Source organism: Benincasa hispida, chromosome 1, assembly GCF_009727055.1.
Source record: "Benincasa hispida cultivar B227 chromosome 1, ASM972705v1, whole genome shotgun sequence".
Taxonomy (NCBI): domain Eukaryota; kingdom Viridiplantae; phylum Streptophyta; class Magnoliopsida; order Cucurbitales; family Cucurbitaceae; genus Benincasa; species Benincasa hispida.
The window spans coordinates 35,083,983-35,156,071 of record NC_052349.1 but is presented as its reverse complement, the minus strand read 5'-3'; the positions used below and the strand labels follow the sequence as shown (position 1 = coordinate 35,156,071).

The 72,089-nt window shown below is 34.5% G+C and overlaps 2 protein-coding genes across 2 annotated transcripts; one reads left to right on the top strand and one right to left on the bottom strand.

Moving 5' to 3' along the window:
• Nucleotides 1-36,524: 36,524 nt before the first annotated feature.
• Nucleotides 36,525-38,996, top strand: LOC120072275. Its single transcript, XM_039024720.1, has 2 exons — nucleotides 36,525-38,216; nucleotides 38,256-38,996. The coding sequence occupies exons 1-2, from the start codon at nucleotides 36,728-36,730 to the stop codon at nucleotides 38,732-38,734; spliced, it is 1,968 nt and encodes a 655-aa protein (XP_038880648.1). The 5' UTR covers nucleotides 36,525-36,727; the 3' UTR covers nucleotides 38,735-38,996.
• Nucleotides 38,997-39,864: 868 nt separating this feature from the next.
• Nucleotides 39,865-44,616, bottom strand: LOC120089315 (PI-PLC X domain-containing protein At5g67130-like). Its single transcript, XM_039046753.1, has 8 exons — nucleotides 44,305-44,616; nucleotides 44,105-44,227; nucleotides 43,868-44,005; nucleotides 41,369-41,467; nucleotides 40,949-41,252; nucleotides 40,642-40,865; nucleotides 40,446-40,532; nucleotides 39,865-40,228 (listed from the first exon to the last, which is right to left on the bottom strand). Exons 1-8 carry the CDS (start codon nucleotides 44,392-44,394, stop codon nucleotides 40,043-40,045), a joined length of 1,251 nt encoding a protein of 416 aa, XP_038902681.1. The 5' UTR covers nucleotides 44,395-44,616; the 3' UTR covers nucleotides 39,865-40,042.
• Between the last annotated feature and the right edge of the window lie 27,473 nt (nucleotides 44,617-72,089).

Here is a 72,089-nt window from a genome sequence, read left to right as displayed (position 1 = left end):
TGTAATTTGGATTTGGATTCTAGGGGTAAAAAGGGAGCCCGAGGTAGAAAAGAGAACTATTAGAAAGGCTCCTAAGAAATTAAGGTGAGTGTTATAGCTTTGATAATTAACACATAGTGTGAGTGTTATAGCTTTAATAATTAACACATAGTGTGAGTATTATAGCATTATAGTTCCGATATATCGTGAGTGTTATGTTGCTTTGATAAATAAAGAATATTGTGTGTTTATACAGTGTAGATAGTAAATGCATATTATGAGTATTCACTTAGCTTTATACTCTGATATTGGAATATATGCATATGTAGATACAAAATACATGCTTTTGGTGATAGGATGATTGCTATGATATTGTTTGTGTGTGACTGTGGAAACTGAGATTATGCCCGGGATATAGTTAGCATGCTTAACAAAAGGTGCTTGGCAGAAAAAATATGGTCGGCTTCGGTCAGCGGGAAATAATAATCGGTGACGACCGGTAGGAAATATGGTCAAGTACCTAAGCATTGCTAGCGGGATAAATAAAATGGTCGATGTGCACATTGGCGGGAATTGGGGTCATAGGGAAGGTTTCCATAGATGATTGTATTGATTGATGATATGATATGCGTGCTACGGGTAGCTTTCGGGATAAAGATTACTGGTTACATGATTATATCTTTGACTGTGCATGAGTTATAATGCGAGTGTTGGCATGTGATTGATTTCCCAAAAATGATGATTTTCAAAGTGAATTTCATCTTAAAAGAACCACTCACTAGGCTTAGTAGCTCACACTCTTCAAAATAGTTTCTTACTCCCCCCCAGGTAGCGGAAGATGAGGAGTTCCAGGGTGCTGCTAAGGTCAAGGTCTGCCATGTGCCCTAATTACACTTCCGGAGGGTTTTTACGGTTGTCGTTGTAAACTTTGTTGTTAAGTCCTTAAGTTGTATAAACGTTATATCACTGTCGTAATAAAAGATGGGCCTACTTAATCCGTTATAGTTTATCTCCTTGACATAATCATTCCGCTGTGTATAAGTTATAGTATGGTATCAGAGTTATTCCGCAAGAATCATAAGGCAGTAAGTGTCAGCTCAAGGGTTGATAACTGCTGCAGTCGCATCCTTCTCCCAGGCTAAGAAGGTGGTCTAGGGGCGGGGTATGACAAATAATAATAATAATAACAACAACTTACATCCAAGAAAATGCTTTAATATCGAAATGTTAGGGTTTGTACTCTAAATCTCGTGGTTTGTAATTTATAAACAAAATTAAGTTATTTAATAAAATAAGAAATTATTTTATTTGACAATTAAACTTATGTAACTCAATCCAATAAACTAAGATCCAATGTTATTTTATGTAACTTAAATGTGGTAGACATGCAGGTGGATCATGTTCAAGTAATAACCTAAATGGTTTGTAGTATATGGATAAGATTGGGTGCCTTATTCTGGTAACACTACGGATACAACCCACTTTGTCAATGTTACAAATGTTGTAAGTGTTACAAACGATGTGATCCAAATCGTTCATGTGGAGACATGTGAGGGAAGGTATCCTATACAAAGATTTTGTATAAGATCGGACCACATAATGATTAATCTCTCTTTATAACCGTTGACCTAAGAGGTTAACAAATAGGATGATCATAGTTAACTCGGCCTCAATCTTAAGTGAGTTATGAACTTCTGTCTATGAGGGTAGTCCTTTGATTTGTATGAGTGAGAGTGGTCCATGTCGTCGACTCAATAAGCCTACCATTTTAAGGATTTGTTCAAGTAGGAAGTTGAGAACATAGCTACACAAGATGGAATTCGTTCCTTCCCATCTTTAGGGTAAGTAGATGAATTGCTCCTTTAAATGCTGACTCTAGATCTTGAACAAGGGGTCTCTCCCTCTCATTGGCCCGAGAGGGTTTTTGTTTATGTAGAACCATGAACAGGTTGTTCATTAGAGAATCAGTGGGACTTAAGAAGTAAGAGTAATTACAAAGGTAAAATCGTATGACCTAATTGTAATTACGAACAATTCGTGAAGGGTCGATTTACTGATATTGGTTATATCCATGGGCACAAAAATATTCTACAGTGCGAAGAGTGCAACGACAGATCTTTAGTAGTGTGACCCACAGTTAATGAGTGTTGATTAATTTAACTAAAGAGTTTAATTAATTTAATCTCATATCATTGGAGCTTCTAATTTGTAGGTCCATTAGGTCCCCCTACTAGCTCAGTAAGGATAAAACAATGATTATTTAGTTTTGGAAGAATTTGAATTGTTCATATTATAAGGGAATTTATGTTAATTTATTGTATATGATGCAATTAATATAATGTATATAGATACATTATATTGTAAAGTTAATTTTTAATGAGCTTCAAAATAAAACTATATAACACGAGAGAATAATGTATTTGAATAAGATTCAAATAAAATACTAGGAATGAGATTCATATTAAAACTATAGGTTGAATTTAATATGAATGAGATTCATATTAAATTTATATGAGTGAGATTCATATTAAAACTATCTTGCTGGAATCTTGGAGTTTGGGTAAGGTTGTCGAGTTTCTTGAAATTTCTTTGTTACCCATTGACTTTGGGTATTGATTATTGATACCCATTATATTTGGGTTTGAGATTTAAGTTTAGGACAAGATTTGAAACAAAAAAGGTGGGTTGTCCAGTGGTGTCAATGGGAGATTTTGGCCATTTTTATACTTTTTGGGTAAGATGTTGTTGGTTTTGAAGTGGATTTCATTTAATCTTGAATACCCACTAAGATTTGGCTTTGATTTTGTTTCCATGGTGACTTAGGAGATTTATCTGACATTTTTTTGGGCACATTTTTCGGTTTGGGCACCTTAATTGAAGTTTAGAAGTGGGTTCAGATCAAATCTCGCGTTGGGGATTCAATCCAAGAGTCTAGCTAGGCCAAGGAAAGGATTAGTTGCTTAAAATTTGAACTTAATTTAGGTAAGCATCTTACTACTTATTTGCTTTAAACCAGTCATCCCAACCAAATGATGATGTTAAAACAGTGTGCTTATATGGAATGTTATGGAGTGAATTGGTTACACTTCTATAGTGAATTGACTGTGGGCGTTCTCTTATTTTCATGGGTTATGTTGCTGTGTACATGAAACAGGATAATAAGTGTGTAATCTGCTCACTAAATATGATGTTTATGCTAATATAACTGTGGTTAAATTATGAGGGATGCATGCTCTGATAACTGAATATGATGTTTATGCTAATATAACTGTGGTTAAATTATGAGGGATGCATGCTTGTATCAATGGTAACCGTTGGCCTTCTTATAGAGTGATGTACTCTTATGACTGATTTGTGTCCCTTTGGGTTCACACCTATGATTATTCTATGTTCCTTCGAGTTCACACCTATAATTGATATGTGCTCCCTCGAGATCGCACCTACGATTGATAAATGTTCCTTCGAGATTCACACCTATGACTGATATGTGTTCTTTCGGGATCACGTTTATGATTGATTTGTGATCCTTCGGGATCATCATGACTGATATGCTATAGGATGTACACCTTGCCTAGATAGAACGGCTAACATGTTTACTTAGAGGGCCCAGTAGTGGGTCACTTACTAGTATTTCATACTCATCCTCTCTTATTTTATGTTTTTTACGTATGGATAGAAATAGGCCGGTGAGTGAAAAGCGGGACTTGTGACCGTGCCATATGGGACAAGAAAATCGCTTCCTCTCAGTTTTCAAATTATTTAAAAGTTTTTATTTGAAATTTGTTAGTCGAAATTTTATCTATTTGAATGTTATTTTTCAAAGGTGTTTTTATTGATTTTATTGAGCAATGTTGTAATTTTGTCATGTTTTGAGTATATGTGTTTCTGTTGGATGATGGTTTTCTGTAAAACAAGTGACTTTTCCTTTAGAATAATTAGGCTGTTAGACATATTTAAATATTAATACGTTTAATTAAAGTATGAGTTATGTATGTGGATTAATAATTTATCATATTGGGTTATTTTATTAGATTGTGTGATCTAATTAATTAAGGTCCTAGATGTCTAATTGAGTATGGACTTAACAGGTATAGTTAATTAGGGTTTAATGGGAACCCTAATTGAACTAGTATATAAAAAGACCTTAAGGCTATGGTCCCCAATATACCAAAGCAATAAGCACTCAGTCTTTCTTGAATCCCATCTAGAGAGAGATCCCACTTAGGGCATTTGGAGCTTTGGTTGAGGAAGACAATAGCCGCCACTTAGTCATCATCAATCTTTCAATGGAATCTGGTATGTATATATTCTTGACAATTTGACCCGAATAATTCTAGGGTTTATCTATTCAATATAGATATAAAGTATTTATGCTAACAAGTGGTATCAGAACATGTTTTTCATGTTACATTGTTGTTTATATTTGTTTTCCATTGGGATTGTAATTCAATTTTGATTTTGGTTAAAGAATTAAAGAATAAAGTTCTAAAAAAAAAATTGAATCCGGTTGAGCAGCAATTGTCTGATGGCAGAAGATTGTGACTTATGTGCAATCAAAGGGTTATTGTTGAAGCATTCAATGAATTTGGTGGATTTTCTAAAAAAAGTAATCAAGATTCATTGGCTATAAAGAAAAAAAAAATTAAAGTACATCTGTTCTTTAGTTTCGTGGGTTTCAATAAAAAAAAAAAAAAAAAACACATTAGCTGCAGAAACAACCATTTTTTTGTGTCTTTATCATTTAATTATGTCAACAGAATCCGCAAACGAATACTGTGTCGACTGCTGTTTGGAGTATAAATTTGCGACAGAGAAAGAGAATAATTTTTTGAAATTTGGTCGGTGTTTCCTGTTTGATTTTGCCGATGATTCTTGACCTTGATTATTGATAATTTAGTGAATTTAAATCTAGCTTTTAAATTAATAAGGTTTGTGAATTTGAATCTAAAGTTTTACTAGTGATTTAAGTCAAGATTTGAATAATCATATTGTGGATTCAAGATTAATTGATCGTGCTATGGTTTAAATTTAAATATGATTGATAATGTGGTAAATTTAAATTTAAATTTGATTGATATTTTGGTGAATTTAAATTTAAATTTGATTGATGATATTTAGCGATATTCACATGTTTTATTGCTTTAATTGTATTATGTGTATGCAATTATTAAGTGAATATTGGTAAAGACTATTTGGTGTTCCTCCTCTTTTATTTTTGTACAATAATATTATTATATTATTGTGTCTTATATTTTAGATTGAGTTGGTCAAAATAATATGTTACCAAAGTAGCGTCTGTTATCTAGATTAATTTAATTCTAAAATATAAGATATGCATATTCATGAATTTATGTGGATAATTATCGGCCTAAAGGAAGATAATTATTTGGTCAAATTGTGGATATGCATGTGGTAATGAGTATGTGGCAATTATAAGGATTGCTCATGTGAGAAATAGTCGGGCCAAAGAAAGACTATTTTTTGACAGAGTTAATTGTTAGTACTTTGATTACTACGTTGAGAGTACCATTTACAGTTGGTGTTTTTGCCCAAAGGCTGGACGTCAATGTTGTGTTAGGTATCTTGTTAAAGGGGCTCACCACATATGTAAAATTATTTTGTTATATTTTAATTGTGAGCATATGCTTTGTTGTTTATTGTTTCAATTGGTCTTACTCAAATATCTGGAAATCTGAGTTCAATCCCTAAGTTGAATGGATCGAACTTCAAGATTTGGAAAGAAAGTCTAGAGATACTTCTCGGGTGTATGGATTTGGACCTTGCATTAAGGACCGATAAACCTACATCTACTGAGGAACAACCAAATACGGCTAATATAGAGAAGTGGGAACGGTCAAATCGCATGTGTCTGATGATCATTAGGCACTCCATTCCTGAGTCTTTTCGGGGCTCTATCACAGAAAGTGAAAATGCCAATAAGATCCTTGCTCAAATTGAGAAATATTTTGTTAAAAATAAGAAAGGGGAAGCAAGTAGTCTTTTGATTTCTTGTTCTATGAGGTATAAGGACAATGGAAACATAAGGGAGTACATTATGGAAATGTCCAATCTCGCAGGTAAATTAAAGGCACTTGATATCGAGATATATGAAAATTTACTCGTGCATCTGGTACTTATCTCTCTTCCTGCATAATTCACCCAGTTTAAGATAAGCTATAATACTCAGATAATACTTAGAAGGATAAATGGAGTATTAATGAGCTTATCTCACAATGTGTGCAAGAAGAAGATAGGATTAAGAGAGAAAGGACAGAAAGTGCTCATTTGACAACATACTCTCGTGATAAGAAGAAAATAAAATTTGTGGATATTGCAGAAGGGACATCTCAGCAGAATAAAAACAAGAAACAAGCTACTGAAAAATCCCTTGTTTTTTTTTTTTTTTTGCAAAAGAAGAATCACTTCAAGAAAGATGTCCCAAGTACACCAAGTGGCGTGTAAAGAAGGGTAAACTTCTTACTTTGGTTTGTTCTGAAGTTAATTTAGCTTCCTGTACCTACAGATACTTTGGTAGGTAGATTTTGGTGCTACTACTCACATAAGTTATTAATGCAGGGTTGCCTGTGGAGTCGGCTGCCAAGTGATGCTGAGAGATTCATCTATGTGGGCGATGGCAAAGCAGTTCTACTTGAAGCTATTGGAAATTTTAGATTACTTTTAAAAACTGGTTGTTATTTTGATCTGAATGAGACTTTTGTTGTACCGTCATTTTAGATGGAATTTAGTTTCTATTTCCAGTGTGGACAAATTTGATTTTTCTTGTTCTTTGGAAATAATAAAGTTAGTCTTTTTCAAGATTCTAAGCTTATTTGTACCAGTTCTTTAAATTGATAATCTATATATGCTTGATTTCTTTTGCTTCATTTAACAAGATCCTGTTATCTAATTCATGTAGTACAAAGCGTAAATTAAATGAGAATTTTGCTATGATATGGCACAAGTATTTAGGTCACATCTCTAAACAGAGAATTCAGAGACTTGTGTCAGATGGAATTCTTGATTCCCTTGATTTAAGTAACTTCAACGTTTGTGTGGAATGTATTAAGGGAAAACAGACAAACATAAGAAAATTAGGTACCAACAGATGCTCAGACGTTTTAGAACTAATACATACAGACATTTGTGGTCCATTCCCTACGACCTCTTGGAATGGATAACAATATTTTATTACTTCATAGACGACTATTCAAGATATGGGTACTTATATTTAATTCATGACAAGTATCAATCCTTGAACATTTTCAAGTCTTTCAAAGCTGAAGTCGAACTTCAACTTGGAAAGAAAATTAAGGTTGTCAAATCTGATCGTGGTGGTGAATATTACGGTAGATATGATGAATCAGGTGGACAATGTCCAGAGCCCTTTGCCAAATACCTAAAAGAATGTGGAATCGTCCCACAATACAATATGTTGGGCAAACCCAGCATGAATGGTGTAGCGGAGAGGCAAAATAAAACACTTAAGGATATGGTAAGAAGTATGATTAGCCATTCTTCTCTACCAGAATCCCTCTGGGGTGAGACACTAAAAACTTCAACATATATCCTTAATAGGGTACCTAGTAAAGCAGTAGTTAAAACCCCTTATGAGCTGTGGATAGGAAAGAAGCCTAGTATTAGGCATCTTCATATCTAGGGTTGTCCAACTGAGGCTAGGCCTTATAGGCCTAATGAAAGAAAATTGGATTCAAGAATTATTAGCTGCTATTTTGTTGGGTATTTTAAGCACTCTCGGGGTTTCAAGTTTTATGATCCCACTTCTATATCATTGTTTGAAACAGGAAATGCTAGATTCCTTGAGGATGTTGAGTTTGAGGGGAAAGATAACATAAGGAAAGTTGTCCTTGAAGAGGAATTGATTTCTTTTCCTCATGTGATTATAAATTATGTTCAAGCTTCAATTCCTGACTTCATTATTGAACCAATTATAGAACAAGACAACATTAAAGTCCCCGTTGTTGAACCTAAAGTTCAAACTCAACAACCTCAAGAAGTGTCATTAAAAAGATCTACTAGAGAGAGAAGAAGTGCAATTCCAGATGATTATATTGTGTTTTTTCAAGAACATCAGGATGATGTAGGCATAATGGAAGATGATCCAATCAACTTCCAACAAGCTTTACAAAGTTCTAACTCTCAAAAGTGGAAAAGTGCTATGAAAGAGGAAATAAAATCCATGAAAGACAATGACGTTTGAGAACTTGTCGAACTGCCATCAGGAGTGAAACCCATAGGTTGTAAATGGATATTTAAAACCAAAAGGGATTCACATGGCAATATTAAAAGATATAAGGCTCGTCTTGTTGCAAAGGGTTTTACTCAAAAGGAAGGCATTGATTACAAAGAGACTTTCTCTTCGGTTTTATCGAAAGACTCTTTTAGGGTAATCATGGCACTAGTAGCTCACTTTGATTTAGAGCTACACCAGATGGATGTAAAAACTGCATTTCTCAACGGGAACATTGATGAGACGATTTATATGGTGTAATAAAAAAACTTTGTGTCTGGTAATTCAAAGTCTATGGTGTGCAAATTAAAAAAATCCATCTACGATCTCAAGCAAGTGTCTTGTCAATGGTATCACAAATTCCATAAAGTGATAACCTCATTTGTTTTTGAGGTGAACATTGTGGAAGATTGTATATATCACAAGTTCAGTGGGAGTAAATCAATCTTTCTGGTGTTATATGTTGATGGCATACTCATAGCTAGTAATGATGTAGGTTTATTGCATGACACTAAGAGATTTCTCAAAAGAAATTTTGAGATGAAGGATCTTGGTGATCCTTCTTTTCTATTAGGAATTGAAATACTGCGAGATCGTTCTCAAGGTATTTTGAGATTGTCACAAAAGAACTACATTGAAAAGGTCTTGAGTAGATTTGACATGAAAGATTGTGCGCCAGGAAATACCCCGATTGCTAAAGGTGATAAATTTCATTTAGGTCAATGCCCCAAGACCACACTCGAGACTAAGAAGATGTCGAAGGTTCCTTATGCATTAGCCATTGGAAGTCTAATGTATGCTAAAGTATGCACGTGTCTAGATATTGCGTTCATAGTTAGAGTGTTAGGCAGATATTTGAGTAACCCGGGGATGGATCATTGGATAGCAGCCAAACGGGTTATGAGGTATTAACAGAGAACAAAAGATTATATGCTCACTTATCAGAGATCAGAAGTTTTGGAGATCATTGGGTATTCTGATTCTGATTATGCTGGATGTTAAGACACTTTGCGATCCACTTCAGGCTATATCTTCATATTGGCTGAAGGAGCTGTATCCTGGAAAAGTGTTAAACAAACACTTATGCTTCTTCTACCATGGCTGCGAAGTTTATAGCATGTTATGAGGTATCCAATCATGGAATATGGTTGCAAAATTTTGTCACTGGGTTGCGGATAGTGATTGGCATAGAAAGACCACTAAAATTATTTTGTGACAATAAGTCGGCTGTGATGTATTCTAACAACAACAGAAGCAATACGAAGTCAAAACATGTAGATGTGAAGTTTTTGGTTGTTAAAGAAAGAGTTCAGAATGATCAAATTTCGATAGAACACATAGAAACAAACTTTATGGTGGCAGATCCATTGACTAAAGGTTTACCACCTAAATTTTTTCATGAGCATGTTGCTCACATGGATGTTAGTCACTTTTCTGATTCCATGGTTTAGTGGGAGTTTGTTATTGAGGATTTTCTTTGACCTTATTTTTTTTATTTTCTATATAGAATAAAGTTAATGGTTTATGTTTTATTATCTGAATTCATTTATCATGCATGCAGTTTAGCATAAAGTTTTTTAGAATGATCTCATTAAGGAATTTGGACCAGTCGGAAACATGTATGATCTAGATCACTTTACATGTAGTTTCCATGCTATCCATCCATACTTGATCTATGTCATTGAATGTATTGGAATTGGTGATCAAGGAAGGTTTAGTTACAAGGGTAGTGACGAAAGCCGCCTTGATTCTGTGCTAATATAGGAAATGGACCAGATTGAACTAAAGGGGAATTCTATTATTGAAATAACTTGTTTATGCGCGCTTAAGGTTTATGTGATTTAATTATATTAGGTACACAGACATAGCCCAAGTGGGAGATTGTTAGACATAGCCCAAGTGGGAGATTGTTAGACATATTTAAATAATAATGTATTTAATTAAAGTGTGGGCTATGTATGTGGATTAATAATTTATCGTATTGGGTTATTTTATTAGATTGGGCCCTATTATGTGATCTAATTAATTAAGGCCCTAGATTTCTAATTGAGTATGGACTTAATGGGTAGAAGCCTATTCATAGTTAATTAGGGTTTAATGGGAACCCTAATTGAACTAGTATATAAAGAGACCTTAGGGCTATGGTCCCCAATATACCAAAGCAATAAGTACTCAGTCTTTCTTGAATCCCATCTAGAGAGAGATCCCACTTAGGGTATTTGGAGCTTTGGTTGAGGAAGACAGTAGCCGTCACTTAGTCATCATCAATCTTTCAATGGAATCCGGTATGTATATATTCTTGACAATTTGACATGAATGATTCTAGGGTTTATCTATTCAATATAGATATAAAGTATTTATGTTAACATAGGCTTATTTAGTAAGATCTCGATTGCATTATAATGTTAATGATGTAAGGAACTATTCTTAAGTATAGGGTGGTTTTAATGGTTTGTAGCAAGTGGATTTAGCTTTGAAGAAAAGTTACTATATATCCCAACTTATCAATTTAATTTTACAAGTCAAGTAGGTGTTTTGTTTGAAATTCTAGTTTGATAAGATCTGTTAGATTAGATCAGTATATGTAAATTTAGTATAATTAAGTTGCTATGACTATCCTGCATTTATGGCAATCATCGATTAGTTTTTTCTATGTTATTGCTCAATAATTTTTATCGTTTGAGTTCTTGATATAAATGTTTGGAAGTATTGAATTTGCAATGTCTAGGAGCTTCCATAATCTGTTTTCTTGGCAATGTGTTTATGGAAAGGTATAGAAATAGTTTGATGTTTGTTTTAGAACATGGTGTTGTACTTTTGACCCCTTTCCCCTCCAATCGTATTTAGGATACTCACTTTGATTGGTCCCTTTAGTATGATTTAAGAAGTCATTACTTAAGATTTTGGTTTGTTTGAGTTACCTTGATGGTACTTATTCCTATTTAAAAGGAGCTTCCATAATTTGTTTTCTTGACAATGTGTTCACGGCCATGAGTTGAATATGTGTTTTGCTTCTATGTTATTGAATTTTCTTGAATTTGAAAGGTAAAGAAATAGTTCGGTGATTGTTTTAAAACATGGTTGTACTTTTGGTCTCCTCAAAATTTAATTTAGAACATTACTTTGATTGGTACCTTTAGTATGATTTAAGAAGTTATTGTTTAATTTTTTTGTTTGTTTGTTTGAGTTACATTGACAGAATTTATTCCTATACTATTTTAAAAGGAGCTTTCATAATTTGTTTTCTTGACAATGTGTTCATGACTATGAATTGAATATATATTTTGCTTCTATATTATTGAATTTTCTTGAATTTGAAAGGTATAGGAATGGTTTGGTGTTTGTTTTAAAACATGGTTGTGCTTTTGACCCCCCTCCCCCCTCCCAAATTGTATTTAAAATACTTTAATTGGTACCTTTAGTATTATTTAAGAAGTCATTGCTTAAACTTTTGGTTTTGTTTAAGTTACTTTGACAATACTTATTCCTATACTCTTTAGAACAGAGCTTCCATAATTTTTTTTTTCTTTACAATGTGTTCATGGCCATGCCTTGAATATTTGTTTTGCTTTTATGTTATTGAATTTTCTTGAATTTGAAAGGTATAGGAACGGTTTGATATTTGTTTTAGAACATTGTTGTGCTTTTGACCTCTCCCCCTCTCAACTTGTATTTAGGACACTCACTTTGATTGGTATCTTTAGTATGATTTAAGAAGTCATTGCTTAAATTTTCGGTTTGTTTGAGTTACTTTGAAGGTACTTATTTCGATACCCTTTTGAATGGAGCTTCCATAATTTGTTTTCTTGACAATGTGTTCATGGCCAGAATATGTGTTTTGCTTTTATGTTATTGATTTTTCTTGAATTTGCAAGGTAAGAGATGATTTAGTGTTTGTTTTAGAATATGGTTGTGCTTTTGATTGGTCATTGCTTAAGGTTTTGTTATGTTTGAGTTACTTTGAGGAGTTTTGTTCAATTCTTTATTCTCAAGTATTTACATTTTTCACTTCTTTATTTATCAAATTTGATGTCTTGATGGTCTTCAAGACAAGATTTGCAAGTTGAATTTTGATGGAGATGGAAAGAGTTTGGGTTGGTATTTTATACTTTTGTTTCAAAATGATGTTTCATGCTTCAAAGATCGTTCGTTGAACTTTTATTATGCAAACTTGTGATAGCTAGTGATTGTACTAATTTTGTTCATCTTTTAGTTGATATAACTTGATAAATATAACTTAGGTTGATATTACTTGAATTCACTTATTAGAAATTAACGAAGGTTTGTTGATATAATTTGACATGTAAACTTGTGGTCAAGTTGGTATCATTTCATTTTGTTTCAATGATAGTATTGAACATGTGTATCTTCGCTTGTAATTTTTAGTTTAAATATAAGTTCATTAGTTGATTCATAATTTATTCAAAGGATTATTATATTTTAAAATTTAATAATAGGTTTATATGTTGAATCAGATATTATTTTTTTAATTAATAGAGTACTTTTACTGATGTTTTCTATAACGTTAGTAAATCGTAGTTTTAAAAATAACAGCTTTTATAATGATACAAAATATAATTTATCGACGCTTAAATTTGTTTAAAAAAGGTACTTGTAATTACTACAAATAAATATTTAACAGCAGTCTTATATATTGCTAAAACTTAACTTTTCGTGACGAATTTACGACGTTACTGTATAAGATAAATAGTGACAAATAATGTGTTGCTAAAAGTGTGCATTTAGTGACTCATACGTATCAGTAAAAGTAGTCTTTTAGCAGTGCACAATAAATGCTTCAATAAAACCTTTAGCTACGTAGATGCAACAACATTCTTAGCAACACATGTCTCTGTGTTGCTAATATTTTTAACGGTGCTTTTTGACCTTTAGCAACATGTTTTGTACATCACTAAAAGGCGATTTTCTTGTTTTCACAAGAGAATAAGAAAGTGTGGTCCCCGTACTAGTTTTTGGGAGAAAGGCAGAGTGATAAAGTTTTTAGAGAAAGATCTTCTATAACGTTTTTCATGTCTCACTCTCTTTTTGTCTGTTAGTACAACAAACTTATCAAAGAGGAGGGGAGGAGTTACAATAACTCCCTCATACGTGCAGAGACAACTCCTTGTGATGGAGAGTTATTTTATTATAAAAATATTATATTAATAACAATATTAATAATATAATATTAACAAAAATAATACACGGTTGATTAATTAACCATTAATTAATAAACCATATATTATGCATCTTAATCACATTAAAATGCAACTCTCCCTTATAACCTATAGTTTTAATATGAATGTCATTTATATTAATTTTAACCTATAATATTTATATGAATCATATTCATATAAATAATATTTGAATCTTATTCAAATACCTCTCACATATTATATAGTTTTAATTATAAATCATATTTATAATTAACTATGTACTATAATATATCAACACACATTACTCTTTATATTAATCATACTAATATAATCAACACCTTTAATTTTCTAATAATTTGAACAATTCAAATTATTCCAAAAACAGTTATCACTTGTTTTAGGATATTTGTAATAGATAGTAGAATAAGAGAACAAAATCTAAAAATATATTACATCTCTAAAATATTTGCAAATATGGATGAGTTGATTAGTCAATTTTTGAATTTTTTTTATTTCCAATTTCATCCTACATTGTCTTGTCTTGTTGCACAACTTCTTTTTTTTAGTCTTTTTATTTTTTTTATTTTTTTTTCGATTTTTGTTTCTTCCCTTCCTTTTTTCCTTTTTTCATTTTCTTATCTTTCTCCAGTTTTTGCTTATTCTCTTTCTTTTTTTTTTTAATTTTATTTTTTCCTTTATCTAATTTTTGCTTTTTTCCTTTATTTTTTTTATTTTCTTTTATTTTCTTCATTTTCCCTTTATTTTTTTTTATTGTCTTTCATTTCGTTCTTTTTTTCCCTTCTTCTTCCCTTTCTTTTTCTTTTTCATTTTGAATTTTTCTTTCATTTCTTCGGTATTTTCTTTTTTTATATATTTACTTTTCTTTCCTTTCTTTAGTTTTTGCTTCTTCTCTTTCTCTTATTTTTAAAAGTTTTCTTTCCTTTATTTGATTTTTTTCTTCTATCCCCATTTTTTTCACAAGAATTATGTTGCTGAGTTTCGTACCCAAGACTTAAAAATACTCAATTCATAAGTGACTACACCAACAAGCCAATCATCAAGTTTGATTATTATAACAAATAATAAATATAAATAACAAGTGAAAGTCTATCAGTGATAGTCACTAATATTTTCTATCATTGATAGCTTAATCTTTGATTATATTTTCATAGTTAATAGTCACTCATAGAATTCTATCATTAATAGCCAGCTTAGTGAATTTAATTAATAAAGTTGAATCTCGAACTAAAATGTAAGTGGAATGCCTAGAAGTTATCACTAATAATATGTTTATTAGTGATAAAAGCTATCATAGAAAAGAAAAAGGACTTATAAATGTTTGGGAAGGACAAGAAAGGGGCAAAAAGGTGTTCAGTGACTATGATTGATAGAAGCTACTACTGATAGCATGTTACCAGTGATAGAAGTTAATACTAATAGCATGTTATCGATGATAGAAACTACCCGATAGCACGTTATAAGTGATAGAAGCTACCCAATAACACGTTATCGGTGATAGAAGCTACCACTGAGCACGTTATCGGTGATAGAGAACTATCACTAATAGCATGATATTAGTGAGATCATTGATAGCATCTTATCAGTGATGTTATCAGTGAAATAAGCTATCGCTGATAACCACAATATGAGTGATGTTAGTGATATCAGTGATAGAACTTAGGTGAAATCTATATATCGAGATTCTTTCAAAGGTGATAACCAGTTATAGAAGTCTATCATTGGTAGCCTTAAGTGTTAATATTTCAAGGTTGATTCAATTGATGAAAGTTTATCAGTGATAGCGACTAATAGCTGCTATGAGTGATAACCATGATAAAAGATTATTAGTGATAACTACCGTGGTAATCAAAGTTGTTGGTCTTCTTTCAAAGTTGATCCATATTTATAAATCTATCATTGAAAGCCACTGATAGCCTTAAGTATTGATATTTCAAGATTGATTCCAATTGATGAAAATGAATCAATGATAGCTACTGATAATTGATAGCAAATTAAAAGCTAATATTTCAATATTGTATTAATTTTTCTCAAATTGAAAGCTATATTAATTTTTCTCAAATTGAAAGTTATCGCTGATAGCAACTATCATCGATAGCAATTGATAGAAACTATCAGTGATAGCAGCTGATAGCAGCTATAGTAGCTATCACTGATAACTTCTATCAGTGATAGCTTTTAATGTAAGAAAACTGGGAAGAAGCGAGTACAATGGTGACTAGGCATGGGTTTTTTAGTCTTTTACCATTTTTTGATCTATATATGCAATTATTTTATCCTTGTACTATATATTCTATTATTTTGGGCTTGAATTCTATTTATGCAACTAGCCCTTTGTTTTATCCTTAGTGAGTTAGAAATGGGACCTTATGGATCTACAAATTAGAAGATCCAATAATACAAGATTAATTAATTTAACTCTTTAATTAAATTAAGCAACATTCATTAATTGTCGATCATTCAGCTAAAGATTGACAGTTGCACTCTTCATTCTGTAGATATATTTTTGTGTCCATGGATATAACCAATCAACAGTAAGTTGATCCTTCACAAATTGTTCATAACTATAGCTGAGTCAAATTACCGTTTTATCCTTGTAGTTATCTCTAACTTCTTACGTACCACTGATCCTTCTTATGAACAATTAGTTATAGTCAACTATAAACTAAACCCCTCTCTAGCCAGTGAGAGGATGAGACACCTCGTTGTTCAAGACTCGGAATCAACCCTTAAGGGAGAAATTTATCTACTTTTCCTTAAGATAGTTGTTCTTCCAGCTCCCTACTTAGAAAAATCCCCAAAATGGTAGGTTTATTGAGTCAACGAGTTTGGCCACTCTCACCCATACAGATCAAAGGACCCCTCTAAAAAACAAGAGTTTACAACTCACTTAGGATTAAGGTCAGGTCACCTATGGTCATCCTCGTGAAATGTTAATCTCTTCGAGTAACGGTGTTATAAAAAAGACTAATCATTTTGCGGTCAGGTCTTATACAAACTCTTTGTGTAGGATACCTCTACTCACATGTCTCCACATGAATGATTAGGATCAAATCGTTTGTAACACTTTACAACTATTATAACAATTACAAAATGAGTTGTATCCATAGTGTCACTAGGATAAGGTATCCAACCTTAACCGTATACTACAAACCGATATTACTTATGTTGGGGATGATGCCTTAAACTCTCGTTGGGTCTTGTAGTTTGTAAACACACTTTTTAAACAAACACTTGTGATGTATAATATATGATATTTTCTTCACTTTTGTCTATGAACATTGGATGTTTTAATTTCTTTACCACAAACCAATAAACTAAGATCCGTAGTCGTCGTTTGTAACTTAAGCATGTATGTAGAGACATACAGGTAGATCATGTCTTAAGTGATAACCAAAATGGTCTGTAGTATATGGATATAGGAGGAAAACCTTATGTTGGTAACGCTACGAATGCGGCCCGCTTTGTAGAATAGTTACAAGTGTTGTGACTTGCTATAGATGGTTTGATCCTGATCATTCATGTGGAGACATGTGAGCGGGGGCATCCTATAATAAGAAGTTTGTATAAGACCGGACCACGAAGTGTTATAGTCTCGTTATATAAAGTCGTTCATGATAGAGACTTCACTTCACTAGGATGACCATAAGTAATATGACCTCAATACTGAGTGAGTTGAGAACTCCTGCCTTTGAGGGCGGTCCTTTGATTTGCATGGGTGAGAGTAGCCAGATCGCCGATTCAGACCTACTACTTTGGGGAATCGCCTGATTTGGGAGCTGGGAACTCAGCTACACAAGATGGAATTCACTACTTCCTCGAAGCAGGGGTAAGTAGATAGATTGCTCCCTTAAGGGTTGATTTTGGGGCTTGAACGATGTTGCACCACACACCTTCTCATTAGGGGTTAGAGGAATCAGTGGTACTTAAGGAGTTAGATGTAACTACAGGGACAAAACGACCCAGCTATACTTACGAGCATCTGTGAAAGGTTATCGTACTGTTGATTGGTTATGTCCAATAGACACAGAAATATATCTGTAGTAAGAAGAGTGTAACTGCCGGTCTTTAGTGGAATGTCTGGCAGTTAATGGATGGTGGATCTCGTAGCTAAAAAGTTTATCAGCTATTCACGTACCGTTAGAGCTTCGAGCCATAGGTCTACAAGGTCCCTTTAGTAGCTCAATGGATTCAAGTTGAGAATAAGTTTTTGGGTCAGTTTAAAGTGTTCAAATTGACAAGAGGGAGTTCAATTATATATGGTATGATTAAACTGGTTAATTATATATGATATGTTTGACATGATGTATGAGATACATTAATTGGAGGAAAATGATATAAATATGATTTATATCTAGTGGAGGAGAAAAAGACTATGGTTCATATGTTACATTTGATGTGATATTAAACCATAGGTTAACGAATATAATATGATTATATTTATTATTTATTTTTTAAAAATTATAGGATAATTGTTGCCCGACTTTTTCTTCGTAACCGAATGTTAGTGGGAGGTTGAATTCAGCTTTCGTAACTGAAGGATAAAATTAAAATGGTTTTCATTTTGTAAAAGATCAGACACTCACTCACTTTTAGTGTATACTGCCTAACGCATAACAAATCGAGAGCCTACATGATAGCTCAAAGTTTCTAAACGATTGTATACACGCACACAATTTACTAAACGATTGCATAGTATTTACTAAACAGTCGTCTAGATTTTTCCTAAACGATCGCGCGCCCGAGCGTTTACTAAACGATCGCGTGCCCGAGAATTTACTAAACGATCGTCTATACGATCGCGACCCTTTTATTACACGATCGTGTACCTTTTCCTAAACGATCAAGCATCATCTATGCGATAGACACCCGACTTCTCCCACTTTCTTGGTCGTGGTATACGATTGGTTTTTCCTCCTTCCCTCTACCAAATCCAATAGAGCCCACACCTCTTGGATTCTCACACCAAGAATACCAAGGGTTTTAAGTGGTGGTGTCTTCCCTGCTACCGTGTTCGTGAAGAGGCCATTCGTGGGTAGATGATTTGGTGGACGATTTGCTTGGACGTTCTCAGTGAGAGCGAGAGGAGCAGTCCTTGGTGAGAACAAGATTTGAGGCGAAGAAGGGTTCTTGAACTGGTATGTATTTTGTTCTCTTGTTGTTTAAAGTTTCAAAGCATGCCTATAATTTGTTGTATATTGCATAACTAGTTTGTTAGATTGTGAATACGGTAATTCTGTCACAATGAGTTTGAACGATCTTGCTTCCACTCAAAGATACTCTGTGATAAGAGTTCCTTCAATTGGTATCACATGATCCATTTGTATGTCAACCGCATACATGTTTAAGTTTTATGAAATAACCTTGGATCTTAGTATATTGGATTGCGCTAATGCAGACTAAATGTCGAATAAAATAACACTTTATGTTACTAAATAAATAATTTATGTACGAAGATTTACAAACTATAAAACCCTCGAGATATAGGGCATCAACCCCAATAATCTCCCACTTGTCCTAAAGCTAGTGGGATGTATAATTACAAATCATATAACAAAGTAAAGTACACAAAATAATAAACTAGGACATATATTATTGTAGGGATAAAAGCCCTAATGCAACAAAGTTAACCAGAACTTCTTATTGAAATTAATTTAGAAAACGTGAAATACCAATACATTGGAAAAATCAGAATATCATAGAGATTTAACAAAATTAACCCTACTGCAAACTCTAGATTAAACATGCATTTAAAATTAAGAATTCTACAGTGAAAAGAAAGACATACTCCCATTGAAGACTCGATTGATAAGGCCAATTCTTCTTGAGATTTCTTGAACACCAGCAACAGGCTTCTTTCTTATTTTCTGAGAATTCTTGGGTATTGGTTTATGGGAATCAAAAGAATGATGGGAAGAAGGGGAAAATTTTTTAGAGATGACATAAATGTTTTTAGTGTTGAAATCACAAATACCTGCAAAAACTACGTTTTGCAGGTTTTTCAACCAAATGAAGGAGAGAGAGGAAACGTAGGATAGTCCATGTTTCAAATAACTCCCTTACATAGGAATTATCTGATTTAATTAATTAAATCTAACCTAATTAATGATTTCATTTAAATCATATTAAATGAAACATCTCTCATAAAATCTATAGTTTAATTCAATTAATTCAATTATATTATATTAAATTAAATAATTAATTAGTTTTTCAATTAATTAATTAATTATTTAATTAAATACCAAATATTTAATTTAGCCTACATTTGAATCATATTCAATTGTATTTCTATCATAACTTATAGTTTTAATGTGCATCTAATACACATTAATTCTAACCTATAATTTTAATATGAATCCAATTCATATTAAATTAATATTTGAACTCCTTCGAATATTTGATTCTCTAAATTAATTTTGAACCATATCCAAAATTAAATTTTATTATAAAGTTTAATTAAAATATAAACTTCGTATTATAATGTATCATTATATATTATACTATCTCCCTAAGTGAATTTGAACATTTCAAACTCTATTCAAGACATAATTACCTCAATTCCCTTTACGAACTAGGAAGGGAACCTCATGGACCTACATATTAGAAGCTTTAATGATATGAGATTAATTGGCTAAAATTAATTAACCACATTAATCAATATTTGTTAACAGTGGGTACACTCCACTAAAAACCTACAACTGCACTCTTCTTACTACAAATATATTTCTATGTCCCCGGATATAGACCAAGAACAGTAAGTTAGTCTTTCACGAGTTTTCGTACCACCAGCTGGGTCTGATTACCGTTTTAACCCTAGGTTACCTCTGTATCCCTAAGTATTAGTGTTCCTCTAATGAACAACCTATTTATGGTCCAACCATTAAACAAAAACCCTCTCGAGCCAGTGAGAGGGTAAAGCCCTTTCTTCAAGTCTCGAAGATACCACTTAAGGGAACACTCATCTACATACCCTAAAATCGAGAAGGAATGAAATCCATCTCGTATTATTATGCTTCTAACTGCCCACTTGATCTTGTTCCCAAAATGGTAGGCATATTGAGTCGACGAACTAACCACTCTCATCCATATAAATCAAAGGACAATCCTTCATGCACAGGAGTTCATAATAGACTCAAGATTAAGATTAAGTTACCTAGGTCATTCTATTAAAATAGAAACTTAACTAGTCAATGGAGTTACATCTAGTCGTTACTATTTCATGGTCCAGTCTTATGCAAACTCATTGCATAGGATACCCCTACTCGCATGTTACATAAATGAACACGTTGGATCATTGTGTTTGTATCAAATACAAAGTGGGTTGTACCCATAGTGTCACCAAGATGAGGTACCTAGCCTTATCCCTATACTATAGATCATTTAGGTTATATCTTGAACGTTGATCCTTGTATGTCTCCACATACTTTCTTTGTATGACTTCTCTTTTGCCTCAGGTCGAATGAATACGAAGTTCAAGACTCACAAGACAGCCTAAGATGTGGATTTAGGGTTATTAAAAAAATGAATAAAATACAATCAATAAGACTTATTGCAATAATATCGATAACTCTTTATTGATGACAGTCAATTATTTACATTTACTATATACGAGTTTTAGGGCATAAAACCAACAATTATAGCCAATAACATCTCCCACTTACCCTAAACAAGATGATGCATGTCCTATAGACCCAGACTCTCTAGATGACCATAAAATTTTTTAACTATGAGAGCCTTTGTATGGATCACCAATATTGTGCTTCGAAGTGATCTTTGTGACGATCACATCCCCTCGATGCACAATCTCCCAGACGAGATGATATTTGTACTCAATGTGCTTTCCTCTCTTGTGGCTCATAAGCTCCCTATAATTTGTAACAACACCACTATTATCACAAAAGAGGGTAATAGGCTTTGCATGTTTGCAACAACTTCCAAGTCTGTCAAAAAATTTTTGAGCTATATAGCCTCCTTGGAAGCTTCACAAGTGGCTACATACTATGCCTCCATGGTAGAGTCAGCAATGCAATCTTGCTTTATGTTTTTCCAGACTATAGCACCTCCGTTAATAGTGAACACCGATCCTTGTGTGAAATTCCTAGAATTCCTATCAGTCTGAAAATCAAAGTCGTTGTATCCTATAAGGAGTAAATTCTTAGCTCCATGCACAAGCATGTAGTCCTTCATTCTCCAAAGATACTTGAGGATGTTCTTAACTGCAATCCAGTGATCAAATCTTGGATTTGACTAATATCTACTGAAAATTCCTACGGCATAGTAAATGTCAGTTCTAGTACATAACATTAAATACATAAGGCTGCCCACAGACGATGCATAGGGATCCTATCTCATTTCCTCAACCCCTTTAGGAGTCTTAGGATACTGCTTCTTAGAAAATACAATCCCATGCCTAAAAGGTAATAAACTCCTCTTGAAATTGTGCATCGAATATTTAACAAGCATCTTTTAATTATAGGATGCCTGAGACAAAGTTAGTGTTTTGTTCTTACGATTCCTAATGATCTGGATCCTTAAAATAAATTGTGTCGCTCCCAAAATTTTCATTAGGAATTGGGCAGCTAGCCATTTCTTAACATCTTTTAGTAGACTACATCATTCCCAATGAGTAGGATATCATCCATATATAACACTAAGAAAGTTATTGAATCGTTGATGATCTTCTTATAGACACAAGGTTCATTAACATTTTGGTTAAAATCATAAGATTTAAGTGCAGAATTAAATCTTATATTCCAAGATCGAGGCGCCTATTTTAATCCATAAATAGACTAATTAAGCTTCCAAACCATTTACTCTTGACCTTGTTTAATGAATCCATCTGGTTGCTACATGTAGATGGTCTTCTCAAGATTTCCATTCAGAAAAGCAGTCTTGATGTTTATTTGCCATATTTCATAGTCATAATATGTGGCAAAGGACAAAAGAATCTGGATAGACTTAAGCATGGCAACAGGTGAGAAAGTTTTTACATAATCCACTCCTTTAACCTATGTATAACATTTTACCACCAGTTTAGCCTTAAAGCTTTGCACCTTACTATCTACACCTCTTTTCCTCTTGTAGATCTATTTGCAACCTATAGGTTTTATCTCATCAGGTTGACCTACAAGATCCTAGACTAAATTGAAGTACATAAACTCCATTTTATGATCCATAGCCTTAACCCATTCATCTTGGTCGACATCATTCATTGCCTATTTATAGATCAATAGATCCTCAATGTCGCCATCTGATATGATGGTTAAAGTTTCTATTAAACCCATATAACGAGCAGGTAGTTTTAGAATCCTCCCACTATGCCAAGGCACCCTCAACTCTTGAGGTGGATGTGCTTGACTAGATGAACCAACATCAACAACTTTTGTTGATGTATTATCCTTTTCAACAACTCTTGTTGAAGTTTTAGTAGTTTCACTGGAAAGCTCATTCAACACGATTTTACTACGCGGTTATGCTCCTTAATGTGACCCTCTTCTAAAAATATATCATTTGTCGACTTAAATACTTTATTTTCTTTAGAGTCATAGAAGTAGTCACCACTCGTTTCTTTGGGATAACATGCAAATAGGCATAACTTTGAACGAGATTTCGATTTCTTTGGATTTTCCTCGAGCACATGTGTTGGCAACCCCAAATCCTGAAGCTTCGTAAACCACCTTTACAACCTGTTCATAATTCCAAAGAAATTTCATAAATACTTTTGGATGGAATATTGTTCAAAATATAAGTTGCAGTCATTATTGCATAACCTAAAACAAATCAGGTAAATAAGTATAACTCATCATAGACCGAACCATGTCTAACAATGTTCTATTTCTCCTTTCTGATAGACCATTTCGCTGAGGTGTACCAAATGTCAAGAGTTGGAATGCAACTATATGTTCTATCATATAGTTTTGGAATCTTAAATCCAAATATCTCTAACTTGATTCGATCGAAGTGTTTTAATTGTTTTACTCAATGAATTCTCAATTTTAGCCTGATACTTTTTGAACTTTTCAAGAGCTTCAGACTTGTATTGCATTAGATAAAGATACTCATATCTTGAATAATCATCTAGGAAAGAGAAGAAATATTCAAACTCTTCTCTTGCCTTAACATTCATAGGACCACAGAGGTTTGAATGTACAAATTTTATGTTCTTTAGCTCTATAATCTTTTCCAGTAAAAGGATTTTTGTTATTTTGCCTTCAAGGCATGACTTACATATAGGTAAAAAGTTTTCTTCTAACTCACTTAGAAGTCTACTCTTGACCAATCTCTCAATCTTATTGAGATTAATGTGACATAATCTCAAATCCCAAAGATGTGCATTCTCTTTAGGAGAAATATTTTTTATCTTTTACGTTGACTTGCTGCAGTTCTAAATATTTCAGTATTAAGAAGTGCTTTAGTTGCTAACGACCTTAGCACAAATAAATTACTCTACACAAAAATCAAGTTTCTTTTCAGACCAAGAACCATATACACATTGTTCAAAACAAGAAAATATTTCTGGAAGAGAAAATTTATGCCTCCTATAGCCACTAGTGAAACAACATGTCTTGTTCCAACCTGCATCGTCATCTCGTCAGTCTCGAGCTACTGCTAGGAATTAACTCCGTGAAAAGAAGAACAAACGTGATTAGTGGGCACTAAATCAATTATCCAGGTCGAATCATCATTCTCTACTAAACAAGTTTCTAAAACTAGTAAATTACATTTACTTTGGTTGACCTTCTCTTTCTCCGCCAAATACTTGGGACAGTTTCGTTTCTAATGTCTCTTCTAGTTGTAGTGGAAATAGTTTCCTTTGGCAATCTTGGCCTTCTTTCCCTTCTTGGTTGCAGCAGGGTTAGTTTTATTCACCTAACCTCTTTTTTTCTTCTTAGTTTTATTCACCTAACCTCTTTTCTTCTTCTTTCACTTCCTAGTGCCAGATGAAGATGGTACAAACTTAGTTCTAAAGGTCGAACCTCTATGGAACTTCCTAGAGGACGTGGCAACATTTATCTCTCCCTTTTGACTCTTCACTTTCATCAGGGACTTGAAAGTCTGTAGCTTGTTCAAGAGGGTGGTCAGGGTGTAATCTAGCTTGTTCATAACAACATTGCTATGAAACTATAGTAAACTCTCCGGCAGAGGTTTCAGAATAAAGCTAACTTGACTAGCCTCATCAATGACAAGCCCCGCTCATTTCAGTCACATCGAAGTGGACCGTAATATTGAGAACGTGTTCTCGTACTGAGGACCCCTCTTGCATACAAGCATTACCAATGAACTTTAGAGCATTATGCTTGATCTTTGAGGATAGTTGTCCAAACATCTCTCGCAATGAATCCATAATCTCTCATGCAGTGACCATGAATTCATTTTTCTTTTCCAAAACTTTAGTGTTGGAAAGAATATACACTCTAACCTTTTCATTTTCCTTTATCCACTTTTCATATGTATTCCAAACATTTCGAGATGAATTAGCAAGGGGAACCTGAGGACACTCCTTAAATGGGACAAACCTGAGGTAGTCAATGATAAGTATAGCATTGATCATATTTTTCCAACTAGTGTAGTTGTCACCAGTTAATTTATCGACACTTAACAAGTTGATTGTAACCCTAGTCATTTTGAAGTTTGTTGAAATCATTCAAGTTATGTATATTAGATACATGCATAACCTATTAAAACCAATTAAGTTTAGCAAAATTTTAATGTACCATATGTGACATCTAATTTTTACAATGATACATTAGCGATTTAGGATAAAAGCCATCGAAGAGTAATTTGTTGAGATTGATGCCCTAAATCTCGTTGATTATGTAGTTTGTAATTGTTATATATAAACATTTTATTTATTTAATATAAGATGAGATGTTGTATTCACATTTATTAGAATTTACCCACAAACCAATAAACTAACATCCAAGGTTATCTTATGTAGCTTAAACATGTATGTAGGGACATATAGGTGGATCATGTTTAAGTAATAACCCAAATGGTCTGTAGTAGTTGGATAAGGTTGGGTACCTTATCTTTGTGACACTACAAATACGACCCACTTTGTAGATATTACAATTGTTGTAAACTGCTACAAATGATCTGCTCTTGATCATTCATATAGAGAAATGTGAGCAGAGGTGTTCTAAACAAAAGAGTTTGTATAAGACTGAACCATGAAATGAATAGTCTCATTATATAACACCGTTCATGATAGAGACTTACATTTAACCAAGATGACCATAGGTGACATGACCTAAATTCTTGTTGAGTTGTGAACTCCTACCTATGAAGGCGATCCAGATGAATATTCTTGCTCTCGCAAGTGTTGGCCCTCTCTCCCTTTGTAGCGCTTTTCAGCAGTCTCTCGATCTGTCCAGGAATGATCTCTCGGCTTCCTCATCTCCTTGTTTGTCTTCGTCCTCTAAGTATAAGTATGAGTATGTATGTGAATAGACTAACGACTCTCTAACTTGTATAAATGATATATCTGATAACCCTTTTACAATGGTGGCCTTCGGTATTTATAGAGCTCAAGGTGAAACAGCCTTTCTCTCTAATGATTGCAATGATGGGCGGTCATTAAATCTCCTGCTCTAGTGTGCCGATTAATGGTCATCGAAAGTTGAGTGTACTTGCTATAGTGTGGCTTTAACAGCTTGTCAACTAAATTTGGATTCGACCGTTATCAACTTTCTTTCCCATCGTGATTTATTGTGTTGTCACCTTGATGCGCAGTCTTTATGCGACCACCTTTTTTAGCAACTTCTCACGCTCGCATACGATCACATGACTTTGCGATCACAATCTTTCAAGTGTGTGGACGCTTAATTCCTTGGGTCACAATTTTACTTGCGCCAACGCATTTTTCCTGCACAAAATAAGTAAATTAACTGCTTTTATATGATGGGTGTATGCGATCGCAATTTCTACAGTTTAGCGCTTTTGAACATGATATTGTTTATTTTTACCGCCACATTCTCTCATTGTTTTACTTATTTGAGCTATAATAACGTGTATTTCTACCTGTTATCAGTTATGCACAAATTTGAAATTACAGCATGCTTCCAAAGGAAAATACTAAAGATCGAGTGAACATACCCTTGAAGAACATTTCTTCTCGTATCCTTCGATCTAACAACACGAACATTCAATAGCACGAACACTCAACAACACGAATTCAACACCTCAGCAAAAAGTGCGAACTTATAGAATCCTCAAACACAATCGAGTAACACTCGACCCTCGACCCTCGAATAGCAAGCAGACACTACCACGAGGCTACCTCAGTATTCTCAGTGTGAGAATCTAGAAGTTGTGGGCTCTGTATGGATTTGGTAGAGGGAAGAAGGAATTGAACGATCGTGTAGACGATCGAGTAAGTGGGAGAAGACATGAGTCTATCGTGTAGACTTAGGTACTTGACCGTTTAGAAGTGAGCGACTATCATATAGAAAAGCTCGATGCACGATCGTTTATTCTCTCAAGCTATCATATAGCTTTTTGGTTAATGCATGTTCAATTATGAAAAAATGAAAACGATTTTTATTTTATCCATCAATTACCATAACTAATTATAACTTCCCACTAAGTTGGTTATTCTGAGAAAAGGCCAAAATCAATTATCTCATAATTAATTTAATTATAAATAAATATTATATTTATAACCTATAGTTTTAATATCACATCTCATGCAATATATAAACCATAGTTCTTTTTCTCTTTCATTAATTCATCCAATTGATGTATCTAATATATAAAATCAATTATATTCCATATAACTGAGTTAATTTAATTATATCATATATAATCAAATTCTCTTTTGTTAATTTGAACACTTCAAATCAACCCAAAAACTGATTCTCAACATGAATCCATTGAGCTACCAAGGGAACCTTATGGACCTATAGCTTGCAGTTCCAGCGGTACGTGAATAACTGACTAAACTCTTCAATCACAATATCCACCATCCGTTAACTACCGAAAACTCCACTAAAGACCGACAGCTACACTCTTCGCACTACAAATATATTTCTGTGTCTATCGGATATAACCAATTAATAGTACGATGACCTTTCACAAATCGCTCGTAGTACAACTGGGCCAATTTATCGTTTTCCCCCAGTAGTTACATCTAACTTCTTAAGTACCACTGATTTCTCTAATGAACAATTCATCATAGTCCTACTATGAGTAAACCCTTCTCGGATCAAGAGAAGGTATGGCGCCACATTGTTCAAGCCTCGGAATCAGCCCTTAAGGGAACAATTTATCTACTTACCCCTTCTTTGAGGAAGGAGTGAATCCCATCTTGTGTAGCTGAGTTCTCAGCTCCCGAATTAGACGAATCCCCAAAGTGGTAGGTTTGAGTCAGCGATTTGGTCAATCGTACCCATGTAAATCAAAGAACCGCCCTCATAGGCAAAAGTTCATAACTCACTGAGGATTAAGGTCATGTTACCTATGGTCATCCTAGTGAAATGAAAGTCTTTGTCATAGATTGTTGGATCAACACCATTACGCAGCGGAAGAAATCAGGATCCATAAGCACTCTAATTGATTAATTTTGACATAAAAAAATGCTAAAAATAGAGTATAATGGGTTTCATGTACATACCTTGGCCGAACCATTGAAATCTTCATTTTCTAGTTGCAAAATCCTCCAATATTCTTGTGTATACCACCACAAGATCTTCCCTACTATCCTTTTGGTGCTCTAGATTGAGTTGTGGGACTCAAAATAAGCTGAAATCAAAGGGAATATAACCAACCCAACAAACAAGGAAATGATGCCTTTCGGGGCATCTGAGAATGATTCGAGCTATATGAAATTCAGAATCTGTTTGCTTTTTTATTTGTTTACTCAACTCGTAAAGACAAACAAAAAAGGGAAACTAAAATAGGAAATTTTGATGCACTAGGCAATGTTTTTCCAATCGGAAGACCAATCCCTGGCTTTGGAAAACTAATGGAGAGCATTCTCCTCAAAGTTTATGCGACGACGATCTATATGGAATGGCAGTTTTGTTGATGCATTCTTGTTAAGAAAGTTTTTTTTTTAGAAAGCTCACTCTATCAACCCATTGAAGAATACCTTCTTCATCCGAATTTTTTAGCAAAAATTCAATCGGTTCACCAACCCTTTCTTCACTCAATCTCTTCCATATATTGAAGACTATCATGCAAAGAGATGTGTTGCATGGAATGCAGCTCATGCTTGGAGTAAACGAAAGAAGAAGGTGGGTTCCATGTAAGCTAGTTGAAGATGAAAAACCCATTTTCAATTTTGTGTAATTTTTCAATTTTCGAAAATTATTTTGATTTTAAAATCATATTGTATTTCTAAAATCAAAATTTATTAATTTTACAAATTAATTTTCTAATAAAATTAATAAATAATTATTTAAACATTTTAAATAATTCTAATTAATTTAATATCCAATATTAAATAATTTTTACACAAATTCATCTTCATATATTTAAATCATATTTAAATATATTTTCTCCAATTCCATTTGATTCTAATTTGAACATTTCAAATTAACTTATCACACTACTCTAGAGCTAATCCATTTCTGAGCTAGTAGAGGGACCTCATGGACCTACAGATCATGGGCTCTAACGATCCGAGATTAATCGACTAAACTCATTAGACCGATCTAACCCCGATTCGTTAACTAATGGGTCACTTCACTAAAACCCATAGTTGAACTCTCCTCACTGTAGATATATTATGTCCACTTGATATAACCATGATTAGTAAGTTAACCCTTCACAGGTTGTTCGTAATAACGGCTGGGTCAAATCTCTGTTTTACCCCAAAAATTACCTCTTGTTTCTTAAGTCCCCACTGATCCCCTAATGAACAATTGTTTTGTGATCCAATCACAAAACCGAGTCTCTCTCATGCCAAATGAGAGGGCAGGATCCCTTGTTCAAGCCCTAGAATCAACACTTAAGGGAACAACCTCTCTACATCTCTAAAGCGGGTAGGAGTGAATTCTCTCTTGCACCCTATGTCCCCAGCTATCTATCTAGTCTTACCCCTGAAATGGTAGTTATATTGAGCTGACGTTGTTGAGCCAACCCTCACCTATGCAAATCTAAGGGCAATCCCAGATAAACAGGAGTTCATAGTTAGCTCAGGATTAAGGTCAAGTTACCTAGGTCATCACTTTGAAATAATCAGTCTTAAATAGTAAATAGCTTTATAAAGTAAGAATGACTCATTTCGTGGTCCGATCTTGTACAAAATCTTTTGCACGAAGAAACCCTCACTCCTCATGTCTAACATGAACGAATTAGGATCACTCCGTTTGTAGCACTTTACAACTCCTTGCAACAACTACTGAGCAGGTCGTATCCAATAGTGTTACCAAAATAAGGTACCCAACCTTATCCATGTACTATAGATCATTTTGACTATTTACTCGAACTTGATCCACCTTTATGTCTCCACATAAAGTTTAAGTACTCATCCAATAGTCAAGGGACTTTTAGGTTTATTGGATTTCTATTTAAACAATAGAATTATTCAATAACACCTTTATTGAATTATCAGAATAAGGTCCATTGTTTACATACCATGAGTTTCAGGACATAAAACCCAACATAAATGGTGTTATATAACGAGACTAAACATTTCGTGGTCCGGTCTTATACAAACTCCTTTGTATAGAGCATCCCATTCGTAGCGTCACCAGGATAAGGTTTCCCTCTTTTATCCATATACTACAGACCATTTAGGTTATCACTTAAAACACGATCTACTTGTATGTCTCCACATATATGCTTAAGTTACATAAACAACCAGGGATCTTAGTTTATTGGTTTGTGGTTAATGCAACTAAAATATCTAATATTTCATAGACTGTAATGAATAAAATATCTCATATTATTATATCAAAAATATGTTCATACATGTGTTTACAAACTACAGGACCCTACGAGATTTAGGGCATCAACCCCAACAAGATTGACGAATGACAAGAAAGATTCATGACCTGATCATTTAGACGAGTCATTGTTTCCACACGTAGGTTTCGTGCACTAGTGTTTGGTTTAGGAGTTAGGAGTTTTAAAAACCTATGAACATTCCTTGATTGCATTTATTGATTCATTTAATTGTTATTTATTTTAATGTTGGGTCTAGGGTACCCCAAACGGTAAATTCTTTTTTTAGAAATTCTCTTCCTTATTTATTTGATCTTTATTTAATGAAATAAAAATTTTATCTCTTATATTTAAATATTCCTCGAGAAATGTATTGCCAAGCATATGCATGCATAGAGTAGCGTCCTAGAATCATACTAGAAATTAGGGTCGTTACAGTTAGTATCGGAGCCTAAGTTTTAGGTTCTGTACACTGACTTACATCGTGAGTCCAAACTATTCCTTATGGCCATAAATGTGTCTCTCGTCATCGCCAAGTATGTCGTTTAAAGTTCTCTAGGGAATTATGTATGAAATTTTACCTGTTGTACAGTCATTTTGACTGGTTTCCCTGCTAGCGTTTTTTTAAGCATTCCGTGTGGTTATTAGGTATGGCACCACGAACTAGAGAAAGCGGCAGTCGAGGTAAGAATGTAGTTGGGGAGCAGAACCTTAACGTACAAGACCCTGAGGTGCAAATCCAAGAAGGCGGGACTCGTTGCCTCTTGACCCTTCTAGGTTAATCTGGCAATGGGTTAGACCAAGGAGCGGGCCTCGAACTTCGATTGTGCCCCCGCCAGGATCGTCCTCCTCAAAGATTCCAGTAGAGTACATTGCCATGGCTGCAACTATTGGGAATGTCGTCACACAAGCTGTGGTAGGGCAACTAAGGGATATTGTGGCTGAGCAAATAGCTCAGCACGCACAGTCACAACAAGTGTCATTCTCGCTGGCCCCGACACCACAAGTTCAGAATCAAGTTAGGGTACCGAGTCACACTGTGGAAGGCTCTTCCTTGGACGCTGGATATCTATGAAACTTCAAGAAGGATGACCTCCGACATTTAATGGGTCTCTAAAAGACTCCACTAAAGCAAGGTTATGGTTGTCCACTGTGGAAGGGATTTTTCAGTACATGAAGTACCTAGAAAAGCAGAAGTTGCAATGTGTTGTCTTTGTTCTTGTTGATAATGCCAAGCGCTAGTGGCGCTCAGTTGAAAGAATGATAAAAGCTAGTGGGGGCCAAGCAACCTGGGACCAGTTCAAAGAGCGGTTTTACGAGAAGTACTTCTCTACTCACATGAGGTATAACAAGCAGACTGAGTTTATGAATCTGAAGCAGGGGACCATGATAGTAGAGGAGTACGAGGAGAAGATTGACAGACTATCTTGCCTCGCCCTTAATCTAGTGTCCACTGAAGCAAAAAGGGCTAAAAGATTTGTGCATGGACTTTGGGACGGGGTGCGAGGTATTGTGCAAGCTCTTGAGCTTCCCACCTATGCAACAGCTTTTTGAACGACAGCATGTGTGGGTTGTCCCTCAGGGATAGAGTTTCTAATGTCCTTGACGAAAGAATCTACTCGAGGTCAGAAGTGGAAAGGTGAACAGAAAGCACCGAGGCCTCCGCAGAAGGTTCAAAGCACAGACAGGTCACTAGGGCACATTCAGGAGGAGTCTGAAGGGATAGACCGGTGTGCAAGTCATGTGGGAAGTGTCATTAGGGACGTTGTCTGATCGACACAGGGACTTTCTTTAGATGTAAGCATGTAGGGCATACGGCGGACCAATACCCTAGTATTGGTTCTGAAGTACAGAGGGTCAGCCCTCGAGTTCGCATCAAGGTAGTTCAAATTGACAGCAGTAGCATGGTCGGGTCTATGCCACCAACCGCCGAGAAGCTGAGCATTCTGGAACAGTAGTGACAGGTATGCTCCCAGTCTTGGGGCACTATGCTTTAGTGTTATTTGATTCTGGCTTGTCTCACTCTTTCATTTCATCGTTGTTCAAGCATGCTATGCTAGTTTTAGAGCCCTTGGGTTATGTGTTATCAGTGTCTACTCTGTCAGGAGAAATTATGATAGCAAGCGAAAAGATAAAAGCTTGTCAGTTAGAAATGGCGAACCACACTCTTGATGTGACCCTAATAGTGTTAGACATGCGTGACTTTGATGTGATTTTGGGCATGGATTGGTTGGGTGTCAATCATGCCAATATAGACTGTTCTCATAAGGAAGTGATATTTAACCCTCATAGGGGAGCCAACTTTAAGTTCAAGGGGGCCAAGACTGTAGTCTTGCCCAAGGTGATTTCAGTTGTGAAGTCCAAGAGGTTGATTAGCCAAAATACCAGAAGTATCTTGGCTAGCGTAGTTGACACCAAGGAAACTGAGATTTCTTTAACCTTAGAACCAGTTGTGAGAGCATACCCCGATGTGTTTCTAGAAGAACTTTCAGGTTTGCCTCCACCCACAAAGATTGATTTTGTGATCGAGTTGAAGCCAGTCACTATTCCCATATTCAAAGATCCGTACAGAATGGCTCCGGCCAAATTGAAGAAACTGAAGGTCGAGTTTCAGGAACTGCTTGATAAAGGGTTCATACGGCCTAGTGTATCTCCTTGGGGTGCACCGATGTTATTCGTAAAGAAAAAGGATGGATCGTTACGCTTATGCATAGACTACAGGGAATTGAATAAAGTAACCATCAAGAATAAATACCCGCTTCCCAAGATTGATGATTTGTTTGACTAGATACAAGGAGCTACTGTATTTTCCAAGATTGGCCTATGATTAGGTTACCACCAACTGAGGATAAGGGACATTGATATCCTTGCAGTTCGCCCGTCCATGCCGACGTCTCAGCCCACATCGCCCGACCTGGTCCAGCCATCGCGCTACCGAATTTCTGTCGCCACCATCTTTTGCTATTGAGAGCCTTTGTTTCCTTGCCGGCGTCACTCCTCCTCAACTCTGCCAGTTGTCAGATTCTGGTATTTGAGGTAAGTTTCGGGTTCTGTTGGTAGGCCGTTTGTCATTGATTATTCTTGGGTCAAATCTAATTTATCCATGAAATTTTGTGGTTGAATTCAGAAACTTATGGTGGTGAAGGGAGTTTCCAACGGAAGTGAAGATTCGTTTGGGGCAGTTCGGTACTCTTAGTAAGTCGATGCAATTTCAATGCATTTGTGGGATGGGTTGTGCTGCTGTGATTTGTTTCAAACCATTGATATTGTTGTGTGGGAAGGTCAGATTGCTCATTTGAAGTGTTGAGAGTTCGTTTCGAGTGTGTGGGATTTCGTTGCTATCGTGCTTGCATTGAACTTCCTCGTTGTGTAAAAAACTTAGGTAAGTGATTTACTATCGGTTAGCCTTCAAACCCAAGCATGTGTTTCTACTGGTTCCTACGTTAGTATGAGATGCCTTGATATGCCTGTTGGTTAGATGAAAATTTTGAAAGCTTACGCTTATGTCATGGAATGTTGCTATTATATGGTCTAGCAGTGTTTGATGGATGGATAAATTGTAAACTGTTATGTTGATCTTAGCATGATTTATGACCTTGGTTGTATGTTTATGTCTGTATAAGATTGTAGTGACTGTTAGCACTTCCATTGGGCTATACACATCGCATGTTGTGAGCCTTCGGGCCCACCTTATGCATATGTGTTGTGTCCCCTTGGGACCACCACTTATGTTTATGATTGTGCCTCCGGGGTCACTACTTATGAAAGCATACCTTCGTGTTCGCTCCTTATGCTTATGCCTATGCCTATGCCTACGATGTGATTGTACACTTGTGCCTTGATGGGAAGGTTAACAAATCACGGAGTGGGCCCGATAGTGAGTCCCTTACTGAGTATACTTATATACTCATCCTTTTCCTTCCATGTTTTCAGGTAAAGGTGGAGATAGATTGGCGAATGACAAGAGAGATCCGTGACCTGGCCATTTGGACGAGTCATTGCTTCCACACTTAAGTTTCATGCACTAGTGTCTAGTTTAGGAGTTAGGAGTTTTAGAAACTTATGAACATTCATTGATTGCATTTATTGATTCATTTAATTGTTATTTATTTTAAAGTTGGGTCAGAGGTACCCCAAACGATAATTTTTTTGTGGAATTCTCTTCCTTCTTTATTTGAGCTTTATTTAATGAAATAAAAATTTTATCTCTTTTATTTAAATATTCCTCAAGAAATGTATTGCCAAGCATATGCATGCATAGAGTAATGTCCTAGAAACATACTAGAAATTAGGGTCGTTACAGAAAGTGATGCAACATCTCAACAAAATTTGGAGATTCAAATAGAAGAATGTACAAATGAATTGAAGATTACTCCCCAAAGGACCTTGCTCAACAACGTACATACTTTGAATGAAAAAGAAAAAGAGCGAGGTGAAGCACTGACACTTAAAACTTGATTAGAAAAAGAATATGTAGTATTCTTAGATGAAGCAAGAAACACTTTGACACTTGAAAGCATTAAGGATCCAAAAGAGAGAGAAGAAATTACAGAAAAAATACTCGAAAAAATAACAAAGGAGAAGAAACAAGGAAAGGAAATTATGGTGAGCCCTACGACTACAACAAACAACGTTCAATGTATCATTAACATTGAAATATCCCGAGCGAAGGAAAGAATGTTCTACTACTAGGTTTCATTCTCAAATCTATAATTGCATTGTTGGGTTTCAGATTTGAGTCTTGATGGTACGGTGTCTCCCTTGGTTCAGTCCAATTTTGGTCCATAGTCTAATTCTTAAATGTAGTCTCTTAAAATTAATTTGTATCAAAATTGACTTCAAAAATAATAATAATAATAATAATTTTCATGCAAAAAAAAATTGTAATATATAATATATTTTCAAAATTTATAAGTAAAAATACTAGTAGAGAATATAAGTTTTTTAAGAAATCAACAATAAACTAGTAGTAGATACAAAAATTAATATTTATTCAAAGTTTAGTTACTAAAATTAAACATCTGAAAGTAGAGACTAAATTTAAACAAACTTTAAACTACATGACCAAAATGATATTTTTAACTTTTTTTTTTAATTATTGGTTAAACTATAAATTTAGTTGTAGAATTAAAAAATAAAAAATAAAAGTTAGTCTCTATGATTTGATAAAAATCTTATAAATAGTCTTTATGGATGGGTAGAAACACGCCGGAGATTATTTATTATGATTTTATTCCATCATAATGACTATTTTAATTATAAACTATAAATGCTAATTATAACCATTTAACCCAAAACTTTTTCCCCCCTAAAAAAGGGCTCAATAAGTCAATTAAATCTAGCCATAAAAAAACACTCAATCTAGAACGTGAAAATTTCTCAAATCCCGCTAAAAAATGTTATACATCAAAAAGTAGAACCTTTTATTTTGTACTAAAATTAGAACCAACTAATACTCTTTCCTATTATTCTTAAAAAGAAAACACAATTACCAAATTTGTCTTGTGAGTGACGATAATACCCAAATTAGTCACATTTTTTTTTTTTAGAAAAATAGAAATAGAACTAATAAAATACATTATTCATCCTCTGTTTTAGTTTAAACCCAAGTCCATAAAATTAAAACCATAAATTCAACTTACTCAATTAAATACATTAATAAAAACAACATTATTAATTATAAAATATATTTTTTATTTTTCTTACCATTAAAATATTTAAGTGAAAAAGAACTAAAATCATACACAGTGTTAAAAAAAGGAAAAATTTCACCAATAAAAAAAATATGAAACTGCAGAAATAACAAAAAAATATTATAAATATCTATCGCATATTATCAATGATGAACTTCTATCATTTTGTTTTATTGATAGACACTAATAAACTTTCGATAACCTCTATTGAAAAAAGATTATTTTTTGTGTAAATTATTTTTCTTTTTTTTTTTTAATTTTGAAAATCTTCTTAAAAAATAGGCTTATATTTTTTTAAGTTGAAATTAAGATTTAAAACAGGGTTTCTATGACTTGAATTGATGTGATGATGTGAAATATTCTTCTAGGTCAACGCACATTGAAATTTCTAATTTTGAAACGTGTGTAAAAGTTAACTTTTAAAAGCATTGGAGAGAGTTGTTTGTTTTTTGTTTTTGATAATTACGGGGAAAAGGATTAAAATTTTGTTTTTAACTAAAAAAAAAGAGTTATGAAGTAATTCTGTGTAGCGTGGCATTTCAAAAATAGAAAATAAATATGAATATTCTCTCTCCTCTGAAGCTATTTTCCAAGGGAATTATTGGCTGTGGAGAGGTCAGAATGTGGGAACCTCATTCCCAATTTTCAGAGTCCTTTCCATTGCCAATTGCTTCTTTCTCTTTCAGTTTCCTTCTTCTTCTTCTTCTTCTTCTTCTTCTTCTTCTTCTTCTTCCTCTTCCTCTTCCATGGTCGATTTTTTTATGACCACTGATAAGCAAATGGAAGAACCGAAATCAAGGAAGCCCCGCCAACGGAGGAACCTCCAGATGGAGGAATTGCCCACTTTCACTAAATGGCTAAACTCAGTCGGTCATTCAGGTTCTTGCAACGATGCCAATTCCAAATCTAAACCTGTTAATGGCAATCGCCCCGTTGTAAGGACCCCTGTCGTCGTTTTTGATTCGTCAGAGGATGGTGGGGCAGTTGTCGCCGATGTTCCGAAGGACAGAGTGCAGGCTGTGGATGATTCTATATCTGCGCGAGCTGGTTGTTGTTGTTGGCAAAGTTCCAAATCTACGCGGCGGGAGTGTGCATTAAAATTCCATCTCTCTCTAAGGAAGAGAAAGGTGGTTACCAATGGTTCAGAGGTAGAGGTTGTTACCGTCGTTTCGAATCTGCGGGAGGAGGAGACGGTGGTGGCTGTCAGCGATGTTCTCGAAAAGGACGGGTGTGGTTGCAGGTGTTTCCCAACGTTCCAGATCTGCGGGAGAAGAAAAAGCATAGTTGTTCTTCAAAAAGAGGATGGAGCGGTTACCGACGATCCGAATCTGCGGACGGAGGAAGTGGCTAATCGTGGTCCAGATTTGGTGAAGGAAGAGGAAGTCGTCGTCGTCGGCGGTTCAGATCTGCGTAAGGAGGAGGGGAGTGGTTGCTGTTGTGGACGATGTGGATGTTTCCCGGCGTTTCAGATTTGCAGGAGGAGGAATGTGGTGGCCAGCAAGGAAGAGGCGGTTGTTGATGTTCCAGAGGTAGAAGAAGAAGTGGCTAATGATAAGGTAAACAAGCAAGAGGGCGATTCAGTGGAATGCTTACAAGCATTCCAATCCCACATCTGCTGCGCAGGGAGGAAAACAGTGGACGACAATCCAAAGACATTCGAGAAGGAGGCGCTGGCGTCTGAAGATTCTTCAAACGTCGACGTTCCAGATTTGCAGAAAGAAGGGAGTGGTGGCTGCTGCAGTTGTTTTAAATGTATGCCGACATTACACATCTGCGGGCGGAGGAGGAATGCGGTTTCCGAAGTTCCAAATCCAGGCAGGGAAGAGAAAGTGGTTGTCTCTGTTTCAGATCCGCCGGAGGGGGAGGAGGTGGTTGCTGCCGATGAGGAATGGCATTCCAAATCTACTCAAGGGGGAATTTGTTGGCCATTCCAGATCTGCACAAGAGGATGGTTGCCTAGGTTTTTTCTGTGTGGGGAAAGGATCACCGTTGATGCTTCAAATCATCGAGAGGAAGAAGAAAAGGCGCCTCCCGACGTTCAAAAGGAGGAGGTTGTTGCTGTCATTCCAGATCCTCAGAAAGAGAGCATTGCAGTGGCTGACGGCATTCCAGATGACGGCAAGGAAAAACAGGTGGCTGCCGACGACATTCCAGTTCAAAGTACGGAGGAGAAGATGTCTGCCGGTAAGGAAGAGAATGCGTCTTCCGGCAGCATTCAGGAGACATTTGAACCAGATTTGAACCAGGAGGAAATTGTGGATTCTGGTGTTTCAGATTTGAACCAGGAGGATGAAGGTGGTTGCTGCCGGTGTTTCAAACTTGGGGGAAAAGAGGGTAGTCGCCGCCAACACCGCCGGAGTCCAAAATCTAGGGAAGGAGGTTGGGGATTCCAGATCTGTGGGTGGCTACCAACACTAGACATGTGCAGAGGGAGAAAGAAGGAATCTGTTAGCATTGCAAAATTGCATGAAAAAGAAGGGTTGGTCGACAATGGCGTTTCGGAAGTTCATAATGAGGTGGTGGATGCCGCCGGCGTTACGGGCGTGGTGGCTGACACCGATCATTCTAATTCTACGCGATGTTGTGGTTGTTGGCATTCCAAACCACGGCGGAGGAGGGCGGTGGATGTAGTTAAGGACGGCGGTAGTGGTCGGTGTTCCAAATCTAAGCGTAGAAAAGGGTGGCTACGACGATGGGGAAGGAAACAAAGAGAGGGAAAGGAAAGAAAGAAAAAGAAATTCAAAATTTTTTAATTCTTTTTAAATGATTTGTTTAGCAAAAATTAATGGGGAAAAACATATTCTTTTGTCACCTCAACTTGTATAGAATTAACTCAAGGAAAATGTATGTTGACAAAATGGGTTGGTGACTAAAAATTCAGAAGATTTTTTTTATTTTTTTTTATTTCTTGAACAAGAGTTATTTTAACTTGCATTCCTTTCATCCACATGGTTGGTGGAGAAACTTTGGTCAAGTTTACCAAATTGTAATAAAAATTGGTATAATTATAACGAGTTCTCATTTATGGATCAATTGTAATGAATCTGAATTATAAATGTAATTGGATTGTGTTTACTTGAAATTATGAATTTTCTTATATTTACCTTTGATAGTTAAATGATAACGATAACTGTAAATGTGTCAAAATTCATAATTTTTTCTTTAGAACAGTAATAATAATGGTAATGGTAGACGCAATTAAATTGAGCACGTTTGTCAACCAGTTTGGTTTTTTTTTTTTCCCCTTATAAATTTGGAAGTAGTTTCATGTGTTAATACAAATGCAAAACATAAGTAAACAACACAAAAAACAATCAAATTGACCCACCTTTTCTATTACCATTGATTTATTATTTTATAGTCGGGGTAAATGTGACCTTACACCAATTCCTCAAAATCAAACACAATGACGAAAATTGCATAAATGCAAAATCTCATAAGATAGCGAACCATAGCTCAAATGGTTTAGACATATATTAGATGTTAGATGAACTAAAAAAAAAAATGTAAGTTAAAATCCAAGTACGATTTTCAAATTTAAGAACTTGAATCACTTTGGGGTTGAGAGTCCTTCCAAAATTTTGTTTGGCCGTAGTTTTGAAATGATCGATATCAATTTTGTTAGATTCAAGATCAGTCTCAAATATATCTTTTGATCACTCAAAATCATGTATAAAAAGTAGTTTAAAAGTGTAAAATAGAATATTAAATTGATTTTGAATGATTAAAAAGATGTTGGAAGTAATTTGATATTGTTAAAATCACTTCTATCATTTTTAAAATAAGTCCATAATTTACTTTTAATAATTTACAACTAATTTTGACCGTAAAAATTTTGCATTTAAAAGTGCAAAGTAAAACATTGAAGCGACAAAATAATCAAAGATATATATCGAAGTAATTTTAATCATTTTAAAACCACTACCAAACTGGCAGTTTCATTGTAAGACTTTTAAATATTTTTGAACTTTTTCCGAGTTCTTTTTAACATATAGTCATCTATCATGTAGGAAAGGGAAAAAAAACCTTTAAATTACTTGAAAGGGTATTGAAGAACTATCCTAAACATGAAATTCCTGGAGTGACAGGAGAAAGAGTGCAGCAAGTAATGTGGCCGTCAAAGCAAACAATTGAGCTAATCTGCATTTTGATTCGGCGGAGCTGTTTTGCACATCTGCTGCTGCTGATGATGATGTTGCTGCATCAATTGCCTCAGGTAACTCACAGGCCCCAAATCTCATGTTTTCCTGTATGATGATCCATCAAAACCAAACTTTTTGACATCTTAAAATGCTAGAAAAATGGTTACCTAGACCATTTTTCAGTTTCAATGCCATTGTTTTCATTTGTTTTCTTAATCTTCTTCTACGTTCAATCTTTATCTCTCAATGCTTTCCGAACTAACTATGTTCAGAGATTGCAAGAAGTTCCCATAGTGATTGTAGTATAGTAGTAATCACTAACCTTGCAAGTTGAAATGTTTGGACATCCACAAACAGAGTGACCGTTCGTTACATCGACGGCTTCGGCAGCTCCTCCCCCATCGCTTCTCTGAAATATTTTCATACCAAATTGAACTATGTTGAGTATATACATCGGTCATCAGTTTCAGAGAAATTTGAAGCAACTGATTTAATGGTTTAGTTTTGTAGTTAGTTACCCTGTAGAAGTCAACAGCAATGAAGTTAGGCCATCTATTTCCTGCTGAATTATAGCAGGTGTTCACCATGTTGAGTAATGGAGCAGAGTTGTCCTTGCAAGCTTCAGGGAAATTTGGAGCAGTTCTAAAGAAATTTACAATTACAAGCGACCTTGAAGTCGTGTTCATCGGTGGTGATTCTCCTCGGTTCGGGCATGAACCTGCTCTCATTCCTCCATCCCCATCTGTGGAATGGTTGAATCAATAAGAAAAGCTATTGGATTCTCCAAGTTTTATTCAGTCTACTCAAGTATGAAAATGAGCTTACATTGGTTTTCTACCATGTATTTCCAAACATATGCAATTCCTTCAGAGGCTTCTTTTGCCGCTTTTGAAGTAAAAACGAGCAAACGTTGGTTTTTCTGGATCATGTCGCTAACTGTGGGCCAATCTCCACCATTCTTGGGCATTCTCCATACTGGAAACCAGAATTTTCTCAGACCAGCAGCACCAAACACATTAGTTAGACCCTTTGGTGACGTGACATAGTCTTCGATGATGATGGTAACGATTTCCGATGGGTTTGCTTCAAGAAATGCTTGGAACTCTTTGAGAACATTAATGGCAGGTTGCTGGTCATTGAAAGTATTTGCATGAACTTGTTCAAAATAACATAAACGAGGAAATGAAGGAATATCAAGCCAATTTTCAGACCACCAAATTAACAGTCTGCAATATGCACACTTACAAAAGCTGTATAGTTGTAGCATTGGCCTCCGAAAGAGTGACACAACCATATATCGTTTTCAAAGTCATACATATCAAGCATAAACCCTCTGGCACCATTCTGCAAAATGAAAATTGAACATCAAAAAGTGTAGTACACAGGCTTATTAATAATCAATATGCGGTGAAGAAACATTCGAAATTGTATCGTATTCGTCTAGTATTGTTCAAAGGGTAGAGAATTCTAGTTACTCAGTATCCATCTAATCTAATTCACACAACTTTTATCAAGCCACTTCATTTGAAGTGAAAGTCACTAAAATATACTAAACTGTTAATATGATTACGAATTGCTCTAAAAATGACAATCCCATTAAAATTATGATTTTTTCTTTTGTCTTAAAATTGATCTCGCGTTCCTTCTCGTTAAAAACTAAAAGGGTCATCAAGATATTCCAAAAGTAAGACCCTGCCTCACAATAATTCCGCCTTTAATTTTCTGCTTTTTAAAGAAGGATGTATACTACTATTTTTTAGATTTCATTTTCAAATTTTAACCAGATTAGAAAAGGCAAAAAAAAAAAAAATTAATAATAATAATAATAATAATATTAATAATAAATAAATAAATAAAAGAGGAGGAAGGTGGTCTCCAGGAACCATATATAACCATATATATATATAATAGGAAAAAAAAAAAAAAAACTTTGGTGCAGTCTAGTCTCCACCCATCTCTTGAGCAGTTCACACAGAACCCAATAAAAAGTTGTCATGATCGAATTCATTTGGGTAAGGAAAGACAGAACAAAAAAGGTTATGAAACCAATCCTAAAAAGTTTTTAACTTTTTTTAGCTAGCTTTTGCTTAAAGATTTATCATTCTTTCAGGGTTGCTTATTCTTGATAGCAACATGAACCTCAATTGCCTTCTGCAAGAGTAAAGAGAGATCATTAAACAATGTAGTTTAAGTAGTTGCCAAGCGACCCTTATCTTTCCTCCCAATTAAAATAGAGAACTAGGACTAAAAAATCACCAGCACATGAGAGAGAGAATCTCTTACATACTAGGACCAAAAGATTCACAAGAACATGTGAGAGAGAGAGAGGCCATATGCTTATTTGAAAATGAATAAGACAAAAAAGAGTGGCATATTCAAGTGACTGAGTCACGCTTGCACCAAAAATGAAAAAACAATAGAGGAATAAACCAGAAACCACACGCCTAACCATTATTTATAATATGAGTAGTGGAAAAAAATCTTACTGAACTTTTTAGGTCAAGATATCGGCTGAGTTGGGCTGTCAAGCAAAGATTTTCATGTTTCTTTCATTTAAAATAAAGCAACCTAAAAACAGGGCTAGCACTCCAAATAGAACTGTTCACAGGCGGAGCAGGATCATTAATTTTTCAATCAAACTTTACTTATTTTTTATGCATATAATTTTTAATTCTAACTATTAAAGGGAGGCATGAAGGAAAACATTTAAATTGTAAAGTTTATATGTGCGAATATATATGAGACAAATATAAGGGGGAATTGTCCTTCTCCTTCAGTTTTTGGAGCCACCACAGCTCCTATTTCAGCTGGGTTGAATAAATGTTTTGAGATTCAATTAAACTATTAGGGCAGAAAATTTGTCTAGTTTAAAATGATACAAGATATGGGAACAATTCAGTTCAACTTTATAAGTTGAGGCCTTTAGGCAGGAATTTTCTGGTCATTTGGGTCATTTTCTAAAATATTTTCTGAAAAGTTTTTCAATAATATTCTATCTACTTACCCATTTCTACACGTTGAATTAAAAACAGTAGTCAGTAGTTGAATAGAATATACAGCATTTTAAGTACATAAACTAATTATTTAGTTGGAATGTTAAAAAGCTCCAAAAAGGCCCAGAGTTCTGAAAGAATTTTCTAAATAAAAAAAGAAAAAGAAAAAGTATGTTGTCTTTTTTAAGAAAATAATTTTAGCTGGATCAGCGAATCCTGACAAATTTTGGAAAAGATATCAACTGAAGACCCATTAATCATCATATTCCAACTCAATCCAATCCAAACAAAGTTTATTATTTTTTTCTCAAAGGGGATGTTACCATTTTTAGCATACATTTTTCCTTAATTTTCCAAGATTTCTGTTTTGCTTCTACACACATCAATACATTCTCAACAATGAACAAACTCGCTCTAATTTTAATTCCATCTGAAAAAAGTGTGCAAATGGTAGTAAATTAGGTTGAAGGAGGGAAAAAACAAAAGGGGTTTTGGCCTTTCCAGTTAGAGACAATAAGCAATAGAAGAGGTTCGCTTTCAGGGCAGGTGAACCGAACATACAAAAACCGATGTAATTTTCAACTATAGGAACGATAAGACTGACCGCTATCCCGCCCAATAAACGTTACAGAATTGTTACATATCCTTTTCCAGGTTCTACTTTACTCTTCGCTCGAATATTCCACAACCCAAACAGGAGAAAGAAACAACAATAACGAAGCAGAAAAGGAAAGACAGTAAGGTAACGTACATTGAGCTGGCTAGTAATGGAGTCCTGCTGATTCGTGGGAGCAAGAATCAGAGACCCAGTAGCCGATTTCGCCCCTAATTTCGCAAAAGAGTTGTGGGTTGTCAACCATGCGTAATGATTAAACGGAAGATCCTTCACCTGCTCCAAAAATACCAATAACCCCAAAATAAAAAAAAAAAAAAAAACCCACAATCGCAGAAAAAACAGAAATAAACAGAGCGCTGTTACATTACAGACCTTTGAAATCGGACTGATCGGCTGGATTCGAGTGCAGCGGGGGCGGACATTGCCGTCGGCGAAGCAGGTCTCGCAATGCAATCCGGCGTCGCAGTTTCTGTTCACAATACAAGTTCGTCCCTCCTGAAGAAGAAACAGAGAAACACATTCAATTGGAAAGGAAAAAGGAAGTGGGTCATGGAATGAAGGGGGAAACGAACCCGAAAGGATGAAGAAGAATCGAAGAGAAAGAGAATGTGGAACAGAAGGACTGCTGGAAGTAATCTCTGGAAGAAATGAGGAAGCCCCATTAAGTGGAAGAGGGAAAGAAGCGTTTTTCAGAGCGGGAATATTGCCGGGAAGATGGCTAAAACTTTCCGGGAATGTAGGTGGGAAAATGGAGAAAGAAAATTGAAAAGAGAAGTGGAGATTGAAAGGAAAGACTTTGAAGAAACGAAAAGCGAGTTCATACGATGGATGCTGAGAAGGACTCAAAACTGTTAAGGCGCGCAGAGTCGTACGGATATTTACTACACTCGCTCTCACGTCTCACTCTCGCAATCATTTTCTTTTTCAAATTGAACAATAATAAAGAAATTTATTTATTAATTGAATTACATTTACGTAGAGTTTATTGCATTTTGTAACTTCTTGGTTTTGGTTTGGTATGATTTTTAAAATTCGAAATGTCCTTGCCCACAAAAATATTTCCTTATTAAGGGGCCAGTGGTGAGTGGTGCTAGTGCTAGCTACTATTTATACACTTAAACAAATATGGAGAGAAAATAAGGAAAGCTTAAACACCACAATTAAATTTTTTACCAATAAAAACAAGAGTTTTTTTTTTTTTTTTTTTTCTTTTTATGTTTGTGAAGGTTTGAATTAACTTCTACCTACCTCTACCATTCTAATCAAGTAGAAAGTTTATCAAAAATTAAATTTTAGATACATTTGCTATATAAGTAGGAAAATGTTGTTTTTTTTTCATCCTTGAAAGCGATTTTCGTATTTTTTGAAACCAGGCAATAATGATTTTGAAAAATATTATCAAACTGTTTATGCTTCACTCGGTAATCATTTAGTTTTTTATTTTCGTTTTCTAAAATTAGGTCTATTTTATACACAATTCTTATAATAATTTGAATATTTCTTAAATACAATGGTTGAATTCTTAGCCAAATTCCAAAAATAAAAACAACTTTTTGAAAACTACCTTTTAGTTCTCAAAGTTTGGCTTGATTTTTTAAAAAATTGGTGAAAAGTAGATAACAAAGAAAGAAAAATTGAGGTGGAAATGTTAAGGCACGATATTAATATACCATTTTATTGTATTTGTTCAAGCCCATAAGCCCACCATTATAACTTATAAGGGCCCATTTTTTTTTTTTTTTTTATCACAAACACTTCATGGACCTCCTCTGGAGTCTTCCTTGCTATTCTCCGGTCTTAAAACGGATTGTGGAATCCAAATTAGTGATGAATTTGAAGGAAAAAAGAGATTGAAAGAGTTTTGGAGCTTAGAAATTGTGAGAGAAATTTTGAGCTACGAAAGCTAAAATGTTTAACCATTTCTCAGCTAAAGTTTCTTCTTTTAAAGAAGAAATTATGCACTCCAAATCCATGAAAAAATTGGCAACAAAATTCTTTCAAAATTAACTATAATTGAATGGAATTTTAGGTGTTGAACAAGCCCAAAGTGAAAAATGTGGGATAATCTCACTTTTCTCAAGTATTTTGAATTTTTATAAAATTCAGAATATAAATTAATTCAAAATAATTAATATTTAATTGTAATTAATTTAAAAAAATTAAAAAAATAATAAAAAATCGATTTAATTAATTAAACAATTTAATTAATAATAATTTGACATCAAATATTAAATAATTTTAAATCAATTTTAAATAACGAATTAAACAATTTAATTAATAATATTAAATAATATTCAACACCAATTCCAAACATGAATCCCTATTCATGTGTGCAATATTTAAATCACATTTAAATATTTCTAACTCTCTAAAACGTCAAGTATATCGAATATAAATAATGATTACTCCCTAAGCCGAATTTGAACAATTCAAATTTTCTCATCACACTGTTCTAAGGTTTAGTCTGATATGAGCTAGTAGTGGAACCTAATGGTCCTACAGATCATGAGCTCCAACGATCCAACATTAACCAGCTAAACTCTTTAACCTAGTTAACCAACATTCATTAACTATCGAGGCACTCCACTATAGTCCAGTAGCTGTACTCTCCTCACTGTAGATATATTTCTGTCCACTCAATATAATCATGATTAGTAAGTCGATCCTTCACATGTTGTTCGTAATTACAGTTGGGTCAAAATTACCGTTTTACTTCTATAATTACATCTTACAGTTGGTTCAACCACTAAACTGAGTCCCTATCGAGTCAATGAGAGGGTGGGACCTCTTGTTCATGACTTGGAGTCAGTATTTAAGAGAACAACCTATTTACTATCCTTAGAATCGGGTCAGAGTAAATTCCATCTTGCAGGACTATGTCCCCAACTATCTACTCGATCTTATCCCAAAGGGGGGGGGGGCGCTTATTGAGTCGATGAACTCGGGCCACTCTCACCCATGTAGATTAAAGAATAATCCCAAATAAACAGGAGTTCATAGTTAGCTCAAGATTAAGATCAAGTTATCTAGGTCATCGTATTGAACTAGTCAATCTTAACAGTAAACGGTGTTATAAAGTAAAAGTGACTATTTCACGATTTGGTCTTATGCAAACTCATTGCATAGGACGCCTCCATTCGTATGTCTCCACATGAACGATTCAGAATCACATCATTTGTACCAAATACAAAGTGGGTCGCATCCATAGTGTCTCCAGGATAAGGTACCAAACCTTACCTTATACTATATATTGTTTTGGCTATTTACTCGAACTTGATCCACATTTATGTCTCCAGATATAGTTCTAGTACTCATGTAATAGCCAAGGGTTCTTAGTTTATTAGATTTAGGGTTTTTAAGTGCAATTCACATATTCAATAACATCTTTACTGAATAAACCTCAATAACAACTTTAATAAAAAATAGAATATGTTTATTGTTTACAAACCAAGAGTCTTATGACATAAAATCCAACAAATTCTTGCTTGCACTAAAACTCCAGTGGGGTTATTTACATATCATGTTGAGTGTGAGAGAAAAAACATAATAAAATAAATTAGGGCATCACATATCCATGACTTCTCCTACTTACCCTAGATTTACATAACTCGTAGTTCTAGATTCACTAGGTGACTCTCAAATACTTTAGTCGTGAGAACCTTTGTAAACGGATCAATAATGTTGTGTTTCGAAGCTATTTGTTTGATAATCACGTCTCCTCGTTACACAATCTTCCGATGAGATGATATTTACGCTCAATGTGCTTTCCACGCTTATGGCTTCTAGGTTATTTAGAATTTGCAAGTGCGCCACTGTTATCACAATAGAGGGTGATAGGAAGATGCATATTTGGAACCACTTCCAAATTCGTCAAGAACTTAAGCCATACAACTTCCTTTTCTGTTTCACATGGTGGAGTCAGCATTACAACCTTGCTTTATACTCCTTCGTTAGAGTAAACACTAATCCCGATGTAGATTTTCTCAAATTTTTATCGGTCTAAAAATTAGAGTAAGTGTATCCTATAATGATTAGATCTTTAGATCCATACACGGGCATATAATCCCCCGTTCTTCTAAGATACTTGAGGATATTTTTAAACGAAAATCTAATGATCATATCCTGGATTGGACTGATACCTACTGACTATTCTCACTGCATAGCATATGTTAGATAGTGTACATAACATATCATACATTAGACTACCAATTGCTGATGGATAGAAAATACGTCTCATATCCTCAACTTCTTAAGGTGTCTTAGAACACTATTCCTTTGATAGATAAACTCCATGCTTGAAAGGTAACAAACCATTTTCGGAATTCTGTATCTTATATCTAGACAACATCTTGTTTATATATGATGCTTGAGACATGGCTAATGTTTTGTTGTTGCACTTCCGAATGATTTGGATTCAAGAGCATACTGAGCTTCTTCTAAATCTTTCACTGGAATTAGGTTACTAGCCATTGTTTAACGCCAGTTAGGAATCTTACATCATTCCCATGAGTAGGATGTCATCAACATACAACACTAGGAAGGCTACAGTGGTTTTGAAAATTTTCTTGTGACATAAAGTTCGTCAACATTCTGTTTAAAGCCAAAAGATTTGATCGCAGTGTTAAATCTTATATTTCAAGATCTGGATTTTTTTTAACCCATAAATGGGTCGTTTAAGCTTGCAGACTTTTTCCTCTTTATCCTATTTAATGAACCCCTCTGGTTGAGCCATTTAGATACTCTATTTAAGATTGTCATTCAGAAAGGCTGTTTTGACATGTATTTGTGAAATTTCATAATCATAAAAAGTGGCAAAGGACAAGAATATTCTAATCAACTTCAACATGGAAACAAGGGAGAAGGTTTCTTCATAGTCTACCCCCTCTCTCTACATATAACCCTTTTTGCCACAAGTCGAGCCTTAAAGATCTGCACCTTACCGGCTTGGTCTCGTTTCCTCTTGTAGATCTATTTATAACCAATAGGTTTTATCCCATTCAGTTGATCTATGAGTTCCCATATCGAACTGAAATATATAGACTTCATTTCGAGGTCTGTGGCTGTGAATCACTAGTCTCGGTCTACATCATTCATTGCCCGTTCATAGGTCAATGGATCCTTAATGCCATCATCAGTTATGACAACCTAAGTTTCTGTTAAACCCATATAACAGTTGAGCTATTGGATAACCCTCCCTGTCACACCCCTCCCCAAATTACCCTCTTAATTCGAGAAGGGGTGTGAAGACAGCAATTGCCAATCCTTTTATGACAACTATTGCCCAACATAATCCTGAAAACCTATATCCTTAGCACCTGTTACACCTGATTAGCAGTTTATAATCCTCTAGAACCTAACACACGGTTTTAGCAACAGCTTTAAGCATATAATTTACTGGTGACCAAAAATATCAACATCAACATACATAACAGTTTTCATAAACCACAATCAAACATAACATCTATTTAACACAACTCTACCATTTTCCCTTGACATGGACATAAAATTAAATAACAAAACATGATGAGCCACCTAAATTTCTGCTCTCTGTGGGCCTGAGAAGTGATTACCTGGCAGAACTGCTAGGCCTCGGGATGTCGACTACTACCTGGGGAGGAAAATATTTTTAAAGAATGAGCTAGAAGACCCATTGAGTAACTATTTTAAATAAAACATACTTTAAATCATAACTAATGTGGACTTGTTTATCAAGGAAATGGTTATAAAATCATAATAAGGGTTTCAGAAATGGAATTGAAATCATAAAAATATATCATATAAGAAAACCCTAAAATAAACTCATTAGCATATTTATGAAAAACTTCACTACACTGCCTGAACATGTGGGAAAGCTCTTTTGCCCAATCCCTAATAACCTTAGTTGAGAGAGATCCCTTTTGCTGGATCTCATCAATGTCAATAACATAGTCATGTGTGCACCTAAAGCCGAATTGGGTCTTGATCACCTTACCATACCTTCAGTGTCAATGATCCCTAACATCACTGAAATCTAGGTACTTTACCATATCTTCGGTACCAACATTAGAGTAAGGTTTGTACAAGGCACTAACATTTAAACATATAGAAATATATACAAAATACATATTTGAAATAATCATATTTCATGATTTCATATCAACTTATGGTGCCTTGTAAAACATGGTGTATACTTACATTATTTCCTTGATAAATTTCATCATGCGATAAAACATGGCATAGGCTTACTGGGAAACACATGCTAAACTCATAAATAAATTCTTCATCTAAAAGCATGGATCATGCTATTAACATTCATTTTAAGGCATGCGTTGAAGAAAATCATGATATAAAAATCTCATATAAAATGCTTATACGTTAAAACCATTCATAAAACTAACATTGGAAAAACATTTATTAAAACTTGTCACTCACTGTCTTAAGCTACTTTTCCAAGGGGTTGTACGCGCTCTCCTATTTGCGTTTTCCCTAAAAAGGAAATATCACTTGGTCAGTATACTTAGCTCTCTTTTGAGCTTAACGCATAACTTAATTTTACTGCATATTAATAGTCATCACATCACAACTAAGTTCGACGCATCAAGCTATCTTCACCGCATCAGCTATCTTTAGTCATCTTACCTTATAACCTGGCTAATAATTGAAAATCCTTCCTCAAGGTGCTCGGGTAAGTGTTGAAACGCCTTCTCAATATATGCGAAGTAAAACCATTATGTGACGTACTCAAAGCGCCTTCGTTATAAATTGACTATATTGTTTGAGTCAACGCATAACATCACTAGGTCAGCTGCTTGCTTGTTCTTCGTATGCAGCTGCCTGCTTATTCATCCACAACATCATTTTCAGATTCAATCTTCCAGATTTCTTAACTTAGTTCTAACATTCATAAAAACTACACCCCCTTCAAGGAAATTGCTCAAAGACATCTTAACTTTTATTTACCTTAGAATTTGAGTATTATTTCCTCTAGAATTGATCGGAGATTCCTCAAATTCTCCTTTAGTTGCCAAGAACTTTTCAACCTTCAGATTCTACAGATGACAGCAACACTACTCACTTAGACTTTAGAAAACATTTGGCAAAACAGTCTCATTCATTGCTAAGCCTATTTGTACTTAAGCGTGCATAAAGAGTTTACTTAATTAATTGCCACCTGGCATGCTTATCCTTTCATTGACGTTTATAAGGCTGCCACTTGGATTTCTCACTCGTTAATTAAACTGAATTTCTCATCTTAACTTCATTCATGGCCTTGGGGTCACTTAAGCCTTCTCTTTTCAACACATAATCTTTTGTCGCATCGTTCAAAGCTGACCACATGGCACCTCATAGCTCTAACACATAGAGTCCTCTACTTCCTCTGAACGTTAACTTTCTTCTACTTCACCCGAGTCTGAACATTCCACACTTAACATATTTTCTTGCCCTTTTTTGGCTTGCCATTGTTATTCTCAACTCTTTATGCGTCGAATATGTTCACAATCTGGATGAATATACCCGTAACACTTAGAAAATTTTCCTTCTCTCACATTTCAGACACATCATTTAATTAAACATACTTAGCTTACTTTTTCCATTAATGCTACACACCTTAAACACTTAATTAAGAGAACTTAAACTTAATTAACTAGTAAAACAAGTTTAGGGGTTTACACTCCCACTACGTCGAGGAATTCTCAACTCTTGAGAAGGATGTGACAGACCACAACTTCATCAACAACTCTTGTTGAAGAATCGACCTGATCAACAACTCTTGTTGATTTATATTTAGCTTCTTTGGAAATTTCACCAAATACTAGATTACTGCGAAGTTGATGATCTCTCATGTGGTCTTCCTCTAAGAACATAACGTTTGTCAATCCAAACACTTTGTTATCTTGAGGATCATAAAACAAACCACCTTTCATCTCTTTGGGGTATCCTAAGAACATGCAGAATTTTGAATGATGTTCCAAGTACTTTGGATTTTGCACCAACAAATATGTAAGACATCCCCAAACTCTGAAGTGACATAAACTACCTTTACGCCATCTCCATAACTCATAGGGTGTTTCAGAAATACTTTTGGAATTAAGCATGTTTAAATTATAACAACAATCTCTACTGCGTATCCCCAAAACGAATCAAGCAATTGAGCATAGCTCATCATAGAATGAACCATGTCCAACAGGATTCTATTTCCCCTTTCTGATACACCATTCTATTGAGGCGTATTGAGTGTTGAGAGCTGAGACTAGATTCCATGTTCGATCAAATCGTCCTGAAATCTCAAGTCTATATACTCTCTATTATAAACCCATGAACTTGTTTTATTAATTAAGTATGCTTAAGTACATTTAATTAGGTGTTTAACACCATTGTAAGTTAAGTTGTGATTAATATGATGTTTGTAATGTTTTGGAACTATAAAGCTGGTGTTACAATATGTATGAAGAAAGAAAAATTGCAAAGTATAAGAAGATGAGCTCTCGGGTGAGATTTCAGAGCAGGAAATATTCTAAGTGTTGAAAGGTAAGGCTCTCGATTGAGCCAAGAGGAACCAATATTTAGGAAATTTTCAGGGTGACCATGCGATAGTGGCATGTTGATGTATGCGATGGTCTATCCAGGGGGTATGCGGCCAAACATTTATAGGAAAGAAAAAAATGTTTAAGTGTACCTCGTAATACGAGAAAGCCCACGAAAGAAGTGGAGTTAGCTCATACGCGATCAAGTGCTAGTCGGGAGGCTTAGTAGTTAGCGTAAGAGTCTACAGAGGACCGATGCGTTAGTAGTGGCAATTGTGTTATGCAATGGAAAAGGTTAAAGAAGTAAATGAAGGAAGGTAATATAAGTAAGCTTAGTCAGAAATATTTAAGAGGCTATGCGATGATGACTAGAGTCATGCATTGAGCGGGAAATGATTTAAAGGATCGCAAGCCTTATGCGATTAAGCTAGGTTGAAGAACTCAGCTTAATCACCTGGTTAGTGGGCTAAGTGGCTGTTTTAGAAAACTTAACAATGTATTAGCATGCCAAGTGGCACTTAATTGAGTGAGCATGCCATGCACGCTGAGGTATAAATAAGCTTAGTGAAAATGAGAACTATTTTGCCAACTTTTCCACGTTTAAGAAAAGTGAGATTACCATTTGAAGTGCAAGGTTGTGTCGGATTTTGAGTAAACTTAGCTGGATTTTAAGTTATTATGTTCAAAAGAATTGAATATGAGTTGAGGTTATGGATGAACAAGCAGGTAGCTACATACAAAGTACAAGCAGGCAGTTGGAACAGTCAATGCATAGGCGTAAGGGCATGCAACATACGCACAGGCATGAAGTTAGCACGTAAGGATGATTGTCACATAGGCACTAAAGTGTGACCTCGCGACCATTGTGTACCCGAGTGAAAGGGTAGCTAAGCTCAAGCCAAAGCAAAGGTAAATTGGCTAAGTAAAAGTGATGCATTAGTGCAACTAAGATGCAATAGAGTCATATATGCGATGATGAAAAGTTAAGTATTATGTAAATCTCAAAAGGGAGTTAATGATTTTAACCAAGGGATCTCTTCTTGTCACAGGGCAGACGCAAGTAGGAGAGGCTTACAGACCCCTTGGATAAGTGGCTTACAGGAGTGACAAGTTTTAATAAATGTTTTCCAAAGACAAGTTTTCATGAATGATTTAACACATAAGTGACTTATTTAAAGCTTTCATGATATGATATTGTTATCACATGCTCTTAAAGAAATTTAATCACATGATCCATGTTTTAAATGATAATGTTACTTATGAATTTAGTATGCGTTTTCCAGTATGTCTATGCCATGTTTTATAGAATGATGGTGTCTTATCAAGAGATCTTATAAACATGCTCCATGTTTTACAAGGCACCACACGATGTTATGAACTATGATTTATGATGTTTCAAATGAGAATCATGTTTATATGCTTTAAATGTTTTGTGCCTTGTATGCGACCTACTTCTATGTTGGTACCAAAGGTATGGTAAGATACCTAGATTTCGGTTATGCTATGTTGATGTCGAAGGTATGGTAAGGACCTAGATGGCAGTTATGCTATAATCCTTGACACTGAAGGTATGGTAAGGTGAGCAAGATCCAGTTTAGCTCTGTGTGCACATATGACCATGTTATTGATGTTGGTGAGATCGAGTAAAAGAGCTCTCTTTCAACATTGATTGTAAGGTGATTGAGCAAAAGGGTTTTCACCCCAGCCCAAGCTTATGTTTCAAGGTTTGAACAAAAGGGCTCTCCCCATGTTTAGGCAGAAGAGTAGTGGTATTTTTTCAGTGTGATTATGATTAACTTTTTTTGTCAAGGTTTTCAATTTATACGATTCATGTTTTTCAGTTTATTTTAAGAACTATATTTATGAGCATGCGATGTTTTTAATGAAAGCATGTTTATATTATTTATGAATGAAAGCATGTATTTCTAAATAGTCAGTCACTTAGCATTTTTAAGCTCGTGTTTTCAAATGTTTTGTTCTCCAAGTAGCGATCGACAGCCCGAAGGTGAGTAGATTTGTCAGTCAGTCACTTAACAGGATTTCCAAGGAACTCAAGTCTAGGTGGTCCACTATATTTGTTTAACCCTAATTACGGTTATACATGTCATGGGAAGTCAGGGTAGAGACTTGAGTCAAAATTGTAAATATTTGCTACAGTTTAAGTACTTATGTAATGTTGTGAATTCTTAATGTTAGCACTTGTGTTGAGTTAATGTAAGATGTGAAAATTACCTGGCATGAGTATGGTATTGTCTATCAGGTTAACAGGTGCTCAAGAAACAAGTTTACAAGTTTATGATGGACCGTAGTTGTCATAAGATGGTTGGCAATTTCTATCTTCAAATCCCGTTTAGAGGACAATCTGAGGAGGGGTGTGACAACTCCACCTCGATCCAATCGAAGTGTTTTAATTGTTTTACCTAACAGGTTCTCAACCTCTGCCTTATACTCCTTGAACTTTTCAAGGGTTTCGGATTTGTGATACGTTAGGTTAAAATAGTCATACCTTGAATAATCATCAATAAAACTGATGAAATAATCATACCCTCATCATGCTTTGACATTTCCACAAAGATCTGAATGCACAAGTTTTAGGGTTCTTTGGCTCTAAGACCTTTTCCTTTAAAAGCTCTTTTGGCCATCTTACCCTCAAGACAGGACTCACATGGAGGTAAAGAATTGTCTTCTAACTGACTTAGGAGTTCACTCTTGACCAATCTCCCAATCCTATTGAGATTAATGTAGCCAAGTCTTAAGTGCCAAAGATAGGCATTAGGAGAAACTTTTTGCCTTTTATTTTGAGTTTCAACTGTTTTAAACATCTCTGTATTTAAAATAGCTTTTTCTTTGATTGGTTTTAACACATATAAGTTTTCTTCAAGTTTTGCAGAAGAAATTTATACACCTCTTAAGCCAATAAACACTTCATTAGCTTCAAAAAAATACTTTGTACATTTGTTCTAACAAACAAGAGATAGATATTAGATTCCTTCTCATATTAGGAACTAAAAGTAATTTTCCAAAAAAATGAATCTATCTCCAAAAAACAACTTTAAGTCTCCCACTGATTGAGCTAAGATGACCTCTCTCGTTCCAACTTTGAGAGTTGTCTTGCATTTTCCAAGCTGCCGTCAGGAACTAGTTTCTAGAAAAAAAATACAAACATCGTGAGTGGCCCCTGAATCTAGTATCTGGGTGGAGTTATCATTCTCCACTAGACATGTTTCAACAATAAGTAAATCATATTTACCTTGTTTTGCTTTCTCAGCTTTCTTCTCAACAAGGTACTTTGGGCTGTTTCGTTTCCAATGCCCATCTTCGTTGCAGTGGAAACATTTTCCTTTATTTGTAGTTTTTCCCTTGCTTTTGCGATTTGTAGGAGTCTTGCCTTTCCTTTTCCCTTCTTTTTAATTTGAATACTTTTATTATTTGAGGTAAAAGGTCTAGATTTAGTTCTTGAGGACAATCCCTTTTGGAACTTCTTTGAGGTAGCAAAATTTGCTTCCCTCTTCTTGTCCTTTAGTCTTTATAAGAGACTGGTATGTCAAGAGCTCGTTTAAGAGAGTAGTTAGATTGTATTCAATCTTGTTCATCATCGCGTTAGTGCATTACTATAGGAAACTCTTCGGAAGAGATTCCATAATGAAACTAACCGAACTTTTTTTACCTATGACAACACCGTTTACCTCCGCTATGTTGAAGTGTACCATCATATCCAGAACATGTTGTTCTCTAACAGAGGTTGATTTCTTCATGTGGGAGTTATAAATGTATTTAAGAGCATCGTGCCTAACAAATGAAGATGATTGTTCAAATATTGCCTGCAACGAATCCACAATCGCTTTAGCGGTGACCATGCCCTCGTATTTCTTAGCTAGAATATCATATATACTCACTAAGATATAGACTCGGGTCTTATCACTTGCCCTAATCCATATGTCATAAGACTGTCGAACATTTTGGTTAGTCGACGAGCTAGGATTTGGAGGACATTCCTCAGTTAAGATGAACCTAAGATCATCGATTACTAGTATCATGTTTAGATTTGATTTCCATGTTGTATAGTTCTGTTTAATTTTTTAGAAGTCAGTAGTTGAACTAATGAGCTAGTCATGCTAAAAATATAAACAAGTTCTATTAGTGAATTGCTATTAAATCCAATCAAGTTTTAGCAAAAGTAATAATGTACTCATATAACTCATTATTAATTTGTAATGATACTTCAGTGAGTTAGAATAACCGCTATTGAGGGGTGGTCAATTACTCCTTCACTGAACCAAGACATCCTTGACTAAACACTAATACCAAAATAACTCCTATTCCTATGGCATTTAGTTATCGCTTATTTGGTTAAGAACTTACTAACACTTAGTAATTCTTGTAAGTTTAATCCTCCATTTTCAGATCCTAGAGATCGGTCCCAACAAGCTATCGAATGGAAGACAATGTTGAGAAAAAACTTAAGAGACCTATTCGTTTTTCAAGTTTGTGGTGTTCCGACTCCCACGTCACGACCCTCCGAATGGGTGGTCACTCTAGGACGACATGCAAGTATATAATGGGAATCGCATGGTGCAATCTAATAGAGGAGACAGTAGGATGTATTGACACACTTCTTTGTCCCAATTACTATGAAACAACTTCCCCTATTCACTTTGTTATTGACCCATACAAACACTTTCTGAATGGAGGCTACGCCCAGGGCGACATGAAGCCGAGTATAGATCTCACAGTGTGAACTCCTAGGGACGTTAGATCTAAAGACCAATTTTCTCCCACTGAAATGTTCTAGACGATTTGAGTATACTTTTACTTAGGTATATTTCGGCTAATTAAAAAAAAAAAACCTAAGTTTAAGTGTGTATCCGAGTATAACTCTTATACTGGATTTAATCTATAACGTTTATGTGATGATAAACTTCTTTTAACACCTCACATCGTTCATAATGCTCATAACACTGAGTTTTAACATAACTCAAGAACCGCTTCGATCCCCAGGTAGCAGGTGTTCCATAAACCGTCAACTTAAATACCTCCAGCCTTAGACAAGATCATGTCTGGTGAATTATCTTGTAACCTTAGTTTTACAAGTTATCGACCCATTTTAACTATTAAAACAGATTACGGTTGTTAACCCTAAGTGAGCATGCAACTATTTTTAGTATAGATTTTAAATATCTAATTCATTTTATAACATTTATGACTTAGACAAAATCCATAACATACATTAAGCATTTCATAAACCAATATAACAGCTTATATCAATTCTCATGAAAAGCTACACATGCATACTATATATTATAACACTTATAACATACTTTCAGTGCATGAAACATGCTTATCCTATGGTGTGATTTTAAATCTATATGACATTCTTTATGCACAAAAAAATTTAATTTAATTAAAACATACAATCATAATGCATAATTAATTAAACACACTAAAGTGGACCGATTTTGGCATCCTAGGCTATCAAACTACTATTACTAGAATAATTCAAAAACTGCCTCGAACCACTCTCGAACACTTCGAAATAGCTCGAATCAGATGAAATCAGCTTGAACTGGACTCAAAGGGCTTCAATTAGGGTAGAACCGGCTAAATTGAGGGTGAATCAGACCAGATAGGGCTGAACCAATACAACTGGACCATTCTTCCTTCGCGCACATATTTTTGGAAAAAATATAAGCAGTGTTACAACGCTGTGATGGAGCGTTACAATGCCACGCCTCGGGCAGAATCTCCTTATTTTGGTTCCAGCTGCATCTTGCTCCAAATCTCTTCAAATTATAGCCTAATTTCAACTTTATTGACAAAATTACATAATCTTCTACAATCATTAAAGCCCATAAACAACCCAAAAATTACAATAATTACAATAGATTAAAGCTCAATTTGATGTCAAAATTGTAGTATATCCAAATTTAGCAACCAACAACATTTATCTTATGAAATTTCACCCACTAGCTTAAATTAATGCAAATTGGGTGATTAAAACATGCTCTGATACCACATGAAAGAGTTAGCAATCAGGATCTTAAGCACTCTAATTTCATTAATTTAAGGATTAAGCATGCAAGCACAAAGCTGAAAATAAAGAGTTATAAGAAGCAAATCTTAATATAGCTAAGAATTGAAGTTGTACATTACTTGTTTTTTTATCACAAACACTTCGTGGACCACTACTAGAGTCTTTCCCACTATTTTTCGACCTTAGAACGGATTGTGGGATCTAAATTTGTGATAAATTTGAAGAAAAAAAGAGACTGAAAGAGTTTTGGAGCTTAGAATTATGAGAGAAATTTTGAACTTCAAAAGCTAAAATGTTCAACCACTTGTTAACCAAAATTTCTTCTTTTTCTATTTAAAGAAGAAATCCTCCCTCCAAATCCAAAAAAAAATTGATAGAAAAATCAACATTAATTGAGTGGACTTTTAGGTGTTGAATAAGTGCAAAGTGGAAAATGTGGGATCATCCGACTTTCTCAAGTATTTTTTTTTCATAAAATTCAAAATATAAATTAATTCAAAATAATTAATTCTTAAATAAAATTAATTATAATAATTAGTTTTAAATAAAAATTAATCTTAATAATTCATTTTAAATAAAACGAATTCTAATTAATTAAACAATTTAACTATTAATAATTTAATATCAAATATTAAATTATTTAAAATTAATTTTAAATAATTAATTAGTATTCAAAACCAATTTCGAACATGAATCCTTATTCATGTGTACAATATTTAATTCACATTTAAATATTTCCAACTCTCCAAAATGTCAAGTATATAGCATATAAATAATGGTTACTCCATAAGCTGAATTTGAACAATTCAAATGATCTCATCACAATGTTCTAAGGCTTAGTTTCAATATGAGCAAGCAAAAGGACTTCATGGACCTATAGATCATGAGTTCCAATGATCCGAGTTTAACCGACTAAACTCTTTAACATAGTTAACCAATATTCATTAACTACTGAGACACTCCACTATAGCCCAGTAGTTGCACTCTCTTTACTGTAGATATATTTTTGTCCACTTGATATAACCATGATTAGTAAGTCGATCCTTCACAAGTTGTTTGTAGTTACAACTAGATCAAAATTATCATTTTACCCTGTAATTACTTCTTGCTCCTTATCTCCCATTGATTCTTTAATGAACAATTGGTTTGTGGTCCAACCACTAAACCGAGTCCCTCTTTAGCTAATAAAAGGGTGGGGTCCCTTCTTCAAGACCCAAAGTCAACACTTAAGAGAATAACCTATCTACTATCCCTGAGTTACCTAGGTTATCGTATCGAAATAGTTAGTCTTAACAGTAAACAACGTTATAATGTAAAAGTGACTATTTTGCGGTCCGGTCTAATGCAAACTCATTGCATAGGACGCCCCCACTCGCACGTCTTCACATGAATGATTCAAGATCACATCGTTTGTACTAAATACAAAGTCGGCCTAATCTATAGTGTCTCCAGAATAAGGTACTCAAGCTTATCTTTATACTATAGACCGTTTTGGCTATTTACTCGAACTTGATCCACTTTTATATCTCCACATATAATTCAAGTACTCATGTAATAGCCAAGTGTTCTTAGTTTATTGGATTTAGGGTTTTTAAGTGCAATTCACATATTCAATAACATCTTTACTGAATAAACCTCAATAACAACTTTATTGAAAAATAGATTATGTTTATTATTTACAAACCAAGAGTTTTAGGATATAAAACCCAACATTTCTTTTGTAATTCGTTAGTAGATTCCTCTTATAGAAACATTTTCTGAGATATTATTCAGTGTATGTGTGCATTGAAACTCTTTTGCAAGAGTTTTTTTTATCCCCCAGGTTTTGTTATTTAAAGGTGATGGGTCTTCCCTTATTCAATAACAAATCATAGGGTTTTTCTCTTGCATCCATGTTGTTTCTTCTTCCCCAAATGTCTTTATTTTGCTTATTTTGAGATGGTATCAAAGAACCTATGTCTAATGACAAAGGGCTTTTCACTATTTCTTATCACCCATTCAATCGCTGAAGTTCTTCTTTGTTTTTTTTTTTACATGGGAGACAGATCTGAGGGCTCTTCGTCTTCGTCTTTGCTTAACCAAATCTTCAATCCGAGTAATAGAATATCTATTTTAAAACTTACCAATTACGATTTTCTTCTATGGAGGTTTTAGATCTTGACTGCCCTAGATGGATATGGTCTAAAGACGTTCCTTGAAGATGAACCGCCTCCAAAACTTCCTGCTACGGCTAAAACTTTCATAGCTACACCTTTAAATTTCAGTATGGATTTTGATTATAAGGTCTGAAAATGACAGGATCATTTAATTTCATCATGGCTTCTGAGATCTGTGGGTGAAGATATCTTGACTCAAATGATTAATTGTAAAACAACCAAAGAAATTTGGTCTACTTTACAAGAAATTTTCTCAGCTAGGAGTCTTGCTCAGTCCATGTGATTTAAGAACAAATTACAGAATATGAAGAAAGGATCGATGTCACTTAAGGAATATTTTATGAAAATTCAACAATATGTTGATGCATTAGCCTCTATTGGTAAGTCAGTTTCAAGAGATGATCATATTGGGTATATTCTCTCTAACTTAGGTCTGAGTACAAATCTATGGTGTTTGTTATTTCTATGCATACTGATTCACCATCTATTTAGGATATTACTTCCCTTTTACTTAATCAGGAGGCTCGTATTGAGAATAAAATTGTTAGCCCCGATCCTTCAGTACATTCATTGAACTTAGTTTCTTCTAACAACAATACTTCTGAGAGGGAAGGAAATACTTCCTCTTCTTGGAAAAATAATGGATCACATCAAGGAAATCTGAGTCAACGTGGATGTGGAGGTGGTCATGGAAATAGAGGTGGACGACCAGGAAATTAAAATCCCAAATATAAGCCTCAGTGTCAGATCCACATTTCTTCCTCTAATAATCCACATCCCCCAGTTTTTCTTACTCTAATTCTTCTCATCAATCTGGAAACCCACGGATGGCTACTATGATAGCTTCTCATGATCTGAATATTGATAATAATTGGTACCCGAATTCTGGTGCTACGAATCACTTGACAAACAACTTCAATAATCTGTTTACTGGATCTGAGTATGGAGGAAGAAGTCAAGTGTATCCAATAAATGGCTCAGGTTTATCTATACCTCATTATGGTTCTACAATTCTTCCATCGTTTTCATCCAATAAACCTCTTATTCTTAAAATCGTTTTCATCTAATAAACCTCTTATTCTTAAAAATCTTCTTCATGTCCCTTATATAACAAAAAATTTGATTAGTGTTTCTTAGTTTGCTCGTGATAATCATGTTCTTTGAATTTCATCCTATTTTTTTTATGTGAAGGATCAGGTTACTGGCCATGTGCGACTCCAAAGGACTCTTCATTAAGGACTTTATCGTTTCAATGTTACATAAGTTCATGAGTCTTCTAAATTTTTTGATCAATCTAATACTGAGAATTCAAAAGTATTAAGTGTTGTTTCTGCTTTTTCTAATTCCTCTGCTTTTAATTTGGATGTTTGGCATTGGCGTCTTGACCATCCTCATATGTCTATATTTCGGTATGTTCTTACTTAATTAAAACACCCTCCTGTTAATATAAATAAATTGAGTTTTTGTGATGCTTGTGCATTAGAAAAATATCATTCTCTTCCTTTTTCTGATTGAATTACTGTGTACAATGCCCCTCTTCAACTTGTTGCCTATGATTTGTGGGGTCCTGCTCATTCCTTTTCTAGGAATGGTTTTAGGTACATCAGTTTTATGGATGTTTTTAGTCGTTATACATGGATCTATTTTTTCCAATCTAAGTTTGATGCCTTTATTGCTTTCTTAAAATTTAGAACTCTTGCTGAGAAAACTTTACAACATTCGATTCTTAGGTTACAAACTGATGAAGGAGGAGAGTTTAAATGATTTATACCATTTTTAAATAACAATGGCATTGAGCATAGACTTACATGTCCTCATACGTCGCAACAAAATGGAATTATAGAAAGAAAGCATAGACATATTGTAGATGTGGGTCTAACTCTTCTTTCTCGTCATCTATTCCTCTAACATTCTGGGATGAAGCCTTTACAACTACTGTTTACTAAAAAATTGACTGCCTACTTTAGTTCTTGATAATCTAAGTCCCTTGAAGAAGCTTTATGGCCTTAAACTAGATTATTCCTCACTCAAAATTTTTGGATGTAAATGTTTTCCTCGTTTACGACCTTATAATTCACATAAACTTTCTCTTCGATCCAAAATGTGTACATTCATTAGGTATAGTCGACCATAATGAAGATAAACTTACTACTGTTCCATTTTCTAACAATCTTGACAACCTAACTCCTACTAATGTGAATCCTTTAGAGACAGATTCCTTTGAAGTATCTTCACAGGATAATACTCAGTCACTAACTGTTCAGCATGATAATCAATCTCTAGATCAAGTTGCTACTATTTCCACTTATTCCTTAGCACCAACTGGATCTAGTCGAACTTCTCTTGCTTCAACTCATCCTATGGTAACAAGAGGTAAGAATGGTATCTTCAACCCTAAAGTTTATCTTGTTGATTATACACAAACTGAACCATGTGAAGTTAAAGAAGTTTTAAAATATCCACAATGGAAAAGAGCCATGGAAGAAGAATATAATGCCCTTATTAAGAATAATACATGGGACTTAGTGCCTAAACCAAGTGATAAAAAGATCATTGGATTCAAATGGGTTTTTCAAATATAACGTAATTCAGATGGAACTATAGCCAGGTATAAAGCTCATTCAATAACAAAGGGCTTTCATCAACAATCTGACATTGATTATACCTATTAAGTGTCTTGTTAACACTTATACTAATGAAAGGTTGGTCTATTCGTCAATTGGGTGTAATTAATGCTTTTCTTCATGGTTTACTCATTGAACATGTGTTTATGGCTCAACCTTTGAGGTTTAGACGAACAAGATTTACTCCTTTAGTCTGCAAACTATAGAAAGCTTTATATGGCCTTAACCAAGCTCCTCGGGCTTGGTATGAAAGGCTCAGTTCTTATCTACATTCTCTTAGCTTTCATACTTCCAAAGTTGATACTTCTTTATTGATCCGAATGATTACTGTTTCTTGTTGTTATATATTTATATATGTTGATGATATTGTTATCATTGGGAGCTTTCTTAGTGACATTGATAAGCTTATACAAACATTTTGTTGGGTTTTATGCCCTAAAATTCATAGATAGTAAACATTATTAATTGACCATCATCAATAAAGAGTTATAGATGTTAATTCAATAATGTTATTGTTTGTGTTATTTGTCTATTTTTGTCTTAATAACCCTAGATCCAAAAAACTAATATCCAAGGCTGCCTTTGAGTCTTGATCTGAATGTGGAGACATACAGGGATCAATGTTCAAGATACAACCTAAAGGGTCTATAGTATAGGGATAAGGTTGGGTACCTTATCCTGGTAACATTATGGATATGATCCACTTTGTGTATTTAATACAAACGCAATGATCCAACGTGTTCATATAGTTGACATGTGAGTGGGGGTATCCTATGCAATGAGTTTGCATAAGACTGGACTGTGAAATAGTAACCACTAGATGTAACACCGTTAACTAGTTAGGTTCCTATTTAAATAGAATGACCAAGACAACTTAGTCTTAATATTGAGTATATTATAAAATCTTGTTCACGAGGGATTGTCCTTTGATTTGTATGGGTGAGGGTGACCAGTGCACCGACCTAATATGCCTACCATTTTGGGAACAAGACCGAGTGGGAAGCTGGAAACATAATAATACAAGATGAAATTCACGCCTTCCAGCCTTAAGGGTAAGTAAATGAGTGTTTCCGTAAGTGGTATCTCTAGGACTTGAACAAAGGGTCCTACCATTTCATTGGCCCGAGAGGGTTTTCTGTTTATTGGTTGGACCATAAACAGGTTGTTCATTAGAGTAGCACTACTTAAAGAATCAGAGGTAATGCAAGGGTAAAACGGTAATTTAACCCAGTTGGAGTTACAAACACTCGTGAAGAACTAACTTGCTATTATTGGTCTATATGTGTGCATACAAAAATATAGATGTGGTGAGAAGAGTGAAGGTGTGGGTCTTTAGTGAAATGTACCCACAGTTAACGAATATTGATTAACTTGGTTAATGAGTTTAGCTAATGAATCTCATATCGTTGGAGCTTCTGATCTACAGGTCCACCAGGTCCCCTTGTTAGCTCACTAGAAGATATTAAGTGGGATAATTTGAATTTTTAAAATTAATTTGAGCAAACCATATATTAATATGATTAATATATAATTGATTATGGATATGATCTATAATTTAAATTAAATTGGAAAGTAATATTTGAATAGGTTTCAATTAATTAATTCAAGTGAATTATATTCATAAAGAATTAATTAATAGAGAGGTATTGCACATATACATATGACGTTTATAATAATTAATGTATAAACAGTTATTTAATTAATGTGCAAATTAAATTAAATCAGTGTTATTTAATTATACTAATTAATTAAATAAGTGTTATTTAATTAAATTAATTGTGTAAAAGGGAAATAGGAAAATGATTAGGAAAAGGGCTTGACCTTTCTCTATATAAAGACCTCCCTATGACCCATTTGGGAGATACAGAGACTGACAATATATAACACACAAGTGTTATTGTGCAAAATTTTTCCTAAGCCACAAAGAGAATCCTCCCTACTCTCCAAAACCTTTTCTTCTCTCCCTCTTTCAATAGTTGGATACCACCTATCCGTCTATTGGGATCCTAGAGAATAACAAGGTTACTCTCGTGCTAGTGTTTGAGATTGTTCAAGAAATCGTTCATGATAAAGATCGTTGGAGGAGTCGTTCGTTGGAACTTCAAGAGGATTGTTCGTAAAGCTTGAGAATCTACAAAGGCAAAAATAGTTCTAATGTTTTCCCAAAGTATGCTAAGTTACATGTTTATATTTTGTTTTAGTATAATGAATTTGTTTAAGTAAAAATTGAATTGCGGGATGCAAGCCGTTCTCACACAAACGCTTCCGTTGCAGGATTCAATCCCTTCAATTGGTATCTAAGCCAATTTTTTGCATCCACGGTATTCATATTTTTTGAAACAAAATCGGTTTAAAGGTGGGTTTAATATTTTGCATTTGATATTTTTGAATGTCAATTTGCAAAATTGGATGTTTTCGCTTTTGGCACTAGATTACATTTAATTTGATTAATCTGTAAGGGCCCATTTTTTTTTTTTTTGGCAATTTAATTTTTGCTTCAAGTATGTAAGTATGTGTCAATCGAAAGAGCAAAAGTTGCTGAGGAGACTAGAAGAAATGGAGGTGATCAGGATAAGTTTGGAGCCGAAAACGTGCAGAACAGAAGCATTCTGTCGCTCAGCATCGTGACGCTACTATTGCAGCGTTGCTACACCAAAAGGCAGATGCATCGCAGAGTAGTCATAACATTGCAACGCTGGCCTCAACGTTGCAACGCTCTGAGGTTTGACAGAATGCAGGCGGCGCATACGAGGACCTTCGGCTGTAGCTGTTTTTTACCTAATTCCCTTTGTATTATTTAATTAATTATATTATAATAATTATTATATTAATTTAATCAATTAATTTTGTATTAAGGTTCCAAAATGGGTCCAATTTTTGCTATTTAAATTAATTTAATTATGCATTGGATGGATGTTTAAATTAATATTTTAATTCATATTGCATACTGTATGTCATATAGATTGAAAATTACCCACTTCAGGATAAACATGTACATGCATCATAAATAAAAATAAAGGGTTATATTTTATAGATACATGATTAAATTAGCATGCTCATGCATCATGATATAAGTGTTATGTTAGTGATGTATGATTAACCTAAGCATGTCCATGCATCATACTATATATTTATACTAAATAGTGGAATGATGTATGTGAATGCTTGTTTTTCATGAACGATTTATATGTGTTATATTTATCAAATGAAAATTGAATTTGTATTGAGCATGACATTACTTAGATAAATATAATTGTTGTATTTAATCGATGTCATTAGATACAAATTTATAGGTTTTAATAAAACATTAAAATATAATAGTTTTAGTTTTATTGGGATAGATTAAAATTTATAATTAAGATTTGCATGCAAACATAGGTCCAAATTAATTTTAAATAGTTTAAAATTGATCAACCTAGACTTATGTTATTTCTAATGGGATTAGGAATAGGTTAATATTTTTAACTTGTTTTAATAGGATTAAAATGAATTTAATTCAAAGACTAAATTTATAAAATAATTGCCCATAAGGGACTTTTGTCTAAGGAAGGTTTTGTCTAGGATGAGGTATTTAAGCTGACGAAAATGGAATACCTCCACCTGAAAACCGACCTGGAAGGTGGATTGGACAAATATTTTATAAGCATGCAATAATTGATTATTTTATTAAAAGAGTTTAATAAATGAAATCAAATATTGTTAAATCATTCAATATAAATGTTATATTGAGCAAATTTAAAAGGACTTAGATAAATTCATTAGTCAAGTTTAAATTAAGTATAATAAAATCCTAAAAATATTAGAATAATTTAGTAGGAGGATGTTGGTATATGTGATATATCAAAATTCAACTCTCACGTCCCTAAAAATTCACACCGTGAGATTTTGTTTGGTTTCGTGTCGCCTTGGGCACGACCTCCCTTCGAAAAGTGTTTGCATGGGTTAATAACAAGGTGAATGGGGAAAGTGTTCATAGTAAGTGGGAGAAGGACGCGTGTCAACATATCCTAGAGTCTCTTCCATTAGGTTGCACCGTAAGATTCCTATGATTTGTCTGCGTGTCGTCTTGGAGTGACCATCCCTTCGGATGGTCTGATCATAGTGGTCGGAACAATGCAAACTCTAGCAATGGATAGGGTTTCTTAGATTAATCTTCAACATTTTTCTTTCCCTTTGGTAACTTGTTGAAGCGTACCTCTAGGATCTGAAAATGGGAGGATCACATTTACGGGATGAATTAAGTTAGTTAATGAATCCATGACCGAAACAATGTTAGCTAAAAACTATAGGAATAAGAGTTATTCTGATGTTAGTGATCGGCTGAGATTGTCTCACTTCAAAGGAGGAGTAGCTGATCACCCTTCGGTGGTTTTGCTCTAAACCTCTGAAGTATCATTGCAAAAACGAAAAATCAATAGTATAGTTAGAGTTCTATGATTACATATGCTTTTTCTAAATTGATTGGATTATTAAGTAATGGGTTATGAAAAATATAACTAATACGGTCAATTGATTGTTGTATGTTTCAACATGTCTTCCACAATCATATCTTTGCTAAATTAGAAATTAATCGCTGAAAACTATACGACGTGGAAATCTAGCCTGAATACGATTCTGGTTATTGATGATCTATGGTTTATCTTGTCGAAGGAATGTCCCCCAGTCCCCATTCAAAATGCATCCCAAGCGTTGAAGGATGCTTATGACCATTGGACGAAGTCTAATGGTAAGGCCCAAGTCTACATCTTGACAAGTTTGTTTGACGTTCTTACTAAGAAGCATGAGGTCATGATGTCTGCACGTCACAATCATGGAGTCCCTCTAGGAGATGTTTGGACAATCGTCCATTCTGATCCGACACGTGATCCTCAAGTACATTTACAATGTGCACATGAAAGAAAGCTAATCAGTGAGAGAACATGTTCTCGACCTGATGGTCTAGTTCAAGTCGTCGAAATGAACGGTGCATTCATCGAAGAGCAGAGTCAGGTGTCCTTTATTTTAGAATCTCTTCCCACGAGTTTTCTTCAATTCCACAGCAATGCGATTATGAACAAAATACAGTACAATCTAACTACCCTTCTAAATGAGTTACAGACTTTTAAGTCCCTTATGAAAGATAAGGGATCAGTAGAATGAGAGGCAAATATTGTCCATTCCAAAAAGTTCCATAAGGATACATCCTCTAGAACTAAATTTGTTCCTTCGACCTCTGATTCTAAAACGATCCAGAGAAAAAAAAAAGGGAAGGGGAAAGCTCTTAATGGTGGGAAAGCCAAGGGCAAAACTAAGGATGGCAAGGGCAAATGCTTCCACTATAATGTGGATGGTCACTGGAAATGTAATTGCTCTAAATACCTTGCTGAGAAGAAGAAAGAGAAAGAAGGTAAATATGATTTACTTGTTTTGGAAACTTGTTTAGTGGAAAATGACCATGATGCCTGGATATTTGATTTAGGAGCCATTAATCACGTATGTTCTTCTTTACAGGGAATTAGTTCCTTCCAGCAACTCGAAGAGAGTGAAATTGTTGGGGTTGTATGTCCTATAACTCGCAGTTTGTAATCTTTAAATTTATTCTATTCTATAAAAGAGTTGTTGAGACTTATTCAATAAAGTTGTTATTGAACATGTAAATTGCACTTGAATATAGCCTAAATCCAATAAACTAAACAAATCTCTAGCTATAACATAAATACTTGAACTTTATGTAGAGACATAAAAATTGATCAAGTTTGAGTATATAGCCAAAACAGTCTCTATAAGTATAAAGTTAGAGTTGGGTACATCATCTTGGAAATACTATGGATGCGACCCACTTTTTATATGATACAAACGATGTGATCCTAAATCGCTAATGTAAAGATATGCAAGTGGAGATATCCTATGCAAAAGATGTTTGCATAAGACTGTATCACGAAATAGTCACTTTTCTTTATAATGTCGTTAACTGTTAGAACTGACTATTTTAATTTGATGACCTAAGGTAACTTGATCTCAATCCTGAGCTAACTATGAGCTCCTATATATTCATGATTATCCTTTAATCTACATGGGTGAGAGTGGCTCATCATCACTCGATAAGTCTCCCATTTTAGGGGTAAGACTGGGTAGATAGCTGGGGACATAGTCCTGTGAGATGTAATTCACTCCTACCCAACTTCAAGAATAGTTGTTCTCTTAAGGACTAACTCCCAGTCTTGAATGAGGGGCCTCGTCCTCTCTAAGTCTGAGAGGGACTCGATTTATTGGTGAGACCATAAACTAATTATTTATTAGTGGACCAGTGGAAACTTAATGAGCAAGATGTATTCAGAGGTAAATGGTATTTTTGAACTGGCTATAAATACGAACAATCTGTGAAGGATCGATTTATTGTTTATTGTTAAATCAAGTGTACAAAAATATATCTACAGTGAGGAGAGTGCAACTACTAGCCTTTAGTGAAGTGTCCTGGTAGTTAATGAATGTTGGTTAATTGATAAAAAAATGTTTAACCGATTAATCTCGAATTGTTGGAGCTCATGATCTGTATGTCCATTAGGTCCTTCTACTAACTTGTAAATAGTTTAATCTTAGAATAACGTGTTGAAAGAATTTGAAATGTTCAAATTTGGATTAGGGTTTGGATTATTATATTTGATATAATTAACATATAATTATTGAATAAAACAAATTTAGAGATTTAAATTTTTTTTTAATTTGATTTAAATATTATATGAATAAGGATTCATTTTATGGAATAGGTGTTTCATTAATTTAATATTGGATATTAAAATTAAATTAATTATTTATTTAAATAAAATNAAAAATTTGATTTTATATAAAAAATAATTTTAATAATTAAAAATTAGAGAAAGTGGGAAAATCCAACTTTTCCCACTTTCAATTTTACTATTTTATTAAAACACATATCATCTCACTACTTGACTAGGTGTCATTTTGTGGTTATTTTTAATTTGCATGATCTCATTATATAAATAGTTAATTTTAATTTATTTTTGGGATTCTTGCAAAATTGAAAATTAGAAAAAAAATTGTTCTTTCTTCACAAAAACTCTCCAACTCCATTTCTCCCTTCAAATCCTCTCAAATTTGGGTTCCACCATCCATTCTAAGGCCAAAAGAATAATAGAGAAACTCTTGTGGTTGTCTACATTAAGGATACTTGAAGTATTTTGCAAAGGGTTAAAGCTATTTAAGGAATCTACAAAGGTTATGCCCTAAAACCCTAACTAGGTTCATTATGTTTTAGCACGCAAAGTCCATGAAATTAATATAATTAGAGTATTTTTTATCCTATTTACTTCTGCTATCTTGTTCATATGTCTTTCAGTTGGTATTAGAGCATGATTAGAACATTCAATTTGCATTATCTTAGCATATGGTGGGTGATTATTCATATGATAGATGAATGTGTTCTAAAAATGGATAATTTTGGTTTTGGCATCCAAATTCTCTTTCGATTTATAATAATTATTGTAATTGCCCAGTGTTTCATGGGCTTTGATGTGTTATAAAGGGTCTGTAAATTTGCTAGAGTCAATAGAGTTGATATTAGATTGTAATTGTTCGATTCCGACAAAGTGGAAAACGTCAATTTTGAATAAAATTGACTTCCAAACCCAAATCACCTCCCATACCCAAAAAACCCACTCCATACCCAACCTATGACCCGGTTTGTTAAAGCCTCCACCAGTGTGCATCTCATACCCGAGCGCCGACCCAACTCGACCCCGTTCGTGAAGAAGTTTAACCCACGTCTTCAGCCCAAGTCGGCCTGCACCAGATCCACGCCCGCGTCTGCAACCTGAGCTAACCTGTGCTTGCACTTGACTCCATTTCCTATGCTTGGCTTGCCTGGTTCAGGGGTTGGCTAGACTGGTTTGGCTTGTTTTTGCTGCTTTTCAGGCTAGTTTGGGTCAAGCTAGTTTGAAGTGCTTGGAGGTGGTTCAAGGCTTATTGTTGTTTTATTATTGAAATAATTTAGCTTTTAGCTAGCTTAGGATGTAAAAACTGGTCCATTTTTAGTGCACTTTATTTAATTGTGTATTATGATTGTATGAACTAAATAGTTTATCTGCTTTGTCCATTTAGTATACCATGTAGATTTAAAATCCCATCATAGGATAAGCATGCAACATGCATTGAAAGTATGTTATAAACGTTATAATGTATAGTATGCATGTTTAGGATTCTATATTATGTTATAAGTTCTTATATTATTGTATGGAATGGATGTTTATATAATTGTTATATAAAGCATGTTAGATACATGTTATAGGTTTATTGTCTATGTTATAAGTGTTATAAAAGGAGATAGACTTTAAAATCTATAACAAATACAATGGCATGCTCACTTAGGGTTAATTTATAACAATTTGTTTTAATTAGTTAAAATAGGTCATTATCTTGTAAAACTACGATTACAAACTCACCCGGGCTAAATCCTGTATGAGGCCAGAGGTACTTAAGTTGACGATTTATGAACACCTACTACCTGGAGATTTTAGCCGATTTTGAGCATTGTTAACTCAGTTTTATAAGCATGCGTGAGCGATGTGAGGTAATAAAATAGTTTATCACTTAGCCATCTTAGGTTAAATCCAAATATAAATGTTATACTTGGATAAACACCTCGACTTAGGTTGTTTTTAGTTGAAATATACTTGAGTAAATATTTACCAAAAAAAATAGATCACCTTAGTGGGAGATTAATAGTATATACGATATATTGTTCTTAACTCTCACTTCCCATAGAGTTCACACCGTGAGATCCATGCTCGGCTGCATATCTCTTTTACTATGACTACTCCATTTGGAAAGTATTTCCATGGGTCAATAACAAGGTGAATAAGGGAAGTTGTTCATAGTAAGTGGATGTAGGAAATGTGTCAAGATATCCTATGGTCTTTTCATTAGGTTGCACTGTAAGATTTCTATGTTTCACCCGTGTGTCATTTTTAAGTGACCACCTATTCAGATGGTTGTAACATAGAGATCGAAACACCGCAAACTTCAGAAATGAATAGAGTTTCTTAG

Coding starts and splice junctions, on each gene's coding strand:
- LOC120072275 (XM_039024720.1), top strand. CDS start 36,728: ATGGTCGATTTTTTTATGACCACTGATAAGCAAATGGAAGAACCGAAA. Junction 38,217..38,255: donor TCAGGAGACATTTGAACCAG/ATTTGAACCAGG, acceptor CTGGTGTTTCAG/ATTTGAACCAGGAGGATGAA.
- LOC120089315 (XM_039046753.1), bottom strand. CDS start 44,394: ATGGGGCTTCCTCATTTCTTCCAGAGATTACTTCCAGCAGTCCTTCTG. Junction 44,006..44,104: donor CGATCAGTCCGATTTCAAAG/GTCTGTAATGTA, acceptor TTTTTGGAGCAG/GTGAAGGATCTTCCGTTTAA. Junction 41,468..43,867: donor CCATTACTAGCCAGCTCAAT/GTACGTTACCTT, acceptor TTCATTTTGCAG/AATGGTGCCAGAGGGTTTAT.